General features: G+C 38.2%; 1 protein-coding gene across 1 annotated transcript; it reads left to right on the top strand.

Annotated features, from left to right (window-relative positions):
* The first annotated feature begins 10171 nt into the window (after window positions 1-10171).
* Window positions 10172-51348, top strand: LOC149289335 (pro-epidermal growth factor-like). The gene is made up of 21 exons (XM_089490727.1): window positions 10172-10322; window positions 15628-15827; window positions 16596-16777; window positions 17713-17949; window positions 19413-19634; window positions 22523-22638; window positions 23064-23186; window positions 26466-26585; window positions 27178-27298; window positions 27833-27974; window positions 30297-30445; window positions 31717-31824; window positions 32195-32418; window positions 33442-33609; window positions 39841-40008; window positions 42282-42398; window positions 44107-44232; window positions 45638-45784; window positions 46915-46996; window positions 49342-49491; window positions 51267-51348. Exons 1-21 carry the CDS (start codon window positions 10172-10174, stop codon window positions 51346-51348), a joined length of 3135 nt encoding a protein of 1044 aa, XP_089346853.1.
* The last annotated feature ends 19028 nt before the right edge of the window (window positions 51349-70376 follow it).

Below are 70376 nucleotides of genomic sequence, written 5' to 3'. Positions count from 1 at the left end.
AAAAGGCATTTAAGCTACTAAAACAGGAAGGCAGTGAGGAAACACTAAAAAGCTATCGGGAAAAAAATAAAATATGTAAAAATCAGATAAAAGCAGCAAAAGTGGAGACAGAAAGACTCATTGCCAAAGAGAGTAAGACAAACCCCAAAATGTTCTTTAACTATATAAATAGTAAAAAGGTTAAAAATGAAAGCGTTGGTCCCTTAAAAAGTAATGAGGGAGAAGTTATAGACGGGGATCAGGAAAAAGCTAATCTATTAAATATATTCTTCTCTGCTGTATTCACAGAGGAAAATGAAATGCCAGGTAATATACAGCAGGATGAGATAACTGCCCCAGTACATGTCGCCTGTCTAACCCAGGAAGAAGTGCAGTGCCGCCTAAAAAAAATCAAAATAGACAAATCACCAGGTCCAGATGGCATTCACCCCCGCGTTCTAAGGGAGTTAAGTAATGTAATAGACAGACCCCTATTTCTAATATTCAAGGACTCTATAGTGACAGGGTCTGTTCCCCAGGACTGGCGCATAGCAAATGTTGTGCCAATATTCAAAAAGGGGACAAAAAGTGACCCGGGGAATTATAGGCCTGTTAGTTTAACTTCTGTTGTGTGTAAACTGTTTGAGGGTTTCCTAAGAGATGCTATTTTGGAGTATCTCAATGAAAATAAGTGTATGACTCCATATCAGCATGGGTTTACAAGGGATCGGTCCTGTCAAACTAACCTGATCAGCTTTTATGAGGAGGTGAGCTCAAGACTGGATCGGGGTGAATCGCTGGATGTCGTATATCTTGATTTTTCCAAAGCATTTGATACGGTGCCACATAAAAGGCTGGTACATAAAATGAGAATGCTTGGGCTGGGGGAGAATGTGTGTATGTGGGTAAGTAACTGGCTCAGTGATAGGAAACAGAGGGTGGTTATTAATGGTACATACTCTGAGTGGGTTAATGTTGCTAGTGGGGTACCACAGGGGTCAGTTTTGGGTCCTATTCTTTTTAATATATTTATTAATGACCTTGTAGAGGGATTGTATAGTAAAGTATCAATCTTTGCAGACGATACTAAGCTCTGTAACGTGGTTAACACAATAGAGGACAGTGCACGATTACAAATGGATCTGCATAGGTTGGAGGCTTGGGCTGGGATGTGGCAGATGAGGTTCAACACAGATAAATGTAAGGTTATGCACATGGGGAAGAAAAATCCAGGCTGGGAATATGTATTAAATGGGAAAACACTGGGGACGACTGACATGGAAAAGGACTTAGGAGTTTTAGTTAACAGTAAATTTACCTGTAGCGACCAGTGTCAGGCAGCTGCTGCTAAGGCAAATAAAATCATGGGGTGCATCAAAAGGGGCATAGATGCCCACGACAAGGAAATAATTCTACCACTGTACAAGTCACTAGTCAGACCACACATGGAATACTGTGTACAGTACTGGGCACCAGTGTACAAGAAAGATATAGTGGAGCTGGAGAGGGTTCAAAGACGGGCAACCAGAGTAATAAGGGGAATGGGAGGACTACAGTACCCAGAAAGATTATCAGAATTAGGGTTATTTAGTTTGGAAAAAAGACGGCTTAGGGGGGATTTAATAACTATGTATAAATATATAAGGGGACAGTACAGAGATCACTCCCAGGACCTATTTATACCCAGGACTGTATCTATAACAAGGGGACATACTCTACGGTTGGAGGAAAGAAGGTTTCTACACCAGCACAGACGGGGGTTCTTTACAGTAAGAGCGGTGAGATTATGGAACTCTCTGCCAGAGGAAGTGGTTATGGTAAACTCAATAAAAGAGTTCAAAAGGAGCCTGGACGTGTTTCTTGAAAGCAATAATATTACAAGTTATGGATATTAGATTAATAGGGACAGAACGTTGATCCAGGGATTTATTCTGATTGCCATATTTGGAGTCGGGAAGGAATTTTCCCCCTGGTATGGGGCAATTGGCATCTGCTTCATAAGGTTTTTTTTGCCTTCCTCTGGATCAACACAGTAGGGACACAATATGTATATAGGTTGAACTTGATGGACTTTGGTCTTTTTTCAACCTTATGAACTATGTTACTATGTTACTATGAATGTAAATGTATATTGGACGTATTGCACATAACCACAGCACCAACACCATTTCCTACCATATTGAACTTTGGTGTGGGCTTTGATTACTTGTTTGGATTATCCCTTGTGCCTGACTGCAGCTCCCCAGACTCCCTTGCCATCTGCTGTTCTCCAGTCTGGTGCCGTCAGCGTATTCGGACACTGCTTGCTTCTGCTATGTCTGTGTCTGTAGATGGACCTAAAGAAGTCTAAGACTGCAAGTCTGCACCTAGGCTCATCAACACCTGCTTGCCTCAAGCCAAGATATGTCCCAAACCTGTCTGTCAGGCCCCATGGCCTGCTTCTGCTTGGAGCAGGGGTCCCCTACCTGCTTCCAGCCGCGTCCAGCACCATGTCAGTTCCTGTGGGTCGCTCCCAGCCTCTCAATCTAGATAGCCCCTGCTCTCACCTCAGTTAGTGCTTGTGTGTTCCAAGTTGTGGTGTCTGTCAAGGACTGTGATTTCTTTTCTTTGTTCGTGTGCTTCAAGAGGGTTTATGCTGTCCCTTTTTTCCTGCTAGCACCCAGCTTCCTGGGAGTTAAGTGCAGAACCATTTTTTCTTTTTTAAAGGACTTCTTCCTGGACCATGTACCAAAACCAAACATATGTGGATACAATGGAATTAAGGTTTGTGCAGAAGGTCATGGTAATGTTGGACTAGGAAAAAGTCTTTCCCAAACTGGTGCCACAAAGTTGGATGCATACAATTGTAGAATTGAATCTAGGCAGCCATGTTGTAAAACCTCCAGGAACCAGTGCCCTCAGTGTTCATGTGGGTATATATATATAAAAACATTATACATTTTGCTAGCACATTGTAATTACATTTGATGATTGGTCCATATTTATATATATATATATAGAGAGAGAGAGATAGCTGTGTGTAGGTGGAATGTGGAATGCTCAGGCTCGTGTAGTTCCCTGTGGCACATGGCTATGTAGAAGACATTTCCAGAAGCTATGATATAAATGTATATTACATCTATGTTATTATGTTATAATGAAGGGCAACCTTTTAACAATTGCATGCTGCAGTTTATGATCAAATGCATTCTTGTTTCTTGACTTCTTCGATGCAGGGTTAAAGCACAGAATAGAGCGTCACATTATCCATAACCTCCACTTGTCCCTCTTTCCGTTTTTGAAGCACAGAATCCGCAGCTGTGCCCCCCACACATGGGTGTGTTTGACAGATAAGCCTGGATGCCAAGCTCTCGAATGCCTGTTCTTTCCCACAGTGGCATTTGGGTCACGGACAAGCTCTTTGGCTTGGGCCAGTGGCAGCTGGTGAGCTGCGTCCTAAAGTTCTTAGGGTCATTTGCTTACATTTTGTAATACTTGAAGTCTGTTCAGCTCGTACTTTTAGAACTTCAATAAGTTAGACTAGACTGAGGAGCACTTCAAAATGCTGTTGAGATCATTACGTTAAGAACATACTGGACTGGAGGCTTTCAAGTGGAAATGTTGGAGGTACCTACGCATTCTTCTGCTGGTGTCATAATCTAAGCATGTCAACTAGCTAAGAACTGCAAACACGCCCAGGTCTCCACTTGCACAGCTTGCTGACTATGCCTTTCATGCGCTGCTTCAAGTTTATGGCTTCATACTGCCTAGGTAAGCTGAATGTCCTCTATTAATTTGAAGTAGAAACTTAATATCAGACTGCAGTTCATCTCCACTTACAATCTCACACCCTTTGTAATGCGCTGCTTTGTAAGCAAATTCTCAATCCCCTAATTCTCCTTCTAGCGAGTTAAGAAAGTATGTCTCATAAAAATGTATCTTTGTATTGTGTTCTTTTAAATCACATCTTCTTAAATAGGCGTCTCATTATTTTCTTTCCTTAAATATATTGTAGTGTTATGGGCCCCAGTATTATAGTTAATGGGGTGATGTAATTGATAAAAACTATCAAAAGTGGTAACCACACCAATATCAGCAATTTCTATAGTGATATTTTTCACAATTTGAACCAGAATCACAAACATAGGCCCACTGTCGGTGCTATCTGATCTGTAAATTGATACGTCTGATATACTTTTCCTCTTTTCATTGTTCTGGTACCGTGGAAAGGAAATCTATTTCATATACTGTGTATAATTTGTGAAGGGCACCAACGACATTTAAAAAAAGGTTGGTTTGTTAAGACCATACTGCAGTGTAGGCAGTATTTTATATGAAGAAACACATTACGTTAGAGGCAATTTAAGAGATAGCATTGCTTTTTAAGTAAAGTGAAAGTATATATTTTTATTGTCACTGTGACATTTCCCTTTATTAATACCATGTAAACAGGCAAAGCGGAAGGGTGCTACTGAAATGCTTATGGGTCCCTTTTCAATATGCAATTTAACAAGGCTTCTTGTGGCAAGACATGCCCTTGGAAGCTGGTATCAATTGTATCAGCTCTTCCCGGATTCTATAATAATTAATTACCAGTCTGATGATTAAAACAATCACAGGACAGAAAACAGGAATAAAATGATAGCTTTACCCAAAACAAAATATAAACTCCCACTTGGAATACTAGCTGTACACATGAGTTTACCAGCTAACAGCTTGGACAGCTATTCTCTTTCCTAAAAAAAGCCTATCAAACTTATTTTTTAAATCCCAGGTTTGACGTTGTACTAAGTTTCCTTCAGTCAACCTTTTAAAGGCCTGTGTGTTTTTTACTATTTTAGTTTGCCTTGATAACGGGTGCTGCATGGGGCAAAACATTGGCACATTGGAGTGTGTGTGCGTGCGTGTGTGTTTTTGATTATAAAGTCCCAGAACGCCCTTCTTGGGTTAACTAATATGGATGGTTTTTCTACATGGTGGCCATTTTATGAGAATGACTCACTGGCATGCCACCAGCCACACGGTTTGAAACTCAATCACATTGACCCCTCACACACACACTCACACCAACACCCTCAACCACACTGATGCAAACACTTTGATCCCCCGAAATCCCACCAATGAGAAAACAAATTCAGTCCTTAATTATTAGCTGTATCTTCCCTCTATAACTCTGCCTCTGGCTCTTAGGAGTTCACCAGGTACTAAACACCCCCTTTCTGGTATCGAGGTATACACCTGGCGCTTGTTATCATGCCACTGCAAATTTGTTTTAAAACCGAAATATTTTTTCTATTTGCTCCATAGTATAATTTCTTACAAGTAAGCAGACACACTTCGATTAAAATAGAAATTCCAGAAATCGCGCATTGTTTTATTGAGCAGAATGGATGAAAACCCTGTAAATGTGTTAGCGTGACTGTATGTATGATAGAGTGGGTAAGTATGGCGCCAATGGGACAACTGAGCTTTACCTGAATCTGGGCCAATTCTATGAATACAATGATACTATGGTAAATTCTCCTAGACTTGATGAACTTGTAGGGGTGAAGTGTCTAAAAAAAATCCCACAATTCAAAAAACACAAAAGGAACTCCTACCAATTTTTTTATTACTAGTACACCATTAAAAGTGACTTTTTAAATGTATAGCAGTGTTTTCTTTTTTAAAACAAAGGTTGCTTTTACATAATATTGTGGATTGTTGACAGCTGCATGTTTGTCACGTCTATGTGTTCTAGCTCTGTTTTCTGGACTCCCGATCATACTACCTTGGGGAAGACAATAGAATGTCTTGGCCTTAATCACCCAGACATTGGCACTCTTGACTACACTGACCACCGAATGTCTATTTAGGAAACAATGTAATGGAATAAGCAGAATTTTATTAGCATTGCCATAAACAGTCAGTTCAATGTTGTATTTTAGTGGGAAAAATTACTATTATTATTATTATATTTTTTTTTATATAGCTCCAACAATTTACTAAAGAACTATCACGACTGCCTCCAGGTCTGTAGTTTATCACAATAAAATGAAATACATCACAATAAAATGAAATAAATCCAAATTTTCTTCAAAGCTAAACTCTGTTAATGAATGCAGCTCTGCATTTAAGGCTTAAATATCCTTTTTTAGGGAAATTGTTTATTGCCCTTTAAAGACCATTACTAAAATGCCATATACGTAGCACACAATATTTCTAGTTTGACAGAGACATCATGGTAGCGTCTTCTGATTGAGTGTGGGCTCCTTGGCAGACGAGATCACATAAAAGGAGTCATTGATCCTTATGTATGTTCTTTTGAAAAAGGATAACTTACTGGAAATAGCATGCCAATTATATCCTACTACATTATGACCATCCTTTTATATACTTGCTACACCTGAGGTTACAATTTGAATTTTATTTTTGTTTCTGTTTTTCTTTACTGTTGCATCTTACTATTAGGCAGTGTACTATGCTACATAGAACACCGTCTAATATGCTATTCTCCTAAACTTGGGCACCTCATTCACTGTCAATGATACAGTTTGAGGCCAAGTTCTGTTGGCTTCTTTTGTCTTGTATATTGATACCGTTGATACTTGATATATACATACCTAACCGGTGCCTTTTCATAAGATGCATAACACTCTATAAAGTGTTGTTTTTAATTTAAACTTTACCTTTATGGATTATAAAATAAAGAAATAATAAAGCCGAAAAGTGTCAGCTAACAATCGAATGATTTGATGGAAAAAGAGGACTCCTTGTCCATACAAGTCCAGGCTTAGTTGTGCATGTATTCCAAATACTGACTAAAGTCAGAGAACAACTTTGGTTGTGGTGGATGCTGGTAATTGGCTGCATTGCTGCATTAGGAATATGGTAAATACAAATCCATATCTTTATGTAACACATGAAAGGATGCTGTGGAAAAAAGTAATAAAGTGGGATAAACGGTAATATTTGTCAACTGCTAAAATCATTTAGTATATGCATACTTTAAAGGCGCTGTTCCACCTGCTTTGCCGAATTCAACACTTCTGTAATTACACATAGCACTAGAAATATCATTGTTAGCACTGTTAAGTGTCCAAACCCAACCTTGAAATATTTATTTTGGCATATACATTTTGCCTTATTTTTAATCTATGCCATGTGAGACAAAAGTAGGTACACTTTTATGTGATTGAACCTTCAGATAGATATATAAACTCCCTAAGGCTAAATTGCTTGCCATGCTAGAGTATCTAGTATACTGTAACTTTTGTTTTCTTTATACTGCATTTACACACATGTGGACCAACTGGTCTAGGAACATGCTTTAGGCACTACAACAGCCAAATCCTTGCCTGTGTTGGAAAATCACTTAGATACCTATAGATTTAGCTGGTTTCTATACCATGAAAAGCTTTACAGAGCAGATTGACTGCCATAGATAGAATAGGGGTAACCTTTAAACTGTCTGACTTTGCCCTGCCTAGTAGGAACTGTAGTCCAACAATAGAAAAGTGGAATTGCATAAGACTTCTTGCATTAAAGAATAAGACATTGGGTTTGGTGGTATGTGGGGCTGGACTGGTGATGACGGGGCATCCCTGTCACTTTAAGGCCAGTGGCTTCCTGGTGACAAGATTATGTACGGGACACTGCTGGCCGGTGTGCCAGATGGTCAGCTCCGGTCTCATGATATGGAATGAGGATCGCTTAATTGACCTGCGAGTCTTAACAATAGATTTCAAACCAAAAGGAGGAGACTGGCATCTGCTTTACAGGGAATACATCCCTTGATAAGCTATCAAAATAACATAAAGCTATAGTGACATCTTATGAGATATTTAGCTTTATGTGAAAAGGAATGGTAAATAACTGCAGCATATTAGGTGATGATGATCATTTTTCATCTGATGTATGGGAAAGATTCCAGGTCATTCAATCCCAATGTCACAGGGTCAAGGGAAAGTCAAGTTGGTCTTTGACTATGGAATCTATGACGTCTTATAACCATATTCATGAACATACAGAGAAATATTTAAACATTTTCGGAACATTTTCTGAAGGGAAAACAAATATGTTTCACTTAAGTCACATGCTAGAAAGTATTAGCAACTTTCAGCTTTCAGAGTAATTAAGTCCTGCAACTATTACAAATATTAAGTACTTGTTCTACTTAGTAGATAACGGATATAAATGAACAAAAGTTTATAGCAAATTTGTGCAACAACTTTTTCTTTCAAATTCAGGAATGTAAATACATTTGTACAGATGATCTGTTTTAATATTACATTTCCTTGGTTCATAGAAGCAAGATAGAAATCCGGACAGGTAGGCTAGAGATCAAATGCGTTGTCAGGGGGTTTTCTTTTGCAATATTATTAATGTATATTGCGAAGTACTTGCTTTGAATACTGAAAAGATCAAAGTCAGATAACATTCACTCATAGTTCACTCATAGACTTCGGGGCTTTTGCCAAATAACTATCGTGATATTGTCTATACTAAACAATGTGCACACAAAAATGAATGTTTTCTTATTTGTTCATAGTCTGAATTCTCTTCTCCCAGGCATAAAAGAGACCAAACACAGACTCCAGTCAGCTGGCACTAAGGAGGGAGGTGTGGCGAATGAATGATTTTTTTATAGTTGGGAAGAAGGACCCTGGCATACACTACTAAAAAGAACTGAACGGAGGGTTATCAACAAGCAATTTGCTTTTACACTTGCTGGAAGTCTCGCAAGCTGTACTTTCTGGATGTGCTAAATTCGTCACTGGGGTGCCTGGTATTTCGTACTTTGCTTCTAAAAAGAAAAAAAAGAGAATAGAATCTAATTAGATGGGCTGCAAACGGAGAATGCTCTAAGCATCATTGGTGTAAATAAGAACAGAGGAAGAAGAGCAAATCTGGTATTGTTAAAAAATGTTGATGAATTTTAAAAATCCTGTTCAAGACAGAGACAGTCTCTCGCCTGCACTGAGCTACATGGGCTGACACACAAGTGACATGTGCTCTATGGACAGTGATTAGCAGAAGGGGAGATTATGTACCTTATATTAACCGTTCTATGGCCATTTTTGGTTTTTGTTGGATTACTTCACTCCAAAGGACTAAAGCAATGGGATTGTCAAGAAGGCAACGGACAGTCTACTTGTAATGGTAAGTTTTAACTTATTCATACACATGGCCAAAGCCTTATGAATAGCATTTATTTTTTTTCATTTCTGTCTTGTGCCACTTTAAAACGTAAGGGTTAAAACAAAACGGCTGCTTTGTATTTTATAACTGCTACATATCATACAAGATATATTATAGAAATATTTAACCTTAGTACAAACAAACCTCTAAAAAGTGTTTTATAAAATGCAAATAAAGTTAAAATGATAAATAGTGCCATGGTGACTTGATCTCAATGATCTGTTTATCACAATGTTAAATTTATTATGCATTTTTAACGTGACTACTCTTAACAGGTGCCTGACACTCCAGCCAAATCATTCCAACTAACAAATAGGGGAAAAAATCATTATGAGATCTTAATTGACTGAGTGTAACAGTAATAAAAAAAACCTTAAAACCATTATTTTGAAAGTCCAATGAGCTTTAACCATTGGAGTGCAACAGGGATGAACATTGAACATGCACTAAGATCAATGCGTGTGGAGGCAATTTATCACAGTTCATATCCATTGCTTGCTTATGGATGCTTGATGTTTGGTTGGAGGCAGACAGTTACTGTCATGATACATGCATTTCTGGTATGGGAAGTTACATTAAAGGCGTTGTTCTACCAACTCTGCTTAATTTACACTATTAGAAACATCAGTGTTGTTCCTTCCCAGATTTTTTTTCGCACTTAATTGTGACTTGTGACACAAGAGCAGGCACTGAATGATTGTTGCCATAGACATGATTAAAGTTTTTTTTAAAGAAAGAATAAAAAGGCAGATGTACTTTCTTACTTACTTGCTTAACATGCTAGAGAGTGCAATTAATGTTGCTCTTAAGTGAAACAGTGCTTTGGTGATATGGTATTTGTGACAGCAGCATAGAAACAATGATTCAGACAGATACCAGCAAGTAAAGTGCACTTCTCAGGAAATTAAAGGACACTGCAGGACATTACGTTGTTTGAATGAAAAAAAAATTGGACTATATTAAAGTCCTGCCCATAAGTGGCTTTTTTTCATTAATAGCTGGGAAATGTCACTGTCACTGTGAGCACTTCAATATGCATTCTTCCAAAATAAAATTAAAACAAGTAAAGCACTTACCTAACACAGAAGAGGCTGCCCTGCAGCAGCAGCTGCCCTCCTCCTCCATGATCCTGAATTTCTCATCACTGATTGGCTGCTTGAAGCAGAACCAGTGGTCAGAAAAAGGTCAGAAGAGATCTGAGGTATTGGTGGTCAAACATGCATAAGGTCAGGAACAGAAGGATGTTGGTAGGCACTGGGAAACCAGGACTTGGAGGAGAGCAGTGCTGGCACAAACACAAAAGGGTACCAGAGCCCTTGTGTCAGCTCTTTCAATATCTAGAGTACATGGCTCCAAAGTTGGAAATTACTCCTTTAAGAATCAACCTGTACTTGTGTTCTGTGCAGCAGATGGTGATAGGAGATGATGTTGCAGCTGGATGCAGCTGGTATTCTGATTTTAATTCTCCAATTCGTAGTGTTGGTGACGGTCTGTGATTGATCTGCAACATCCTCTGCAATGCAAGACTTTTCGCTTTAATGGAAGTCTTGTATATACAATTAAATGGGAACTCACACCAAATTATTTTATACTTGTATCAGTTTAAAATGAGTGTCTCAAATGCAATCACCCGACTAGTGGGAGTCTATGGAGGAACGGTGTTGGCATAAACAATCGGCTTAGTATGGTGATTGAGCAGGGAAAGTCAACCAGAATATCACATGACTGACAACAATGGCAGCCCCCACATCTGCAGATAAGTTTATGTAAACAAAATGAAATAACAGTAAACTTTCTTCAATGAGGATTACCATAATGTATACAGAACGACATTAAATGGTCAAAAAATATACATTTCTCCATGGGACTTGGAGAGTTTTGCTTGGAAGGGGAAGATGGTTGTTGATTAAGCCAATAGACGCTTCGACTACAGGTAGGAGATATGTGGAGGGCATTGAAAAAGGTTAATTATATAAAAACAACAAAGAAACGTTTTATAGGTATTTTTTCATTTCTATTGCATAAACAACCTATCGGTAACTGTTTTTGTGTCAAAATGACAATTGCTTCTGGAAAGCATATGATTGAGGGAATGTATAACATAAGTAACAATTTCTTGGATGCTGCATTTTGTTACAAAAGTATTAGTCCATAGTGTTGCCAGATTCTCTGTACCCAACTAATGCAGATTAAAGCTCAGTTTGTGATCAGGGTGTCTATCACCAATGGTTTAATTTGGAGGGTTACAATGAAGGTTTCTATTTTAAGGGTCTGAGAGTGTCGGGTGAGGCCGGCCTTAAAGGCCTCAAGACAAAGGAGCACCTTATGGTCGTTGTGATTAGGTTGTACTCACTGAGTAGTGAGTACTATATACCGTATTTGCTCGATTATAAGACGACCCTGATTATAAGACGACCCCCCAAAATCTGAATATTAACTTAGGAAAAAAGAAAAAGCCTGAATATAAGACGACCCTAAAGGAAAAAAGTTTTACCAGTAAATGTTAATTCATGTAAACTATTTTTTTTAATAAAAGCTATGATTGAGAAAAATATTTTTTTTGTTTTTATTTCTTGTATTTTCCAGCCTGTCCCCCAGTTACGCACATCTGCCCCCAGGCTTGCCACACCAATATGGCACTGTGGCCCATGATATGCCTTTTAACCCTCTATATGCCACTGTGCCCCATGGTATGCCTTTTAACCCCCTATATGCCACTCTGCCTCCAGAAATGCCTTATACCCCTATATCCCATTCTGGCATTTAGGGGGTTAAAATGCATATTATGGGGCAGAGTGGCATATAGGGAGGTATAAGGCATTTCAGGAGGCAGAGTGGCATTAAGGGAGTTAAAAGGCATTGTATAGAGCACTCTGCCTCCAGAAATGCCTTATACCCCTATATGCCACTCTGGCATTTAGGGGGTTAAAAGGCATATTATGGGGCAGAGTGGCATATAGGGAGGTATAAGGCATTTCAGGAGGCAGAGTGCTCTATTAAATGCCCCCTTAACGCCACTCCAGAAATGCCCTATGCCCCCATTTAACTAACACACACACACACACTCTCCCCCCCTCCCCTCTCCTCTCTCCTCTCTCCCCTCTCTCCCCTCTCAGCCCTCTCTTACCGGTGCTTCCAGCCGGGGCAGCGGGTTGACGTCGCCTTCTGCTGCAGCCGGAAGGAGGTGGAGTTGGCAGCGGGGGTTTGTATGCGTCCGTCGCGTATACTTTCCCCGGCTGTCAGAGATCAGAGATCTCTGACAGTCGGGGAAGGTCTACGCGACGGACGCAGACAACCCCCGCTGCTAGCCACACCTCCTTCCGGCTGCAGCGGACGTTGTCTACGCGGATCGCGTAGACGTCAACCCGCTGCCCCGGCAATACAGCAGGAAGCACCGGTAAGTGTGTGTATGATGGGGGGGGGGGTGAGACAGGAGGATCCAGGTCCCCTGCAGCGGTGCGGGGGATCTGGATCTTAGTCTCCTAATCAGACTCTATTTGAGGTCTGATTAGAAGACGACCCCGATTAGAAGACGAGGGGTATTTTTCAGAGCATTTGCTCTGAAAAAAACCTCGTCTTATAATCGAGCAAATACGGTATATATATATATATATATATATATATATATATGTGGGTTTGATGGTCAGTTTAAGTTTGCCAATGTTTAAGGGTGTGTGAGAATTACTTTATGCCCATATTGATAAGTATATATCTCTGTGCGTATGATGGCCTAAGGCCATCCCTGGTCCCAGGTCTAACTCCAGAACAACTTTATGGTTCTAAACTGCTGTCAAATTCTATGTTCTAAGTTTAATTCTACCTGCTCATGAATTTTAATTAATTTTATTCAAAGAGAGAAATACATTGTCTAAATAGAGGTAAATTTTTGAATGTCAGAATTAAAAAAAAAAAAAAAGGATTTGGAAAAAATCTTTAAAAAAGCCTATACCATAATTTCTATGCGTAGCCTATAAGGAAAATATTATATTAAAGAATATTGAATTTAAAGTTATTTTTTAGTATATATACCATATAACAAATTTATTTTACAAATATGCAAGTTTTGGGGAGGCGCACAGTTCTCACGTTGTTTGGTATTCATTATCAAAGGCCGTTTTCAACCCTTTTCAGAAACAAACTTACCAGGGTTTCCTAATTGCCACTGAGAGCTTCTGTATGTGGCTCATTTTATGTAGGGTTTTACAGCAGTCCTCTTCATTTAGTAAATAAGGTATGTAGACACACTAGATTTTCAGGTAACAAACGCACTGCAACATTTACTATGTTAACATAATTTACTTTACTGAGATGGTGGTAAATACTGTAAGCGGAACAGCCTCCCACGAGATAGATAGATCGAATTTTTCTATGAATATTATTATTATTATTTTATCTTTTATTTATATAGCGCCAACAATTTACGCAGCGCTTAATACAATACATATATTCAAGGGGTATGACAAGACGAGAATTGACAGACTAAGACAAACCGATACACTAGGCGGAGAGAGCCCTGCTCGCAAGCTTACAATCTTGAGATATGTTAAGAAATGTTGAAAAGTTCTTTGTTAGTCATGCTGAAAAGCTACTAAGTGTATATTGAGGAATCTCCTGGCAATAGCTAGTGAATCGTAACATTTAAACATGCTAGATACATTAATATTTGCTTTTATGTCTGATATTCACAAATGTCAAAACATGAAAATAAACTTTTCTTTCCAAATTCTTTGTCTGTCGGTATCTCTCCTGGAGCTATGACTTAACATTCATGTCCCCTTGGTGTCTTCCTGCTTGGCATACTAATGTTCAGCTCGCGGTCTTTCTCAAGCTTTCAGATAAATCCAAAATGTCTGTTTGTCTACAGTGGCATTTAGAGCTGCCAAGATTTCAGATTGTTCATTATTTTCACTCCTTCCCCTAGCGCATTACGTGTAAGGTAACATAAAGGAGCTTTTCATCGCCGCTCCGAGCTCCCCATTCTTACATTCACAGCAGCTTGACGCGATGCTGCAGAGTCCCTTTGTATTTGCTAAGCCGGTTTGTTTCAGATCACGGCCTCTCTAATGCCACTGTTGCCGGGATACATAGGGCACTAAAATGTCATGGTGTGTCATTCTCAATGTAAATCTATGGAGAGCCTAAGTAGTTTCTAGTTCGGTGCAGCTAGAGTTCAAGGCCTTATACCCACACTACTTTATAAGCTATGTTAGAAACAGAGGGTGCTATGTACAAAATGGTTTTCGTGCAAATTCTTATCACCATAGCAATCAATGAAATGTTTCTTCCCTTTTGATTATCTCATACATGACCCCTATAAAATCTGTCGGCAGATAAAAGCCATTTGGTCCATGTACTCGGTCCACAAGTCCCTATGTGTCGCAAGTCTTCATACCTTTAGTGGTCCTTAGACTCGACTTCTAGGTAGGATAGCCTTATCTCTGTTATGTTCCCAACATATGGCCAAATTTGGCCATAACAAGTGAATTCAATATTCAAGATGAACTTAACTCAATGAAATGTTTGCTCTGTTGAGTTGAGAGGTAGATATCACAGGAGGAGTGGTTGTCCGTAGCTGGAATGTGGACATTGTCTACGTTTTCATATTTCTTACTTGAGGTGTGCTTCAGAACCTTTTCTGCACATTCCTCTATAGCCTTCACAAGGCTTGGTTGCTCTGGGTAAGTAGGCTCATTGGTCAAGGCTGATGGTTTCTAGTAAATAGCCCATGGATCATTCAAAATATGGACCCCTGCATGTGAACATAGGCACCTCTGATTAGAGAAGCTTTATTATTCTCGCACTATATTGATCGGTGTAAACAATCTAGGGTGGAGTAGTGGTACAAATCAGATAATAACGTAAATCAGGACTGTCACCTGCACAGCTTTTTGCAAACTGTAACAAAATACATTTATTAACACTGCCTATAGAGATTGTACTATTTCGTCAGTCAGTCTAATCATTTTGTATTTATTTGATGTAAAATTAAGGGACAGTTTTACTTTATGGAGTAGGAAATGTGTGTGAAAAAGTGGCAATGTACTTCCACTGCTGTGCTTCTTCTCTCCAAACTTTACAAACAATTTAAGCAACACCAGCTGTCTCCAGAGAAGTATAGTATAATGATTATATATATATATATATTCTACGTAAATAGTAACATGCCAAATGATAATACACTTCAAACTAAAATAATTTTTGCAAAGGAATGTTCAAATTCTATTTTAAAACGGAAAATGTTCATGCATGAGATCCACTAATAGACACATAATCAATATGCTTCGTAGTAGTAAGGGATACTTTTATTGCATCTAAAGTAAGAATGTCCATGTCAGTACTGCCAAGATGGCTGCCCTCTGTAGCTACAAGTCTTCGGGTGTATATAACAATTTTGTGAATGATTACTGGGAAAGTCTAATGGGGATATATGCTCTCTTTAGCTTTCTGTAGATAATCTGTTCAGTATTAAATTATATCTATTTTTTTCAGCTCTTGTACCATTCTTGATCTTTAACAATGGAAATGACATTTTTAGCATTGACAGTGATGGGACTAATCTCAGAAAAGTAGTGGCCAAAACAGGATCTTCAGTACTGCTGGATTTTGATATCAAGGAACAAAGGCTTTATTGGCTTGATCGTAAAAGAGGTTTTATTGAAAGAATATATCTGAATGGCACTAAGCGTGAGGTAACATTGCACTTTTATTATTTTTTTATATTTTTCCTTTTCTTTTCATAACCTTATTAATAAGACCTGGATTCATGAATGCCTAAAAGGGAGATATGACCATCACATACTTATCACTTTTATTGGCATATGACAGAAAATCCCTCACAGAGACCTAAAAAGATTATAAGGCGTTGAGACGTTACAGAGTCCAGTCCCAGATAAAAATAATGATGGGCAGGGGTTGAGCGTAAGACATTAGTTTGAGCGTTAGCACTTGCCTTGCATCTACAATTAGATGTAGCTAAGTGCTATCTCTTTTCTTGCTTAGTTCTTCACTTATTTTGGACAGAAGCTGCTCCCCATTTTGTCTATATCGTGTCCACAAAAATCAGTAATAGACCACCTATCGTGTGCATTAGGGGATCCAGGTAGAAATATACTTGAATGTTTTTTCCCTATAACAATTATGTCCTGGAACTTGCTGCGACTATTTCCCCACTTCTTACAGTATCAGTTATTGATATGTCTGTCTTTCATAATACTTATAATTAGTTTCTCATTAATATACAGTTCCTAGTTACTGATATTGGTGGCTAAAATAGCATACCTGCAACACCTGATAATTAAACTGATTATACAACTAGTACCCAAGACAGGTCCAGGGACTTGAAATTAGTCAAGTGGGAACATATTAGGAAAAGCTCACGAAACTATTCTAAAGTATGTGAAAACACGGTATACACGATTTGGTTGTAAAATGGATCTGACTGTGTCCTTTTTTCCCAGAGATTGCGCGCTGTAGGGAAAGGGTCTGCGGGATTTGCAGTGGACTGGATTCATAATCTCATTTTTTGGTCAAACCTTCAGCGAGGAACTATTAAATGGATGAACATGATCAGAAAGAAATCAAGAATCCTTCTGCGAGGTTTATTTAATCCCACCTTCATTGCTGTTGATCCAGTGGAAGGGTATATTATATTTTGCATTAACTTTTATGTATATTTTCAATTACCTTGTTTTATCATTAACTGCAGGTTATTACTTTATTTTACAGACAACTAATATTGCTAGGAGGTCATAATACATAAAACTATTTCTTCGTATTGATGAATCCCTGTCTTTTCAGGGACATAATAAATATATATGAAGTATGAATAGCTACTAGGGTATTAATTAATGAAGTCTTAAGATGTGGCAAGTTGTGAGCAGGCAATTTAATGAATTTGCTTCACTCGCAATTTTTCCTGCAGGGTATTAGTTAACTATTACATATTTAACCTTGTCTATCTATCCTCTCATGCGCATAAAATATATCACATTCTTCAGAAGTGACCTCGGAGGTCCTTATGTAACATCATCTGCTTTCACGTTGGCCCAATACAAGGTGTCAGCTTTAATTAAAGACATTTAATATATATATTATATATTTATATTTATTTATATATATATATATATATATATATATATATATATATATATATAATACAGATATAGACATAGATACATTTTGTTGTAAAATAGCAAGTCACTATAAATTATGACTGAACGGACTGTGTTTGAAATAAACCTGACCCCTACTGGTCATTCTGAATATTGGAGAACATGTGTATCATGGTTAAATATTTGACAATCGATGTATCAAGTAGTGAAAAAAGTTAATGAGTTGATATAAAACCCGGACTGGCCATCTGGCACACCGGGCAAAAGTGGCTGGATATGCTTGGCCACCTTCTTTGTATTAAGATGGATATATAGCCATTGGCCATACTTACATCAGCTTACCTTAAAGTGTCAGTACAGTAATGGGTGAACACTCTAGACTCCTTGGTTACCACTGTCCAAGGTTCCAAGCAATATGTTGAATCACTCCTTAAAAGGTAAAACTATATTTTCTTGTTTTCAGATGTTTGTTCTGGTGTTCTGAGGACCCTCAGGGTCTGGCTACCATACAGAAAGCAAATCTGAGTGGAAATAATGTGACATCTGTTATTGAAATGGCGGGTGAAATAAAGAGCCTGACACTGGATCTAACGGACAAGAAGATCTACTGGATCATATTTAAAAGGGAAACTGGGGATTTAAACATTTGGTCTTGTACTTACAATGGTGAATCGACAACTACAGTAAAGTATTTAGGACAGTAAGTCTGGTCATATTTCTAAATCAAAATATGTCTCATTGAATGGATGTGAAAGAAGGCAACATAATGGGTGCACATCATCCATGAGGGTCCATTACTGAGTCAGAGGTCTTGTATTTCTCTCAAGTGTCCTTGTTTAGCAGAGACAGTCCTTCTTCGAGAATCCCGAATCCCTCCACCCCTCTTTCCTCCATGGAAGTCCCACTTTTGTAGGTGCTCAGAATGTTTGTTGTGTGAATGTTTATCGTAATGTGAGTGTATCGTATCGCTAGATGTTTTTCACTCTCTCTGTTGCAAAGTTTGAATAGTGGTCTTATCACCATAGAATTTCATTCATTGGTATGGTTATGGGACCACTTTTGGGGCCACTTTTCAATCATTGTGCCAGAGTCAAATTTTTTAAATGTAATTATTCATTTTCACTATAACCACAGTGAGGTATATTCACTAAGCTCCAAGTGAAGTTATTAATAACAATATAAACTATGGAAGGAAAACAGCCTGTCCTGAACCTCCTCCTCAACCCCACCCTGTGCCCAGTGAGACAAGAAGGTTAAAGTTTACAAAAAAAAATTGGGACTTCTATGCCTTCAGCCCCCCTGACCATTGGAGTGAGAAGGTGGTGGTTAAAGTACTTAAAAGACATGGACCCCTCTATCCTTACTCTGAGGGATGGTCAATAAAGTGACATATTTACCTTCGGCAATGCCCTAGGCCTAACCCAGGGCAGCAACCCCTGCCACCCTCTCCGTGCCCCTGTCCTTACTACTATTGGGATATGACTGGCCCCGAGGCTCCCTATTATGCCAAAGAGGGGCTACCGCCCCCCTGGACCTGTCACCCTAGGCATAGTTGGCCTAGGTCAGAATACGTCACTGGGGGTCTTATTTTTATTCTTACGTGAGTAGTTATTTATTGACTATATATAAATATATGATGTGGGGATGTTCATTTTTTTTAAGTTTCAGGTGTGGGCCCGAAAATCAAGTTTTTTTTTTTTTTATGTTAGCATGCAAGAACATGCTATCTCGGTTTAGTCTGGTCAATCAAGTTATCTCAACTGACCACTCAGCTTCTTAGTGAATAAACCCAATCAGTTATGCTAGCTGCTTCTAATAATAGGCTACATACAGATAATTGCAGAAAATAGTAATTTGTGTCAAGGATAAAATACAAAAAACTTCAGGATAAAGATTTGTAAGAGATGCTAGCTTTCACCTGTAATGTGTAAACTCCCAAAATGTGGCCAGTTTATGATATGTTACCACAGTCTGGAAAATGCTTAATTATTAATGATGTTGTCATACATGACTCCTTGGGAAGTTGGGAAGTATTTTTCACCATAGTTTTCTGGATAGCCACGTGTGAACAGAACTTTATATACTGTATAATGTGTATTTAATATATGCAAATAATCCAAACACTTTGAATATTTTGTAAATATTTCCCTTTCCGTTTCTTAGTTCTTCAAGACAAAGCATTTTTGGGCTTTCACTTTTCTCTGATCATGTCTACTATTCAGAGTGGAAATCTGGTTCCATCCGAAGAATTGAGAAACATACGGGAAAGGACACTGTTACCATCATTTTACAACCGTTTCCATCCGTTTTAGAAATTGGGCATATAAAAGTGGTGCCAGCACTACAATATTCATCTACTTCTGATACCTCTGATAGTTTTGGTGAGTCAACAATTTGGATATAAAAACAGTTCAATGTAGTCATGTCATGTCATAATAATAACTGTCAATCACTTTTAATTGCCAAATTGTGATGTAAGGGTGAGAAACATATTGTGCTTCAAAGTGCTAGACAAAAAGGTAAAGCAATGCACCGATGGAAGTTCATGTAGAAACCTCATGTTTTCACCTGCTTTTTCATTAACCCCTACAAAGACAAATGTGAAAGATTTGAAGGACCATTGATGTCATGATGGATGCAATGTGTGATACATTGCATCCATCATGACATCAATGGTCCTTCAAATCATGGCACAAACATCTGCTATATTGCTACACATCCCTCCACACTACACAGCACAACAAAACTCATCAATAAAGTGTCTATAAGATTTAAATATTTTATATGCACATATACATCACCTGCATATATAATAAGATTAGGCAGAGCAGTATTTAACTTTCATAGGGCTGGGAGAATCTTCAGGCCCTTGGCAGCTGTCTCTTTTGCCCTGTGGTAAAAAGGTTCCTCTTTTTTTTATTAGCTATAAGTAGTCCTTGCCGTGTGGTCAAGGAGTAAGATTGCAGGTTCTTTTGCAAGACACGCTCACCGATGCTACTGGAGTGCATACAACCCACTCACAGGTTCTACTGCAACGCGCACTCACAAGTTCTATACTGCAACACGCACTCACAGGTTCTATACTGCAACGTGCACTCACAGGTTCTATACTGCTATGTACGCTCACTGGTTGCAGAAGCATTCACAGCTATGTGTATGCTATAGTTATTTTGCAAAGCACAATGCATAGGTAAAATTCTAAAACTTTCTTACTGGAAGTCAACCTTGCTTTTTTGGACATTTAGACTAATCACGCTCTAGAGGCAATAAACAGACTGGAACAGATGAAGCCAATCAAAAACTATGTGATAACTAGACTTGTGCATTCGTCTTTGGGCGAACATGGAAACGAACACGAAGAGTGCGTTTTCGTGTTCGTTCCGAAGACACGCCGAAGAGAAGACGGCGGCGGTAAAACGTAGGCGAAGACGAAGACACACACCACGAAGATCTTCGGGATTGTCTTCGTCTTCGTCTACCATTCTCCCCCCCTCTTCTAACTTACCTTGTCTTCGCGGCTTCGAGGCAGTTCCCGGAAGTGGAAATCCGCAGGTTCGTCGTCAGGGGTTACAGGGCAGTGCGAATGAGCTTATTGGTCGCCTACAGGGACCTGCAGGTGACCAATAGGCTCACTCGCACGGTCTTTGTAACCCCTGACAGCGAACCTATGTATTTCCGCTCCCGTTAACCCCTTCGATGCTGCGTTATCTAACACAGCATCGAAGGGGTTAACGGGAGCGGAAATCCATAGGTTAAAGGGCCGTGCAAGCGACCAATAGGCTCACTTGCACGGCCCCTTAACCCTTTAAAAAACAAAGTTAACCCCTAACTAATTGAACAGGGAGGGAGACCAGTGGGATCTGATGGGTAAGTTGCAGCACTGAGGTTTTAAAACCCCAATGCTGCAACTTACCCTGCCGATGCCACTGATCTCCCTCCCTGTTCAATTAGTTAAATGTCCGTACGAGCGACTTTATTGTTCGCTCGTACGGACATTTAATTAATTAAACAGGGAGGGAGACCAGTGGGATGTGCCGGGTAAGTTGCAGCATTGGGGTTTTAAAACCCCAATTCTGCAACTTACCCGGCACATCCCACTGGTCTCCCTCCCTGTTCAATTAGTTAAAGACCAGTGGCATCTGCAGGGCAAGTTGCAGCATTGGGGTTTTAAAACCTCAATGCTGCAACTTACCCTGCCGATGCCACTGGTCTCCCTCCCTGTTCCATTAGTTACATGTCCGTACGAGCGACTTTATTGTTCTCTCGTACGGACATTTAATTAATTGAACAGGGAGGGAGACCAGTGGGATGTGCCGGGTAAGTTGCAGCATTGGGGTTTTAAAAGTCTGCACGAGCGACCAACAGAGTGGCTCGTGCAGACTTTTAAAACCCCAATGCTGCAACTTACCCGGCACATCCCACTGGTCTCCCTGTTCTATCAGTTAAATGTCCGTACGAACGACTTTATTGGCCGCTCGTACGGACATTTAACTGATAGAACAGGGAGACCAGTGGGATGTGCCGGGTAAGTTACAGCACCAGGAGGCTAAAAGTCTGTACGAGCGACCAACAGAGTCACTCGTACAGACTTTTAAAATCCCAATGCTGCAACTTACCCGGCAGATCCCACTGGTCTTCCTGTTCTATCAGTTAATAAATGATAGAACAGGGAGACCAGCGGGATCTGCCGGACAATTACGGCACCAGGAGTTTAACAGTCTGTACGAGCGACCCTATTGGTCGCCAGCAGGGGGCTCGTCTGCCATCAACCAATGGCAGACGAGTCCCCTGCTGACGACCAATAGAGTTGCTCATACGGACATTTAAACTCCTGGCGCCAGAGCGGCTTTAACCCCGTTTTAACCCCTTAACCGGGGAAAACGAAGAAAACCCGAACACGAAGAATGTCCGCGAATATTCGCCCGAAGAGAAGACAGGACCAGGCGAATATTCGCGGAATACGAAGGTTTTTTTTTTTTGCCGAAGACGAGCACGAAGACGAACACGAAGAGCCCCCTGGTGCCCAAGTCTAGTGATAACCAACTATAGTGAACTCCATGCTACAGGTTAATACAATAAGGGAACTAAAGCATACATGGGTTAGGAATATGGCTATCCTGACTAAGGCTTGACCAAAGACTGGATAAGATATGAGGTTTGAACTCTCTGGCATAATACACTGTATTTAATGGGTTTGCTATCCATGAATAACATGCTCTCAATATCTTCATTCGGTTTTATAAAATAATGTGTTTTATGGTTTCAGTGTCTAGGTCTTGCAGTTTGGCAAATAATGCTTGCTCAGCAGTTTGTGTGAAGGTTGCTGGCCGACAGCAGTGCAAGTGTGCGGAAGGCTTTGCACTCTCCGTAGATGGGAAACACTGTGAAGGTATTAAGATCCAAACCAGGCACCTCCTGTTCAGCTAGTCATGGACAAAGCTTTTATTTCATGATCCTGCGTAATCACCAAGCAAAACATATACAACAGCAACACGAGCTTGCACCTAAATCAAAACTATAAAGATTATTAAGGTGAAGACGTTCAATGGAAGCAAGATGGTATTTGCTGGAAGAAATAATACACTGGTTGAAAGTGTATTAACTACACTAGATAAAAAAAGGCATCATTGAGTTAATTTTGTTTTCATCAATATGTGTTATAAGTAAATATTTACAGTTTACAGAGTGAGTTACATTTTATAGAAAAAAAAAATCCTGAGAGGCACTGCTATTTTTACATAATGGGGAATGCTAATGTGATGGAGTCTCCATGATATCTGTGATTATATGATTATAATTGTTCTCCTTCTCTAGATACTAATGAATGTGCCATGTGGAGCCATGGGTGCACGCTCGGCTGTGAAAATATCCCAGGGTCTTATTATTGTACCTGTCCTAGAGGGTTTATCCTACTTTCTGACAGCAAAACGTGCCACTGTAAGTATTGAAAAACAATAGTTAATATTTAAAGATTTTAGTGTTCTGCTTACATTACAAAATATACTGAAACAACAGTTTACAATCATTTTTTTTACCTGTTGAAGGCCACTAATAGACATGTGCAACTAGTATACATGTGCAAATGGGCTCTGTTCGTTTTGGCCCATTCGCACATGCCCATTTTGTTTCAGACAAAAATCAGGGGCCATTTTAAATTCAGGAATGAAATTTGTTGTCCGACGCCCACATAAAATAAAAATGGTGCTTCCAGTGACATCCTCTCCCCCAATCCTCCAATTGGATGAGAGGATGTCACCGGAAGTGTCGCCATTTTGACAGAAGTTCACACAAGGTTATCATATTGCAAAATGGTGGAGCTTCCGGTAACACCATTTTGGTGGAAGCTTACACGAGGTTATTGTATCGCACAATGGCAGAGCTTCCAGTGACGTCCCCTGCCCCCGATCCTCCAATCAGCGCATTTAGTAGCACAAAATTGCGGCAGTTTCAGCGATGTCCTCTCCCCTGATCCTCCAATCGTGCTAGAGGACGTCACTGGAAGCTCCACCATTTTGGCGGAAGTTTACACAAGTTATCCTAGGGTAAAATGATGAAGCTTACGTTGACGTCCAATTGGTTTTACCTGGGAAGTTATGTCTGCGGAGATGCATACGAAGAAAGAAGCGAGAAGAATGAAGAGAGAAAAGAGAAGAACAAGAAGATGTCAGACACAGAAGCAAAGCTGCAAGACACTGAAGCGAAAGTAATCTGCAGAGAAGATGAAAATTCATAGCCTGTTGCTTCGTTTTCATCCATTTCATGGGGATCTGGCCTTAAAGATTCACACAAATTGACGAAATTTGCAAATTTCATTAAAATCGGAATCTGAATGCAGAAGTCTAGCCATTATGTCTCCTTAAACCTTGCTTTGCTTATACAGTGTGTGCTAGTTTTATGTGCTTCATGTACTGGGTCATATGAGATAAATTTATATTTTTCTCTTTCCTCTTGTAACTTTTTCTGATGTGTATCTGCCTGCTATTATTTCTAAATATTTTAGCTACTCTTCATAGGGTGAATGATACTGATGCACCATCCTCACCATGTCTTGATGACTCACATTGGGGGCAAGGAGGCAAATTACTTCTGGGTTGTCCTAATTGGGAGATTTTGTTCATTTACCAGATTTTTTTTGGGGGGGAGTCTTTGTTGAATTCTGACCATTCTAACACCATCACTTCTGCAACCTTCCTTCCCAGACATGAAGATATACATCTCAAGGTCTAGCTGAATCTATTATAGGAATCCAAAATAATAGGAGTCAATTGTGATTTTAAAGTATTGTTAGTAATAATTCAATTTTTCCCAAAATGGGTTTATATACTTTAATCTGATAATTTGCACATAACATTCTGGGAATCCAGTTCCTAATATGCATTACTACAGGATGACCCCAAGTACCAGTTACTATGTTGTAAATTATAACAGACCTTTTCAAAAAGCACTTTGATCTGTAGATGTTTATCCCAATTTAGGATACTGTGCCATTGTTAAAATATCCCCTCATATCCCTAAGGCTTAAATATTTTTAAGTAAGTTGGAGTTTCTTGTTTTTGGTGAAACACCCCATTATGAATCATTCAGCGGACATGCTTGCGTTCATAATTAAGCTTTTTGTTTTAAATAGCCGTAAGTATACAGCTGCACTCCCCCAATAACTGTAGTTTTTATTACTTAACAAATTAGTTCAAAGCTGTAGAGTCATTATGATTGTCTTTTACTGGGCGGTTATATTAATTGCCGTTTGTTTAAATTTACAGGAACATTTTAAAGTTGTCAATCAGAATGTTAATGGGTAGTTGCAGTAGACATAGCAAATGAAGGTATTTCCAAGAAAAAAAGATTTGCCTTTCATTTTTATTAAACGTCTGTTACGTGAAAATGAATTAGTAACAGTAGCATCAGATATATGATGATGCCACATGTAAAATGAGAAGCTCACAAAAGCAGCCAGTCTTCCACAAAGAGATGGATGTGTTGAAAGGTTCATCCTGTTAATAAATTAGAAACTGCCTCGTATAATTACAAAGACAAAACAATAACAACAATAAAACCTAAAGTGTATACATCAGCAACAGAAAAAAACTCACTGCCATTCCAAGCCATGTCTACTATACCACTAACATTATCTAATGAATTGTTATAAAGTAACTGCTTCATGTACAAAAGGGAAAAAAGACCAGGGAAGGTACGAGTATTTTTGTTTGGAACTAAAACACCAAAAACCTTAGGCATCCGAATGAAATCACTTAGAAGTGTCTAGTTGTGTTTAATGAATTACTGAATTACTGTCATCTTTGGCTCCTAGTTATCGTTTCTGGGCAAGCTGGTTTCCAGCATTAGTGAGCTGCTTTCATTCTAAAGTTTGGTCTGCTACATGTCAGAGTTGGGGTACGTTAGATGATGGAGCCATAGTCCAAATGCTTCTTGTGCTGAATCATTAACCAACCTCTTGCTGCATAACTAAACAAATACCTTTTTTTGGTGTTCCTACATTATTTACCAAGTAAATATTTTTAATTGCCCGTGATATCTTAAGAGTAATAAGTGGTAACCTCTCAGGATTTTAGGTTAGTCTAGACCAGCTGTTCTCAATCTGTGGGTCGCGACCCCTTTGTGAAAGGGTTGCCTAAGACCACCGGAAAACACATATTTCACAATATTAGGAAGGTTGAGAACCACTGGTCTAGACTATGTCCAGAGTCATGTACTCTATGGATACCATCTTCATAATCTATTAGGCAGGTTAAAGACTAGAAGCTTTCAGGTAGTACTCTTGTTGCTAGTAAATACAGTGGTGACCTCCTCATAAAAAAGACATGAAATGGGTGTAGATGGTGGTTCACGATATACCATGTCACATGTGGCCATATACATACTGCTACCTGCTACCACCTGGTCATAATGTCTTTAGCAATACCCTTTTTGAATTAGGCATCATGATTATGGGAACCGGGGGACCCCCCCCCAAAAAAACCCCCAAGGATACTCATTACATTAAATTTGTGCTTAAGCAGCTTAATTCTGCTAATGTTTCATAGGTATGTTATTAATTATTTTACCAGTAAAAAAGATCTTAACAGAACAATATTCTAACTCAAATTAAAAAACATGTCAGAAGTGAGATTAATACGAGACACTGAAAGTTCCTTGCTAACATATGCATTTTTAGAAAGATGCGGCGGCTTCTAAGAAGTTTTGTTTTTATTCATATAGATTACAATCCTTGCATGAATCCTAGTGACTGTAGCCATGGATGCATAGAAACATCTGGAGGGCCCATGTGCTACTGCCCAGAAGGGTCGGTGCTCGCAGATGATGGAAAAACATGTACAGGTATATGGAAATCAGCTACAACAGCTTCAACAATGATTTTTATATCTGGAATATCTGGGCTCCTAGCACCTCTTAATAATATCACTCATATAACACTAACAAATCATGTGGTTCTATATACAATGCTGCCCTTTATGGTTTAATGCCCAGGTAGCATGCGGCCGGGCATATCCAGTCACAGCTGCACACTCCTGCGTGTCCAATTTGCCCTGGAATAGCAGATTAGGTGAGTAGGGAACACTGTCAGACAGTGGCACACCTGGCATTTGCCCAGTGTGCCAGATGCCCAGTCTAGGCCTGTAGGTGATGCAGTTGTCAATTAATCTTTTCATCCAAAGTACTAGTGGAAACCAAGAAATGGGTGTTGGATGCTTATTCTAGACGCTTTAGCTTGTGCCACCCGTGGTTCATCATGATTACAACGTGAATTATGCCAAAGTTTAGCAGACAAGAATTTAATTTGTTAATGAATTCTCCTACATATATCTGCTAGAGTCTTAAGGAAAGGGGAAAACTTTAACAAACTGTAAGGGGGTAAATGGTAATTCCTTAGTACCAGTATTTGTACACTAAATGACTGATTCTTTTTCAGGCTGTTCTTCACCAGATAATGGTGGCTGCAGTCAGATTTGTGTCACATTGAGACCTGGCCTATGGGAATGTGACTGCTATCCTGGGTACAAGCTGCAGCCGGATAAGAAGCGCTGTCTGGCGTTAGGTCAGTAACTTATTCTTAGGCTTCAACAGGGATGTTCGGATATTGTAGAGCTATAACTTCCATGATTGCTGGAAATTGCTGGAGACCAAAAGATGGAGACCTACCTATTAGTTACAATTGGTCAGTAGATACAGTGACATTACACAATATAAGGACCCCCTGCAAGCTTTGTTGAGCTCCCTCCCTATGTATTTACTTTGTTTCTAAGCTTTGGTACGTCATTGGGCACAGCTAGCAAACAGCAAATACATGAAACATACCATTTTTGCACAATAATAACAAATTGTTTGCACATGCTTTGTAACAAATATTTAGACAGGTCAATGGCTGCAGAATTTACACCCTAAAGAGTCAATTCTCCTGATATTGGGGTTGTGTCTATAAACCTTACATTTTTATTTGATTACTCCTTCTCTATTCATTAGGCAGGTGAGAGCATACAGAGTAAACTAAATAAAGCCCTTGTTAAAAGCTACTTTGTCTATTACTCAGGTTATTAATACTTTTTCAATTATTTTCTGTCCCCAAGTACAGGTCCACGGCCATACTTGATCTACTCAAATCTACATGACATTCGGCGTATGAACTTTGATGGAACGCAACACAGAAGTCTTTTTGATTCACAGATGGGGAGAGTCTTTGCCCTTGACTATGACCCCGTTGACAATAGGGTAATCTATCACTTGTTATTATTTCTGCTTTATAAATAGCTCTTTTAGCAAAGGGAAATGTATTATTAATGATCCACTCCAGCTCTTTTTTCATGTTAAATACAATTGTGCATGGACTCCAATATATTTTACTGCATGCACATCAATGCAGACACTCCTTGGTTATTGGATTTAGCAAATGAGACTTTCACATCTTATTTAATGCCTCCCCCAGCTGCTTCTACATCATTTGTCATTACAATTTTTTGCACATGGTCAGCATACATGGAAACCGCCACTTCTCCAGGTCACCTTGGGGTCCAAGGTACAATAAAAGGAGCTGCCTGTCTTTAAGAAACAGGCTGTTGAGATATGGTGTTATTGAGTTGAGTATCCCTTATCCAAAATGTTTGGGACCAAAAGTACGGTATTTTGGATAAGGGATAATTTCGGATAAATGTGTCCGCTCCATCGTCCAGGCTTCTCACGCATACCCAAAACGCTTCCTTAGAGCACTTCTGGTCTGGAAAAGGGAGTAGAAGTGCTCTGGGGAAGCCTGACCAACAGACAACAAGACGGATCCGTTATCCGAAATTATCCCCTATCTGAAATACTTCTGGTCCCAAACATTTCAGATAAGGGATACTCTACCTGTATCTACATATTTTTGTCCATATAGTGTTTGTACAATGGGCCGATAGCACTCTGGGACCCCTGGGAGAAGCCTGAAGAGCTTTAATAACGTCTGGCACTTATGTTGGTTGATTAAACTTGGCACGCAGTCAGTTGTCTGATTCATCCCAAAATGTGGGCCATAGGATTCAGGTCAGAGCTCTGTGCCAGCCAGTAAAGTTGTTTTTTTCAATGATCTCACTAAACCATTGTATGGATCTTGATTTGTGCATGAGGACATTGCCGTGTCCATGCAGTAAAAGTTCAAAAGCTCTTTCCCAAATAGTTGAAAAAGTTGGCACAGAAACATCTAAAATGTAATTGTATGCTGTAAGATGTTCCTTGGACATAAGGACACTGGCCTAAACCATAAAAGCCAGTCCCAGACCATTATTGCTCCTCCAGAAGACTTTACAGTTAGCCCTATGCAGTCAGGCAGACAACTTTGTTCTGGCATCCACCAAGCCCTGTGTGGTCAGACTTCCAGATGGTAAAGCTGTACATTGTTACTATCCTCTTCAGTCTCATTTCAAATACTTGACATGTCGATAGTCACTGTGTTCTGCGGTGTGGGTCATTGTACGGCAAATGTTTATTTGTAGAGACTGCTTGACTGTGTATTTGATTTTACCAATGGGTGTAGCTGAAATAGCCAAATCCACTAATTAGAAGCAGTGTGCACACTCAGTGGGCTGGCTCAGGGGTGCATTTGCCTCAAGGGCTGGTCCAAATTCTTCAAGCAGATCTGGCGCAAATCAGGCTGGCCGCCATGGGAGGCAGTGGGGTCATGTAATGCTGTATTTCGTGACTCCACAGTAGCAGCACTAAAGATTGTTTGAGTCAATGTTTGTCTGAGAGTGTGTGTACATGTACACCTACAGGGGCAAGGGGCTGGGGGGCACTTGGCTTTGCTTGACCCCTTCCCTAAGCCAAAAGGTGCGGGTCCTTCCCTGGTTTCTGCATACTTTGAGCCATCAAACTTTCTTTCTGCCTCATACGCAACTTTCAAAACCTCTAAAAAAACTCATCCCCATCCAAGCACTCCTCTCCTATTGTCTCACTTCCCCCTCAACCACCAACTAGATTGTAAGCTCGCAAGAGCAGGGCCCTCTCCTTTGCACCAGTTTTTTATTGTATGTGTTTCTAAATTTTTCTACTGACTAACAGCACTGCGGAATCTGCCGGCGCTTTATAAATAAATGTAATGTAATGTAGCATACATATCTTTAATCACAAAACATCAGTTGTTGCTGCAGGTGTAGTGATGTTAACTGACCACAAGAGGGTGCTCCTATCTGATTTTATCAAACTAGCCAAGATAATACCAGGAAGACTGTATTTTATTGTCAGCTATAACATTCTTTTCTTTTTTTTTATTTTCTTCATTTCCATCTATAGAATAACAAATGTACACATGTTTCTGTATCCCCAAAAAATGGGAATGGAACAATGATGTATCAGAATATATTGGTAAACACTTTGGTAATTTATATTCCGGCCACCAGATAAGCAAACTTGTTGCAATTGTGCTTTTCAGTGTCCACTTACCTTTTGGCTTCGCCCACAAATCAACTATGTTTTACGTGAACAATTAATAAGTCATAAGGAATATTCCAAAATGAGATGCAGCGAGTTTTTCACGTTATATATCCGCACAATTTTTATTCTTAGATTTACTTTGCACACACAGCTCTGAAGTGGATAGAGAGTGCAAATATTGATGGCAGTTACCGTGAAAAGATTATTTCTGAAACTTTGGAAATGCCAGAGGGTCTTTGCATTGATGCTATCAACAGAAAAATGTACTGGACTGACAGGGGGTATGTATTTCATTGCCAGCAATGCATTTATTTTTTAGTTGATCTTGTAAAATTTGCTTTTTACATTTTATTTGATCTGAGACAGCCATGATTGTTGTAAATGTGATTTGATTATTTATTATCTAGTTATCAACAGCAAGAATGTAATAATTTGAGTGTAACCAATATTTGCAATTAAGTCTGCCGTGTGCCAATTGTTGTTACATTCCCTCAAAGCATAATGAAATAGATAATAATAATAAAAAAGTAGATGTAAGCAGATGACTCTTCGTAAGTGTTCAAGCTAAATCACTATATTCAGATTATGTTTCCAAACCCTTCCAATAAGTTGATTTCTGTGAGATTTTCTTGAACCTGTTCATCGTGCTTTTACCCGCATTCTTGTTTTTAAGGAAGGAAATGCAATGAAACAAAGTTATGATATGTAGCAGTTCTATGCCAAAAATGCCAGAAATGTTGGTAGCAGAACACCATGAAAGGCAAAAAACAATGTATTGTCAAAAAGTGACAGGGCTGATTAAAGGATTTGCAGTCTTTTGTGTGGCATGTCAAGCTAAGTAGGGTGTAGATGAGGGGTCTCAGGAGGGAGTAGTAGCTATCTGGCTAACACTAAATACTTGTTTTTCCCCACAATGCGTTTCCAGGATAGCAAGCAGCCATATTAGGCTGCCTGCTCCATTGGACTATCGCTAAAGGCAGTTATCACATGTAACTTTTACTATTGGTGAAGCTACTGATTTGTCTGTGACTAATCTACTAATCTTTTCTTCCAAGAGGGAGCCTGCACATTTAACTGTAAACACAAGGCTTTCCTCTAATGCCTACAGTTAAATGAGTGAGACTTCCACTGGGAGGGGGTAATATGGCTGCCAGTAGCCTCCACTGCACTATTCCTGACTGTTTTTGTCAACCACATATGGTTTTTTGTCAAACACGTACAAGGTTCACACTGAAAGGGTAAAGTTATGTTTATATCTCACTTGACAAGTTAAAATCAGTAAAGCGTGGCAAGACTTACATTGCAGGTACGGGACATGGCGGCCGAAATAGTAGTGATTATTTTTTATCATGGCTTACTTCCAACTATTTGTGAGAAAGTGGTTCATCCCAAACCATAGACATAATGCTGAAGCCACTGTCTCTTCCGCCATGAGTATTTCATACAATGAATACGGGTTTTATATATAAATAAATAAATAAATATAATATATTATTTATGTTTGTTTTATAATGTGTGTACACTGATCAGTTGTATCATTTAATGCAAACAGAAAATCATCAATTGAAAGGAGTGATCTGAATGGGAAAAACAGAGAAAAACTTATTCAGGAAAACAGATCATATCAGCCAAGAGGAATTGCTGTCCATCCCATGGCTAAGTAAGAAGTAATTATATAAAATATGCGCTACTTTAATTGTTTCTAAAAACATGTCTGTTTTGTGGCAATTAATCAACCCAGACTTATTATGCGTTATTGAAAGCTTTTGTGAAAAAAAGGGCATTTTCACCCAATCACATTGACAAATGCAGAAATGAAGCTGAGACTGATACCATGTTTCCCAGCGACACTTGTTAGCTTAAAATATTTGGTTTTTATATTCAAGAATCTCTGCAGAATTTATGTGTGGAAAAAATGGCCCCAAACTTCTTCCATAAAAGCAAACTAAAATTCATTTTACAGTGTTCGAGAATGCAGCCATAGTCTTTAAACATCAAGTATTTTATATATCATTGTTTATTTCATTTAGGAAATTGTTTTGGACTGATATAGGAACCTCACCCCGAATAGAAAGCTCAAATCTGGAAGGATCTGAAAGGGTGGTTCTATTTAGCACCGACCTGGTGCGGCCCAGTGGGATTACGGTTGAGTTCCTCACCAGTCAGCTGTATTGGTGTGACACCAAGAGATCTGTCATTGAATCGTCGCATCTGGATGGCTCAGGACGACGCACGATTTCCCAGAATGAAGTAGGTGAGGTTTTGGGATAGTCTTAATATTTTGTTTTTTTAAACAGAAAAAATGATTTGAATCTTAAAAAAGTGCAAATACAGTATATATTTATATACAGCAAATATCTGCTGCTGACGATTTTCAATGTCATCTGTTAGAATCGCTACCTCTCATGCTCACCTGCAAGGCTTTTCAAAGACTGTCCCTATCTCTTAGAATGCCCTCCTGTAGTTTCTTTGATTTTCCCCTTGGCTCCAGTCCTTAAAAAATACATTAAGATCCACTTCTTTACGGAAGTCAATCAACCATCAGTTTAATTCCCCTCCTCCCTAAAACCACTGCTTCCCCTTATCTAGCCTTACTCCTGCTGGTGGGGGTCTTCCACCACATCTTCTTGCTCTTCAGTCTGTACATTTGTCTAGTAATATAGAAAAAACACTGTTTAAACTGAAATACAATTGTGTGACTGGTCCGCCTCAAACATGCACTCTAACCCCTTCTGTAATATACCCCTACCTTCTTCTGGATTGTAAACTCATTAGACAAGAGCCCACCTTACCTTTTGTTTCTGTAAGCTTAAATTGTTATGTGTGCTTATTGTGTCTTGTTTACCCATAGTGAGCTCTGCAGAATATCATGTCTTCATACAAATAAATAAATAATAATTAAAAAAATAATTGATGCAAAAAATGCTTGATAAAAAGCTTGTCTGCTTCTTTAATGGTTTCTCTTTATTTTACTGTAAAGAGGTTTGTTTAAGACAGGGATATTGACCTTTAGGCATTGAGAGCTGCAAACATATCAGGATATTTGGATACCTCAGGTCCATCAGAACCTGGAATAAATGACTCTGTCTGCACATTTTTTGTATCCAATATTACCTTCAAACGTCTGGGTTTTTTTTTTTTTGGCAGTATATACAATGTTTTATTTTTTTGTGTCCATGCTGTTGTTGCCATCCGACAATTTCAATGGGGTAGGTCTGTTTTTAGAAGTATGTATGTGTTGTTGATGCATTGGTTTAGCTGTGGATCTATTTTTCAGGGCACCCCTTTGCTATTGCGGTTTTTGAGGATCATATCTGGTTCACAGACTGGCTTCAGCCATCCATAACAAGAATGGATAAGAAAAACACCAAAAGTGTGGTACACCTACGCGGAAATATGCAAAGGCCGACATCAGTTGTGGTTGTCCACCCCTTGACCAAGCCAGGTAATCTCTCCATTGCCGTGTGTTAGGTAACTATTTCTTTTGTGTATATGTCATGTTAATCTATATAAAATTAATTGGAGGATAACTGAGTGAATACATCTCTTCCTGTTCTTTTTAACCATCACTTATCATTTTTTAATGATGGCATTATATATAAAAAGGGTTTTAAGGGCAAAAATAAATTGGTGCCCATCCCCATACCAACCAATGGAGTCTTTCTACAGATTGGACTGTTACTTTAGTTATATCTGTCCGTACCAGTTTATGATTACTTAGCGTGCAATTAACCTCGTTAGTATTCCTGTCTTTGGAATGGACAATGCATGTAGTATTGATTTAGCAGAACAGCATTCTGTACTGGATTTAAAGTGACAAGTAAATATTCAGTATCAACTTTGCCGAGGATGTTATGAAGATTCCTTTACTTCTGCATCAAAGCTTGGACTTATTTAAAACTTAAGAAAACAAACTAAGTAGTCAGTTGTGTGTTTAAATAATTGTGGCAGTTCTACTGGCTTCTAATATAATGGCTTGACAAATTCGCAGACTATTTAAAAAGCCACATAAAACTCATAAATGCTGATAGACAGAGAAAACTTACAACTCCAAACCGGTTTTCTCATGAGAAAATAATTTTTAATGGTCATGTTATTTAGTCATTAAGCGCCAACTTATTACTCTGTACTGCTTAGCATCCACATAGTGGTGGCCATTCTAGTTTGGGCACAGGAAACCAGTGAAGGGTACCTTGCTCATATAAGTCGAATTATACTTGAATATGTACTCTCTGCTTGAGCCCTGTCACATTGTCACAAGTAAGCCCTTATTCATCTTGCACAGCAGTTCCCTTTATTACTAAGAATAGATTTGCTTTTACACCTTCATATTCTTGATACCTGTCAACCCACCTTCAAATTGATGTGAATGTATATACAGACTGGTTACTGTTGATGTACTCCTCTTTAACTACATCCCCACTTCCAATGGTTTGTTAGCCGTTCTGAGCAGGTTCCTCGTATGATTTTATCCCATTGCAGAACATATTTAGCAGTTAATAAAAATAAGAATATTTTAGCAACTAATTTTTTTTAATTTTTTTTTTTAAATTTCATTTGTAATTTGGAATAGGTCCCACAACAGTTATGTTACAGGGATGGTTGTAGGTTTATGAGAACCCCCGAATGAGAAGATTTATTGGAGCCTCATATTTAAAAAAACAAAATACAAATAAACCAAGGAAAACAACAGAAAAAAATGACTTTATGAAGAGTAGGCAAGACTTCTCTCCTACATCTGTCCTAAGCAGTTGTTAGCCCCAGCCCTACGTACTTTGCACCGGTCGCTCCCCATGTATTCTTTTTTACCTGGTTCTGTGTAGCCTCTAACGATATAAATAATAATATCCTTTTAACTGGTCGAGAAACCACATTTAAATGCATGGATACACTATGGTAAGTACATTCTAACCTTTTTCCCATTCAAAAAAAATCTTGCAAATGGCAGTTTTTTTAGTATTATCTTGGACAGATAACGAGTTTGGCACACAAGCTCTCAGGTTTCCAAATTCCAGACTGCTGTCCTCAACGCTAGCCCGCTGTCCTTTTAAAAACCATGGAATTGCACTCCGGCTTTAACAACAGCTGGGTGAAAAGATGGCATGATACAATGTACCCTAATCCCCATTGTCATCATGTCATTCATGTTCCCTATTTAAGTAGTAACAAGGAGCTATAGCGATCACATAGACACTATTACCATTGACTATTAACATTTGAGGTTTTTATCAAGCTACTTTGTTTGGGCCAAACATTTGTGACATTACGTAAAATGCTGTCAACCAAAGATATGCTAGTATCGAGAAAGTTCAATAAATCACAGTACTCCAGTTGCTAAAAGCCATCATTAATTTGACCAAAATTGACATTATGGAACTTGGCATTAGCGCTTGCTTATTACTAAGAATGGTGGCCAGACTGTTGTCTATTTTCATAGTATAGAGTCACCGTTGGAACAGTTTATACCATCCATCAAACCTATTGTAAGGCACTGTGATATCTGACCTATGCGAAAGATAAATCCCTATTGTGGCCTTGCGTGATATCTTTTAGATGCCTCCAGTAAATACTGCTCTATATTCTTTTCGCCAAAGCAAAATATTGAGTTTGAAAACTCGCCAAATTCTATGGGAATTCTATGAGTTCCATTCGAATTACACCGATGGCCTCGTAGGAATTGTCTCAACTAATGCACGGTCTGTGAGCGTAGCAAGATTCCAGCGATTAAGCTGATATTTGGCTGAATTGCTACGAGAGATAAAAAGGGGAACATCATCTTGTCCTTAGAGCAAGGGAGCGGAATGAAATGTATAAATACGTAGTATAAAGGCTGTAGCAAGCCATAATAAAACCCACCATTAAGTGAAAAACTTTTTTCGATGGAGCCCCCTTTCAAGGTCAAGGGACCTTTTGTTTATTGATTTGACTAAATAAAAGATTAAAGCACAAGAAAAAAGTTTGCTTCAAAGGAGGAGAACTGTTAGAACTAGAGGCTTAGATGTAATGTAAGGAAATTTTACTGAACTGAGTGGGTGGTTGATAAATGGAACAGCTTCCCAGCAGAAATAGTAGAGGTAAATAAAGTTAGAGAACTTGAACACGCATAGGATCGGCATGAACCTATCCTGAATATAAGAAGCAGCTAAGAACTGATTAAGGTCTGAGTCTTTCTATCAGGGAAAATGGGCAAACTAGTTGGGTCAAATGGTTCTTATCTGCCATCAAATTGTGTGTTTCTAAAATGGGAAATAGAGATACATTATCTTAAAAGAATGCCCATGGAATCATAATTCAATGTCCATGGAATATTTCTTGCATTTATGCATATATATATATATATATATATATATATATATATATATACCGTATTTGCTCGATTATAAGACGAGGTTTTTTTCAGAGCAAATGCTCTGAAAAATACCCCTCGTCTTCTAATCGGGGTCGTCTTCTAATCAGACCTCAAATAGAGGTCTGATTATGAGACTAAGATCCAGATCCCCCGCACCGCTGCAGGGCACCTGGATCCTCCTGTCTCCCCCCCACACACACACACACACTTACCGGTGCTTCCTGCTGTATTGCCGGGGCAGCGGGTTGACGTCTACGCGATCCGCGTAGACAACGTCCGCTGCAGCCGGAAGGAGGTGTGGCTAGCAGCGGGGGTTGTCTGCGTCCGTCGCGGATACCTTCCCCGACTGTCAGAGATCAGAGTTCCCCGCACCGGTGCGGGGAACTCTGATCTCTGACAGCCGGGGAAGGTATGCGGGACGGACGCAGAAAAACCCCCGCTGCCAACTCCACCTCCTTCCGGCTGCAGCGGAAAGAGACGTCAACCCGCTGCCTCGGCAATACAGCAGGAAATTGGAAGCACCGGTAAGTGTGTGTGTATGTGTGTGTGTTAAATGGGGGCATAGGGCATTTCTGGAATGCCTTATACCCCTATATGCCACTCTGGCACTTAGGGGGTTAAAAGGCATATTAGGGGGCAGAGTGGCATATAATGAGGTATAAGGCATTTCAGGAGGCATAGTGGCGTTAAGGGGGCATTTAATAGAGCACTCTGCCCTATACCTCCCTATATGCCACTCTGCCCCATGATATGCCTTTTAACCCCCTAAATGCGAGAGTGGCATATAGGGGTATAAGGCATTTCTGGAGGCAGAGTGCTCTATACAATGCCTTTTAACTCCCTTAATGCCACTCTGCCTCCTGGAATGCCTTATACCTCCCTATATGCCACTCTGCCCCATAATATGCATTTTAACCCCCTAAATGCCAGAATGGGATATAGGGGTATAAGGGATTTCTGGAGGCAGAGTGGCACATAGGGGGTCAAAAGGCATACCATGGGGCACAGTGGCATATAGAGGGTTAAAAGGCATATCATGGGCCACAGTGCCATATTGGTGTGGCAAGCCTGGGGGCAGATGTGCGAAACTGGGGGACAGGCTGGAAAATACAAGGAAATAAAAACAAAAAAAATATTTTTCTCAATCATAGCTTTTATTTAAAAAAATTGTTTACATGAATTAACATTTACTGGTAAAACTTTTTTCCTTTAGGGTCGTCTTATATTCAGGCTTTTTCTTTTTTTCCTAAGTTAATATTCAGATTTTGGGGGGTCGTCTTATAATCGAGCAAATACGGTATATATATATATATATATATATATATATATATATATATATATGTGTGTATATATATATATATTCATTTGGTAAGTTAGCGTTTCGTTGCAATCCTATAATCCACCCATAAAACTATACATTTTCTCGTTTCCTGGCTTCATAATTTTCGTAGTTTAGTCGTATATTTAGAAGTGTGAATCAAGTGAGTTGTTGTTAAGGCTATGCTGTTGGGTCCAGGGACATATTTTTTTAACACCACCTCGTTTAAACTCCAAACACAAACATTCATTTAAACTCCGAAAACAGTCCCCATGCTGAATACATTAAAAAGTGCACATCACACTTTTAATGCAGTGTATGGAAGCCAGCACAGCCTCCATACTGTAAGAAGGTTGGTTGGGGACATCAAACATTAGCCCGATGTGCAGTGGGACATGGGGGCCTCGTCCCGGTTTAGTAGCAGGGAGACTACCTCCCTCCTAGACCTAGGCCTGGATACATCATTACACATGGATGTATGTGTGTCCCCATTCTTATGGATAGCGGAGACAAGGTATAGGCTTTAACCAGGCTTAATTCCCTCATCACATGAGTAAAAGAATCATCTGTAGCGATGAAGGATGAAGCCTTGGGTAAGTGAGAGATACATGGGGTCCCTCAATAAATTGTGCAGAAGTGAGTAATCTTCAGCAATGGCAGTCACAAATGTAATGATTGATGGACGGGGATCTAGGACTTAATACCAAGACTCATGTCACCTTGGTACTGATTTGACATTAAGGTTTACAATGTAGCACTAATATGATAATAGGAGAAAATGAAAACATCAATGGACCTCTTAACTTTTGAGAAGAAGCTGAGTTTAAAAAAAAAAAAAAGGTTGCAAAGAATTTCTAGAATGTAATGGCTCAAAAAGAAAAGAATAAAAAAAAAAAAGACAAATATATTCCCAGAAAACAGTTTAGGGGGATTTTTGCTTCCGATAGCAGTTACTGCTGTAATGCGGTAGGTCAGAGCGTTAGCAAAATGTTATTGTCTGGAAAATTGTGATTCCTGGACAATTGAGCCTCCGGCTAACAGTTTATGGTGATAGGTTCATCAAGTAAGAACACATTTTCATTCACAAAAAGGGTGCCAGAGTGATGAGCTGTGAAAACAGACTTCATACACACATCGTTTGCTCAATAAAGACTTTGTGAAATGCGGACATGGAAAAACTGATAATGCTACCGAAACAACAGCAGGTAGTCCGGGATTAAACGTAATCCCCTTTCAAATATGTTTTTGTTTACAATGTATTTTCGGCACACACAGGTATATCATTTATGAGAGTTTTGTTTCGCGAGCTTATAATGTCATTACGCTTAGAGTTCTGTGCACGTTCTCCCGAAATAGACAATAATGCGCAAGTGAGTCATTGTTTTTTCTACGCACTCGTAACTACATTACAGGCGTAATCTTTTATAGTGTTAGCAGAATGGAATTAGAGAAGCCACTTTGTTTTGATACCCTTCATGGATTGAATTGTATTCCTGGCTGGGACATAAAGAATGAACGGAGAAGAGAGACTGCTTTAGATGTCTTGATGTATCACAATGGAAGCTTTACTGTGCTGACAGCATAATCTAGGAATATTTGATATGTGTTCAGATATCCTGTCTTGGCGCAGGCTGTATTTGGAAGGAGTGTCCTTCTTCATCTACTTTGAAGACCCCGGCTTTAGTGTTGGCTCATGTTCAAAGTAAAATGTGCTCACTTGTTAGAAGGGTAACACTTTAATTCAGCCATGAGTTTAAACTTACTCTCCAGTTATCATAAACCATGCATCAAATTATGTGACAGTCTGCGAGGCACCCGTCTATAATAAACCCAATAATAATGATTCTGTTCTCTGTCTATATTTACCTACTGATCCCATTATACAGATAATTCCTTTTTGTAACTCAAAAACACAGCCAAAGTGTACAGCTTAGCTACGATTAATGCAGTCAATATATAATTGTAATAAGGCGAAGTTTGACAACGCTCTCTTTCTTTTCGTGTTGCAGCTATTTTAGATGACATCTCTCAAGCGAGAGAAAAGAAAGTTGTTCGCAATGAAACGGCAAAATCTGATTCCTTTTTCCGCGGCCCGCTCTCTACCAGCATGTATGCAACTGGAGAAAAAGGAGATAGGTGGAGCGGGAACACACTGGTGACAGAAATTGTGGTGGCAGGTAGGACCTTCTTGTAACCTAAGGAGATGGTGTCACTTGTGACTCCATAGTGTGATATTTTCTGCTGCTCAAATCCGCTATGTGAAAAAACTGCCCTATTGGGTTTTATGAATGAGAACACAGTGCAGATAATGAATAGAATGACTACGAATTCTAGAGGAATCAAATAATCAAAAATGGTACACCATGTGCAAGCCTTTTTTGAAGACAAATTAGACCACTTTTCTATTTTGGTGTAGCTGGCATAGTGATAAATATTATTATATATATATATATATATGTGCAGGAACTGATTGCGACACGTTTAATCTCAAAAATCTCCTTATTGCCTTAATTGTGACTGTGAATGTTACACAATATAATATGTACCATTAAAAACAAGACACCCAACGTTTTGTTGGAGCCAGTGGAAACCTCAGATGTTCATTGAAGAAATAAGGCCATGTTTATCAAGGAAAAACTCTAGCAACTGTGGAGCAAAGTGTTACATCTGGAGCACATAGTACGAATATTTAATTTGTGAATTCTTTACCCTAAAATTATTCTGGCATTGCCTTTATATAACCAATTGTTTATTTTGCTTACCTTTTACTATTGTATATCAATTGAACATGCTGTTGGTACTTGCAGTTTTAAGTTAGCATCTTTATATGGCGTTACATTGTTCTATAGATGTATTACTTTTTGAGATAAGGGCTTTTCTTGTTAACATTTACGCTATTTAGATTAGTGAGCATAGAAGTAGGATAAAATATATTAAGTAAGCAAAAAGGATTTGGCAAAACTTGCAAATTAAAGAAAAAAACGTTAAAAATTGCAACATATTATGTACAAGATAGAGAAATATTTCAAAATCACTGGTGCCATTTTTAACTTATGCCACAATATAAGAACAAAATGCAATAAATGCTCCTTTTCTAAGATATTTTCTAATAATTTAGAATTTATTAGTTTTCAATCTATTTAAGTTAACTGATCCCATAAACATAAATACCATATTCTAACTTTGACAGCAACCATACTTGGTGCGGGTTTTCTTTGCAAAACAACTGTGGTATTATATTGTTGAAATTATGATATTAATAGTTTCTAAAATTTTCCATTTTTAATGAACCTTTCTTTCGATTTCAATTTCTTTCGATTGCTCAATCATTTAAAAAGATACTATAAGCTCCTTTATGCAAAAAACAAGCAGAAAACATGTGAAATGCCTCAAAATCAAAATAACATGACAATGATTTTAAAAAATTCAGATTTTTTTTTTTAAATGTATTTCTTTTTCCAAAGGTTATTTTTGTGGGCAATAAAATGCATGGATTTTTGTAATGATCTCAATTAACTATGAGAACACTGTTAATTAGATAAAGTAATGAATAACTGACTTATTGTAATCCCGTTTTGTTCCATAAATGGACTGTAAATCCAGCTATAGTCAAGCACCATAATAAAAAAAAATATTTGCTACTTTTATTCATTTACAATTATTTAAGAGGCTATTAATTGATTTTTTTTCTTTTGCTAAGTAGCTAAGCACTACTTAGCTTTAGGTTTAAAATATTTATTCCATTAAAATATTTCATTAAGTATGTTATTGGAGGAGCTCGTTAAATGTACACAAAGAAATGCAAGATTAACGTTATATTTGTGGCAGCATTGGTCGGCACGTGATTACTAGAGTCTTGGAGAGAAATCACATATCTCTTCAAGACCTAAAGCCCTCTTGCCTTCTTTCCTACCCTGTGGCTCCTCTTTCGTACTAACATACAGAACATCGTATGCATAACAGAGGTCCAAACTTGTATAAATGGCATATTTGGGCTTGTTATGAATGAATTGTATGTACAAAATGAGTCAACACTAATGTTTAAACAACATAAGTATGGGGCTGTTAGAAACGTTTGGCCCCGGTTATCAGGTTTTCTGGAAGCTATGCTAAAATGTGATCATTCTCTCCATTGCATCATTTCATTGTTATATATATATTTATAATAGTAAAACGGGTACAATCATTTTATTGGTGCTATTCAAAGATCTCTACAGGGGGTTATGCATATTGTAAGCTTTATTGCATGTTATTTTTTTTTATTGACCTGCCAAGATGGGTTTTATTACTCAAGTCAACACTTCTCTTCTACTAAACCGTGTACTTTAATATAGAGTCGAAATGCCATGGTATAATCCATATGACTTGATTTTTTAATTTAAAAAGGTCACATTGCACACGCACCTGTTATGCTTTTAATTCTCTGTCTGGCACTTTGTTGTCTGAACAGATGAGGGTGGCTGCATGGAAAGTCATTGTGATATCAACGCCCATTGTGTCCCATCAGAAGATGGACCAAGATGCCAATGTTTGGAAGGTTTCACAGGAAATGGCCAGTCATGTCAGGGTAATCCTTAATTATTGCTTCAGCTGCAGGTGGTTTGACAATAAAATTTGAGAACATCATCGCAGTTAAAAAATAAAATTCTTTCCCTGTTGTCATCCTTCTATTATGGATTCTCACTCACCCTGCAGCCACGAACAGAGGAGGACGGGCTTGGATAGGCTAATGTGGTTCTCTCTCTGCTGCAATTTTTCCGTTACTGTGCATGTGTTAAATATAAAACCCTAACCTTTTTAAATGGTGAAAAATAATAAAATTATTATTATTATATTATTACAATACATTTATCCAAGGTGTATGAAAAGACTAGAATTGACAGACTAAGACAAACGGATTTTTTTTGGACTGATAAAGATATATTTTTCCTTATACTTGGTGCTCTTTTCTGATTGTTTGTAGCTATGATTTAATAATTATTTCAAATACATAAAGAAATTAAAAGCCAACAGATCACCATGCTTTTATTAAATCATTTTAGCATTGATTCTAATTATATAAAAATGTTAAAAACATAGAAGGTTTTCTTCTTGATCCAAGGAGAAATACGATTGCCTCTTGGAGTCAAGAAGGAATTTCTTTTTCCCCTGATGGCAGAATTCGAGGTAGCTTAATTAGGGGTTTTTTTTTGCCTTCTTTGGATCAAATGAACCATGTAACTATGTAACAGCTATCAAAATGAGTTTAGATTCAGGGTTTTAAGATAACTAAACAGGTGCTTTTACAAATTTTGTATTTTCACGGTAAAAAAAAATGAAACAAATTTTTTAGGGGAGGAAATTATAAATTCTAGCTACTGCAACATAAGATGCCTGGGTAAAACAAATTTCCATGTAAAAAAAAGGTCAAGCTGGTTTTGTTTCTAAGCTTCGTAGCTAAAAACGCTTCCTTGCAAGGTTATCAAAGGTACTGCTTTATAATTCTTTATTTATAAAGCTAATTGTAGCTTTTTTGAATTATTATAAAAATGAAAAAGGGCGCACTGTTTTATAGTGTTATTATTTGCATAGATACATAGAAACCTATTAAACCTAGCAGTATGTTTGTATTTTATTTATACTTACACATTTGGGAGTTGAATCCATCTAGACTAACTTTATTTTTCCTGGTAAATTATGTTGTAAACCAAAACCGACGCTAAACAAGTATTTAACATTGCAGATGATTTCATTTTTTGTTTCATGCAGTATACTTTTTTGTAATGTGAGATGATGTCATCTGTTCCACTTAAGAAAGTTAAGTGCCAAATATAATGGCCTGTAATTCCCGCAGGTGTGAGAGCGATTAATCTTGTATCATGCATTTATTCCTGTTTCAAGCAGTGGTGTTCTAACAAGTTATAAACTGGGGGGGGGGCACAAAAATGATACAAAAATGTGGCAGACAATATTTGCTGGCTAGCTCGGCCCAATTAAAGGCAGTTGTCGGAACAACTGATCAAACTGGGGTACAAAATCATTTAAAATCTGCAAAATGAATATATTTCAAAATAAATATCCAAATAAATGTATTTTTTAAATAGATTTTGTATTTCTTCTGCCAAGTTTTTTATTATAGTAGTGTCTTATACCCAGTCTGAGGCATGATTCATCTATCTATCTCGTATATAGCAGATCTTTAACTGTAGCTATCAATGGAATGGTGCCGACAACCAAACAATTTTGTTGGTTTTTAGAACTTTGCATAATTTTATCTCCTTGCACTATTTGGGCAGATATTGATGAGTGCATCCTCCACATTGCTTCCTGTGACCTTAACCACACAGACTGTATCAATACTGAAGGTGGTTACATCTGTAAGTGCAGAGCTGGTTTTCTTGGAAATGGTGATCAATGCTTGGGTAAGTAAAGTTCTTTGTAAAACTGAAAGACTGATTCCCAATGATCGCATAAACTGACAATGCCTTTGTTGTTATTTACAATTAACCAATACATTGCTTCCATTGGGGTTTACAGCAGCAGCGTTTTTAGTTTCCTACTTGTACGGAGATATACATTTATTCAGAGTGGATCTTTTCAATAGTACATTTTTCATCAAGCTCAATTCTCTCTTTTTGTGAATGCTGTCCCGATGGGCCAGACGGTCCATTCAGATTGTATTTAACCACTAAGAATACAATAGCACAGTATCAGAAAGGCATAGTACAAGTTGTTTTTGTTTTGGCACATCCTAACATGTGAACAAATGTGCTCTTTATTACATCACTGAATTGTGTATTGAAATCTATCCTATCAGATCAGGGAGAGAAAAATGCATTGGCTTGAAACTAAAGCACCCCATCAAACCCATCTAAATTGTATGAATGCCTTTTTCCCCCTTATTTGGAGAAGATACTTCCTCTATCCACTGCCAATAACTTACAGTATAAAGAATGGTAATCCAACTGTTGGATCAATGGCCAAAGCCTCTGACCATCAATGCTTGTTCTGTACTTCTGCTATTTATAAAAGACACAAAAATTGAACAAGTACATAGACTTATTGAAAATCATTCTTTTTAGTAAAAACGGACATTGACTCTCATCAAATACAGAGTGATGAGGGTCCTTGATATTTCATGCAATGTCAGCATAAAAGCTGGGAATAAATAAACTGCACTCTATTTTTTCTTAAAAATATGTAAGGATACAACAATAGGCTATTTAATGACCATTTACAAATAAGTAAACCATTTGCAAATTTTTTTTTTTTGCCTAGGATAGCAGTTCTGCAGGTGTGGTAGCCCCTTGGCCGCATAACCAGGGGCAGATCACTCTATGGTTTAGGAAGAACCCACCATAAACACTATGGGGCATTGTGCACAGCCTGCACAACCTCCACATTGACTTTACTCCACACTGCATGTATTTCAAAAGCAGAGAACGGGATATGATGTCATGGATCGGTGTCCAGCATAGGTGATGGTGGCTGCAGAGATAAGTGGGGGGGGGCAGCAGGGGATGTCACTGACCACAGCAGCAATGGATTAAGAAGGATTAATTTGATCCTTCTTGCAACAGAAAGTCACTGGATTGGGCCTTCATAATTCATTATTGATGTGGTGTGAAGAAATGTTTCATATTGTCTCAATTCGACATCTCAAAATCAGTTTTGTGAACAAACTCCATTATATCACATTAATAATGGAGTCCATCCATCAAGCCTTTGGTTTTCTCCGCTGAGCTAGGCAAGTTGATCTATGGTTTGTAATTATGTTTTTGTAGTTTCAGACATGCATTACTTTTAACTGGAAACCTTTGTCTGCAGACATTGATGAACACAGACTGGGCAATCAGAGTTGTGGCGAAAATTATCAGTGCATAAATACAGAGGGCAATTCCACCTGCACATGCGCTAATGCACTTACTGGAACTGAACTCAGCCCTACTGGTGAGTTATTCATCAAAGAGCTTGGTCCAAGAAACCAAAGGGAGCTGAGGGACTTTGGTGAACCAAATAAGACATACTGGAGTCAACACATATTACATATTTAATAAGCTTTTCATATGTCTACTACTTTTATCTCCAAATAATCCTGTGTAATCTCCATAACCACTACACCCTTTTAAACCTTGAGGACCTCTGCATTCTCATTCCTACAAATCTCTTTTATTGAGTCTATTCCTCACTCTTGGCTACCTAATAATTATAGTTTGCAAACTTGTTACTTACAATTCAACAAAAACAACAAATAAAACATTTATATTTTTAACTCAAATAAGATCACTTTTATTTTCAATTAAGATTGAAATAACACCTGGCACACTCCAGCATGCGATTGGCTCATTTTGACATTTCAAATGGCAGCTCCCTGTAGCTGCTGTGATCAACAAAGATCCTGGGAACTTAGCCTTCCAATATATTATAGCATCTTGTTTGTAGGCCTGCACTATACCCAAAATATTAGTAGGTATTATTTGAATATAGACATTTGTCTATATTGAGATTTTTCTTTTAATCACACAAAAAAGTTTGCACTGTTGGGTGATAGTTTCGATTCCATGTTTCCAATAAGGAAAGCATCCTTATCTAGAAGCTTAAGGTTTATCTTCAGTACACATGCCTTGTTGAGTAACATGGAAGCTGAAGAGGCTTCTTTTACTCCAGGGAAACATCTTGTGGTACGTGTCCCTCTGCAACTCAGTAAAAATATTTGGCTCTTCCATTATGTTCAGCATGTCTATTCATGCTGTTTCTTTAATGGGAAAATCAAGAACACTTAAAAGAGTCAGATTGTAAAACTGTCTTTATTAGCTACAGCACATACTCTTAGACTGATAGATCACATCTGGTGGGATGCTGCTTGCTGAAATCTATTATTCTGTTTTCATGAAATTACATCTGTGGTCTACAAAGCCTTTGGTGACAGCATGGACAGCACATATTGCGTAACTGCAATTAAGCCCCATTTTCAGTACACTGAACGTTTACTTGCTGTGATAATGTTGCAAACATATTGGTTTAAATTGTTCCAGAGTCTTCTGTCTCTGCCAGCACTTCCATGGTATCGACGAATAACACATCTAGAAATAAAAACCACAGAGAATGTCCAGCATCCCATGATGGATATTGTTTGAATGGAGGAGAGTGTTTTCATCTAGTAGAGATAGAAGATTATGGTTGCAGGTATGTTGTCATGTTCACCGTTTGGGGAGTCAGAAGGGTTCACGATGCCTTTACCATTTTCATGGAACTCAAAGGACTAACGTGTAAAAAGTGATTCTGGTTCGGGGTCTGAAAACAAGACTTATTACCACAGCAATCGAAGCTCCCAATCAGGAGGAACATGATTGATATGATGATAAGATGACCACTTTACATCAGATTTCATATGTCACTCCTAATTGGCCAATCATTTTGTCTCTTTTTAGTCCCAGCTAACATGTTTTGCAGCTGTTGCAGACGTCAGCAAAATATCCACAGCTATTATTCTCCGACACGCAAAGTTAAAATTATTAGAACTATTACAAATATGTTTAAAAATGTTTTAAAATAATTTCTATTGTCTAGCGCTGTTTTTGGTACGGCTCCTTTATTTACTGCTCAGACAAATCCAAAGATCCTTTCTCTCTGCATGAACTAGTATAATATTTTTAATTAATAAAGAGGATCTTGATTTTTTTTATACTTGGCCCTGAATGTTATACTTGTTTATTTCAGTCGGAGCCAACTACTAATGGGAGATTCTTTAGCGGTCAAGGGGTGTGTGTCATTTTGAATGTGTATATAGTCTTTTTTGAGATCCCCTCCTAACAGTAACACTTGTGTGACAACCAAACCCACATTATTAAAACAAAGTAGGCATTTCAACTTAATGTAACTTTATATCAATAAAAAAGGAAATAAATTAAAACATATAGGAAACATAATAAAATAGTAGTATTTCATACTACAGGTATATACTACTGGTGTTTGCCAGAGTGGGTAGAAATAATATGATTTATGTTGACACTGCTATTGATCAGTACAGTAGATGGTGCTGTTGGCTTGTTTATACTTCACAGCAAACCAGACATTCTCTCCTATGGTCTACTGTGTGTGTTTTGACGCTAACCTCAGCTGTCTGCATCATTATTATTATAATTATTAGTTATATAGCGCCAACACATTAAGCCGCGCTTCTTATGGTGCATACATTCCAGGGGTATGACAAAACTAGAATTGACAGACTAAGACAAACCGATACATTAAGGTAAAGAGGACCCTGTTTGCAAGTTTACAATCTAGAGGATTTCTTAAAGGAGCTGTCTTGCCACCGCCCCCCCTCCCCAAGATGAGACAATATATTATTTTTATTATTATTAAATGGTAACTTAACATATTGGCGATATCTTTGACCTATTTATATAAAGGAAATTGTCTGATTACATGTGGGAAACTTAGCAGTGTAAATCCAGTTTTAAGAAAGTGTACTTACAAATGCCTCTGACAAGCAGAAATATATATACTTGCATCTCTAATTTAAGAAGCTGCCTATAGTATTACGGGGCAATATTCAGTTATACTGTGCAATATGCAGAACCCTCTTTAATATAGTAAGTTGAATGTATCAGCGTGTTGTATACACTCCCTTTTGATTTATTTTTACAGTGTGATTAATTGGGTAATAAAAAATGGGTGAAAGCTACATATCATTATACCGCTTTTATTTATCTGGATGTAGAATTTACAAGATGCTTTTTTGTTGTTACAGTTAGAGGCACAGGGTTTTTTTTTAACTAGGGCTTCATATGTCATACTGTAAATGTAAAGGGGATGTTTTATTATTCTGTTTAACTTGGTTACTCTTGTTGTCGCATACACGTGGCTGCTGTTTATTGGTCTCCAGCGCAGCAGCCTTCTGTCTATGAGATAGATATTTAGGCTAAATCTATACTTCTGAAAGCTCTACCAACAGAGCTTGATGGCCTCTTTGGATATGTGATGTATAATCAGCCTAGAAGAACATCTGGTTCTTGATATTTAATATTTAGTTAATTTTTGCATACTTACACTTTGACTTTATTTTCACTTCGGATCAAGAAGAAATTAAACACCAAAGCTAACCTTTGGCACCAGGTTTATTTGATATGTATATTATATGCAATCTTCCCATCGTACATGGTTACTTAAAGAGGTACTGCTATCCTCAGCTTTTTGGCTAAATTCTTTAATTATAACTACATATAACTTAGCCTTTTTCTTTGTCAATCATTGCAGTTCTTTTGGAGGCATCTAGTTGAAAAGTTAACTTCATGGAAGCTGAGATATTCAGCAACTCGTTGCAAGAGCAGCATATTTTTCATCAATATATTATGTTTATTTTATTACCGGTATTATTATTACCAAAGAGATGGATAACATAATGGGGAGAAGTAATCATGCCGAACCTGCAAAATATATCTTTTTGGGGGATCTGCTTGACTATTACTCCCCATTAACATAAACAATTCTTAACAAAAGTAAAACTTGGTGCTTTCGTTCTATTACAGATGTGTTGTCGGGTATATAGGAGAGAGATGCCAGGAATGGTGGGAACCATATTCTCGACAGATGAAGATTCGCAGTGTGACAATTTCTGTTTCTTTAATTGTACTCCTTCTAGGTCTCGGTCTTGCGTCATTTGCAATATATTATTACAGGTGAGTCTTGAGCTACATTAATACATCTTCTTAACCCCTTAATGACAAAGCCCGTACATGTACGTGCTCAAAATGCACTGTTTTCAATGGGTTTAGGGACCGCCCATTGTCCTAGGGAAGTCTAATACAATAAATATATTTTTTAATACAGTGTTGTATACAGTAATGTAGTTTATTTCAATTTTATTCCAATATACCACACTGAGCTAAATACTTTGCTTATCCCAACAAGTTTCTGTCTCGATTATTACGACTGAGACATTTTATTGTTTACCACAATGTGAGATAAATACCCAGGGTGGCATACTGCACTTATATTCATTTTCCTTTTGTCTACCATATAAAAAGTATTCAATTTACTTAACCAGCATTTTTCCACAGATTCTTGGTTCACAATTTATTTAGCTAACCTGGTCAAAAAAAATCTAAACACTATTGAACATCACAGGTGTTTTGTGTCTACATATTCATACATAGTAATGATTTTCCAGTTATATTAGCTGTACTGTTCACAATATGTTTTTACTTTGTTGTCACAGATGGATTTTCATATACCTCCCAAATGTTCATGATGAGTGTATTTCCTGGCATTCATTAGGAAAGCATATGTCTAATAATATTATACTATGAAAAATGAGATACCCAGTCGTACATTAAAACTGCTTATGTGAAACTTCTTCAAAACAAGAACAGATATTAGTAAAAGCAAATCCAGTTGAGTTTTTAAAATATGACAACGTGATAATTCCAAACTTTCTCAAAAGGCTCATCGGATACATTGAAAATGGCTAGATATGTGCAGCCCATGTTTGCTAAAAGTATAGCTTAGTCAAGGGAGCATGACAACAATGATCAATGGATATTGGTTATCTGCCATCAGTCGCTTTTATGAACCAAAAGCAATAATACATTTACATGCAGTAACTACTTTATTAGGTACACTCGCTGGTTAGCTGTGGTTGCAATGCATAAAGCATTGAGACAGCCAAAAACCATAGTATATGTGTAACCAAACATTACTAATATTTGGCAAAATTCATGGTCTAAGTGACTATGACCATGGTATAATTTTTAGAATGTGGTGGATCTAGCAACTCAGAAACAGCACACTCATAGAAACATAGAATTTGAGGGCATGTAACAACCATTCGGCTTGTCTAATTTGCCCATTTTCCTGGTACAAGACTAAGATCTTAATCCGTCCTTGATCTTGTCTTAGATTCAGGACAGCTTAATGCCTTTTTCCATTTATCTACCACCCAGTAAAAGGTGTAAATGAGAATACTAAGATACTAATACTAAAATGTCAAAATTGTAGCACATTGGTATGCCAAAAATAAGGCTGACCAAAATGTATAGCAGTCAGACTTCCTACTTCCGTACTCGCACTTAATGTGGCAGTGGTCTGATGACGTCAGTGCGGCTGACAGTTGGATATGCGCAGCCACATGCTACTTTTTTTTCTGCTTTTGTAGCGTATGGCCGGGCACATCCAGCAGCTGGCCACACGCTCCAGAACCCAATCCAACTTAGAAAGGGTAGGTGTAACCATTTGAGTAGCATTGCTTGATACATACCTGTATCAACCAGACACTAAAGGAAGGACATATTATACTGTGAACTCTAATGTGCTTAGTATGTCTGGTATTTCTAAATGAATGAAAATATACATTAATACAGATTTACCTTAATGTCTGCTTGTCCTTCACCATGCTTATTAGTTGTTTTTGAAGCACTTTCACTTCATTAACTGCATTCACTAATCCTTTTCTAAGCCATCAAATGAATCACAGGAAACGGCCCTACAAACCAGAAGATGCAACAGATGCCAGAAGGAGCCCTATTAGCAATGAGTAGCTGAGAACTCGTGGTACGTCCATATTTTATTAATATTATGTTGTTGTGTAGTTTGAGAAGCAGATAGGATCAAAGTGCAAGAGGGATCCACAGAAGATTATCCATGAAATAACTCACATCTTCTATACATTAAAAAGCTGCCAGACTCATCCAGTGATTTGCTCTGAACTTCAGTTCATCTGACTTCATTGTTATCTTTCAAAGTTCACAGCTGCCTAGCTGTATTGTAGCTATTAGATTGTGTTATTGTTAGCTCTGGCACACGACAGTTGGATGACTGATTCTAAATTAAGGAAATGGCAAAGGGATGACACGGTACTGGACTGTAAGCCACACTCAAATTATATTACTCTAACCCTTAACATTTCATTTAGAAAAAGGCCACTTGATTACTTTCCAGATGGATGCTTTTGACTTGGGAACAACCATAGGGCACTCTACATGTGCACTGGCAGCATACTTTGGTGCACAGAAGGTAGTGTGTTGGTGCTTGGAATTGGAAGGTGTGCAGAGTACGTCACATAGAAACACTGCTTGACACAGGGAGGCCGAGGGATTTCAATAGATATAATTCTCACGTTCTTAAATAATTCACATTGTGCCTCACTGGACCAGGTAAAGCCTTGATTCCCCAGGTCTCCTGGTCAGTTTGTTGTTTCTCGAGACATGGCAATGCCCACTTCCTGCCCATGTTCTGACCACTCTCTGCCCACTTCCCTACTGACCGCACCCCACACCCCATCCCAGAAGGCACTCTAAGGATTTTCCCCCAATGCAAAGCCACTGCCTTGGCAGAGGGAGCACTCCTGCAAATTGCCCTGGGAAGGTGGCAGGTATGGTTAGTAGAGTATGACTTCAACATAATGAGAATGGAGAAGACAGCATACATAATAAGAAGTAATCATGGTATCTTCCTAATAACATGATTTCCTTCACTTCTCCATTTAAAAATAGGGCATTTTAAAAACGCGACAAGAAGAGGAATATAATTAGTGTGGAAAGCCATAAACCTCGATGATAGTATGTTTCTTAGGTTGAAAATAACACAGATTTGCCCATCCTGAAATATTATTTGATTTATACTTTCAAACATTTTCATAGTTTACCATTAAACTATATATAATTCATTTTGTAATGATATATAGAAAGGACGGCATTCTATGGACAGTCAGACATAAAATGCATATGAAAGTCTATTTCTAAAAATAGTCACAACTGTTCAAGTAATGAGTATACCCCTCTTGGAACAGTTGGTGTGCTTTTTTAATTGCACTCTTTTTTTATGTCTTCAAAGGATCTAAGAATTTTATGTACCGCGCACTATGTATCTGGCCCCTTGATTATTTTTACTATGTTACATTTGATGGAGTCCTCAGCTGGCATTTACATTCCTGAACAGAATGAACTTTACATAAATGTATAGCCAGTAAAGGCCAGAATATCTCACTGTAGTGCTGGTTTTAGGATCTGCTCAGAATATTCTGGCCTAGGCCTACGGTGGAAGCTCCGCATTACCAGAGGCAGACAACCCTACTCGGAGATTGGGCTCTTTGGTCACTGCTCATGGTCTGGTTGGAGAGATCTCGATTGTAACCGGACTGTTTACACAGCAAAGATGTGTGCCTAGCCTGGGATTGCCTCCCTAGTATCTCTTCCTCGAGCATCCTTCTTAGGCAGGGCACCTATGGTGCTGTATCCAATGACTGGACTGTGTCCCACAATGTTCCAGTTACCAACATGGTGTTGCATAGTGTCTAGAATATTTTGTTACCATCTCTGTGTCCTCATCTGGACATGAGAGAGCAAAACAATGTCTTACACTGGTAAACGTATAGTTAGCCACAGCAGCTTTGATGTATATCAAGGTCTTCGAAAGCATGGCTGGGTGGGAGCAATAAAGAGAAGGCGATGTAGAAGAAAATATACATTACACATACAGTATAGTAAGGTAAAATGCTATATAATAATGACCAGTACACTAGTATTTAAATTACCCCATCTCTTCTTTTGTTCTTAAGTGTCCTGTCAAACTCCCTAAGGTTGAACACGTGACCGGATTGTAATGAATTTTAAGAGAGGAGCTTACTACCGTGGACAACGAGAAGACCTGCAGATGCTACCAATGTGAAAAAATGTGTATCTTTTTATCTTCATGATTTTAAAATATTGATGCTAAATCTAGCACTATTGTGACACAATATATTTTTCTTCTTTTAAATAAATAAATATTAAACTACAACAGATGCAGTTTAGTAACTTTGTTTTGCTTGGTGAATGTATTCAAGGGCATAAACCACATATGCACCAAAGACTGCAGGTAGTAAGAAAAAGTTTGGATGTTTTTTTAGTCTTTGTAACAAACATTGTCGTCACTTAATGGAATATGGAGTACATTATTTGTAAGCTGTATTAATTGTAATGCAATTTGGAGGGAGGACTATGACATTTTTAGTGGCTAATATACAGTACATTTCATATTCGGTGTAGACATCAGAAATCCTTTTTAGACTGAATGAAATGTGAACTGGGTATTATATGACGGTTTGTGGTAGTACCTTTTTACTGAACTAACATTTAGTTTTTAGAACAAGGTTTTGGGAGTACTGAGTGAGGTTGACTATGTTAGAACAATAAAAAATAGTTGCATTTATACCACTGGACTAACTTCTCAAAATTCTAAACGCAGCTGATGGCTGAACATATGGGCCCACGATCAAAACATTAATTTCAAGAAAAACATATTTTAACCTGCAAATGGATTTGTTAATGCAGTTTACCGCTTTGGCTGGTGTTTTTTGCTGTAAATATTGAGCCATTTGGCCCCTTATAGTGTTAAAAAAATAAAAAATGTGTATTATTATTGATGTTTACACCAAGGTTAACATATACCAAAATTTCCAAACAGTTCTCTGGTTACAAGATGGTGGAAGCTTACATAAACACAGCAAAAATCTCATTGAACAAATGTGGTAAAAATTATACATAAGAAAGAACTGGTTCATAGAGTCTGGTGGTTGTGTATTGTCTGTGGATTTTGCAGAACCTTTCATTTTGAAAATGGATAAATATGAATGTTTAATTTCCTCCGAAGCTGCTGAATGAAACCCTATGTCACATTCATTGCCATTGTGTTAGAAGACAAAGAGGAATTGTAATAATTGGGCACAAAGCATATTCTGCTCAGCTCAGCAGAGCCTATGTGCCCTTTAATCGTGCCATGTAGGAAGGAATAATGAAAGGCACACATGCAGATTTTCCATACGTCTTATGTGGTTTCTTTCTATCTAGACGTTGCTTATTTAGATTACAGCTGTTTTGCGGGGAACGTTAAGCATGCAGTAGTGGTAGGTCTTGTATAATGAATTTTGTGTATTAAATTGCAAGGTAAATACCTAAATGTACAGCAGCTGTGACCCAAACTCAGATTAATCTACTGTTACAACTTAAAGCATATGCTTCTTGGCTTTTGAGAAGACTGTGTTTTCCAAAGAACTGTATCTGAGCGTTAAATTTGGGCCTTCCCGGACTTTATATCTTTCAGTTCAAAATGCGCTTTTATTTGTGCATTAGATGAACAGAATTGACTTGTACAGTTTGGTGTCAGTAAGTATATGTGGTAATTAAATCTTATTCTAGTATAGATTTTATTATGGTTTTTTTCGTCAGAGCAAATACATTCATCCCTGTACCACATTATGTGCAAAAGAAATATGTGAGGAAACAAGTGAAGTGGTAACGTGCACTTCTTCCCTGCACCACAAAGAGATACACAAAGTGAATGAATGTGCATATGTTTATACAGTTGCTTGTGTACACTGATAAACATATGGATTCATAACGAGCAAAGGCAATTATTGTGCAATTAAAAATATCTCAAAAATTGACTCTGTTTTAGTCAAAGATATATGGTACTGATTGACTAAGGTCCATGTTGGCTAAGTAGGGTTCTAAATTATGAATAGGCCTTACGATCAGAACCTGTGAGGTTACCCCAAGACAGCTTCCACTCTCTCAACCGTTAGTCCCTCATCTAGATATATTCATTAGATGAAACACTGCCATGGTGATATTACATTTGTGAGGGCTTTGGAAGGCAGTATCTTTGAAGTTGACACAAAGTGGCTTAAGAACCCCCAAGGCCCCACACAACTAAACCACCTTGAGGGAAACTCAAATCTACCTGAAAGGTGTGGAATGTTCCTCCAAAGAGGGTCTAAAAGCTAAGTATAAATTAAATGTGACCCCATTCAAGGACAATTAGAGAGTGAAGAGCACTCAATGTACAACTGACTCCTTACATTAGCTAGTTTAGAAGTGTGGTTCTCAGTCAATAAATCTGGTGTGAATGCATCTGGCACCATAAAGCATTTTAAACCAGGAGGAGTCTTTACATTAGTCACTATTCTAAGCTCAATATTTCTTCTTCCTTTTATTTATTCACTGCATGTTTGCTGTGATTTCAATAACAACCCAGACAGGAATTCACCAGTTGACCACCATTTCTCAACGTTTGGAGACAGTATATCAAACCTCACCGTATTAATATTTAAGAACAACATCATTAACACTATTGGCTGTAAAACATGGGAACTGAAATATATCAACATCTTCAACTCCAAGAGCGATAGCTCAAACCAAGATTGTGGTTTTATGTCACACTATGAACTTTTGTAATAACATCCTGTTCACACTCCTATTCTGTGCGTTTTCCCTGGCTCCATTAATCTCATGTCCCCATCTGTTTTATCGGTTCACGCTTCCTATCGATCATCACTTTATGCTAGTCCCCTTAACCACTGTCTCTTAATTATTATTTTATATATACTTAGTTAGGACTACCATTCCATCTGGCGAAGAGACCTCTGAGATCCCAAACAGATCTATGTTGGCCCAATAACAGCTATCAACTTTGACTAAAGACACAATTTAATAAAAAAGTGAAAAACAACAATACACCAGAATTACATCATATAGTGCACAGTGTTTAAAAAACCCAGTAAATTAGAAGTTTCCTTTAACCATTTGAGTGTTTGGGATCAGGGTATATTTGTACCCCTTAGAGGGCCCCTTTAAGTCTTGCACATTTTCTGTAGTTTTATTAATGGGGCAACCTTATAAACAATTTGCACTTTACACAGGAAAACGTATATATAGGTATGCCATTTTCATTTTGGTGCATCCCTAAATATATATATATATATATATATATATATGCGTTAGACATGTATTTTTAACTACGTAATATGTACTTAAAATAAATAAAGTAAAGACTAGTAAAGACTATGATTGAAATATGATTTCAAAATAACAGCTGAACTGGCAGTTTCTGCCTCCAGAAATGCCTTTTTAACCCTCTATACGCCACTCTGCCTCCTGAATGCCTTAAACCTCCCTATATGCCACTCTGCCCCATAAGATGCCTTTTAACCCTCTAAATGCCAGAGTGGCATATAGGGGTATAAGGCATTTCTGAAGGCAGAGTGGCACATAGGGGGTCAAAAGGCATATCATGGGGCACAGTGGCATATAGGGTTAAAAGGCATATCATGGGGCACAGTGGCATATAGGGGGTATAAGGCATTTCTGGGGCAGATGTGCATAACTGGGGGGCAGGTTGGAAAATAGAAGGAAATAAAACCAAAATATTTTTCTCAATCATAGCTTTTATTAAAAAAAAATAGTTTAGATGAATTAGCATTTACTGGAATATTATTCAGGCTTTTTCTTTTTTTCCTAAATTAATATTCAGATTTGGGGGGTCGTCTTATAATCAGGGTCGTCTTATAATCGAGCAAATATGGTAATTTATTTTCAATTTTTTGTTCCGGTTCTTCGTGGGGCCAGGTGGTCCCCCCCCCCCCGGATTTGACCCATGGGAGCCTGGTGCAAATGCGTAGGCGCAGTCAGCGAAATAGCATGCATTCAACTGCATATGATTACTGCAGTATTCCTGTAAACAACTTTGATACGGAAACAGTGTCTGGTAGTCCTTCCATAGGCTGCTTCAGATACTCTTTTGCTATTCAACAGTGTATTGGCCTGCGCCAATATAAGTCAAGTAAATAAAAAAAATATAAAAAAAATAATAAATAAAAAATACCATATAAAAAAACAAAGAAAGAATCAAGAGAGAGAGAAAAAAATATAATAGAGGAACTGCTGCAATACTACCAGTTGGTAGTGTTCCCTAAATACCAAAAAGAAGGATATACAAAATCTATAAATTCTGGAGTATACGCTAGCTCCAAAACAAATAAACAGGTTACAGAGTATAAAAATATATTTAATATATGCTTATTGCATCAATATTTAAAATACATAATTGAACATATAAAAAACTATTGATATATATGATATCATATACAATTTGCACAAATGCCAGTGACCTGATGCGTTTTGCCCTCAAGGGGCTTCTTCAGAGGATTTTTAAAGCTGGTTAATATAGAAGCTGTAACCTTTAAGGCCTGAGTATAAGCTGTGTAGTGTGGCTGGATTCAGTATAGTGCAGCTTGATTTAATTCAAAACTGTGTATATCCTTCACCAGGTTCAATTCTATTTTAAAAGTTGGGCCGTCACAGAGGTCTACCCGCTACCCAGATTGTAGAGTCATCAAGAAACTTTCTAAAAAGTGTTACAGTACTGATGCATGCAAAACTAGCTAGTTGACTCCATGCCCCAATAAAATCACCCTTTATTTCCCATGAATTCATGTTATAAACCATTACCTACCTTTTACGGCCTCCATGTGTCATACAGTAAGCTGTTAGTTATACCTATTTGGTGCATGGGTCCAGCACCGCCGTAATGGAGGCCTCACATTGCGGGCTCTGTCAGGTGGGGGCCCCCAACAGCAGGTCATCCAACCCCTACCTACCCACCCCGTCTGCTAAGGTGGCAGGCTGCACTGTCTTAGTCTCAGCATGTTGAGGATATGACACATGATGGAGCGTAGGATGCTGGCCTAGCGGTATGTCGGAGAGCTGGGTGTGATAAAGGTTAAAGGACCTGCTGTTGGGGCACCCCCACTAGACAGCGCCCCCTGCCCCTGACATACTGCTCTGTTCTCTCAGCATGTCTGGGGGGCCAACAAAAGTCAGTAAATGTGTGTAAGTAGTTGCTGTATGTTAGTACAACAAAGTATTTCACTGTGTGTGTTATACGGTGTGTATGGGTATATTAGTGTGTATGTGTGTTAGTATGTTTGTGTGTGTAAGTATGTTACTGTATATGTGTTTTGTGTGAGGGAGTGATGTGTGATGTAAAGGATTGAGGTGGGATTGGTTAGAGGTATGTGGTAGGTGTGAGGTATGTGATAGGTGTGAGGTATGTGATATGTGATAGGTGTGAGATGTTACATGCAATAGATGTGACACAGTGACGTGTAAAAGATGTGAGGGAGTAAGGTGTGATGTGTAATAGGTTGGGAGATAGGTGTGATGGTATAGTGAAACTCTTTTTTTGAGTGTGTGTGTCTGTTTTTGCATGTGTAAGTATTTTACTGTGTGTGTTAGCATGTTACTGTGTGTGTTAGAGTACATCTCATAGGGGAAGGCGCTGGCATTTTATGTTACACCCAGGTGACACAAGGCCATTTTACATCTCATATTTTGGAATGCAATGCCAGATGACTCATCTATGGGGCCTCTAATTTGGGGCAAAATAACACTATATTATCTTGTGAGTACCACATGGAAAGTTTAGTCCTACTTGATTAAGAAGGTTCAACAATTCATTAATTCATTTATTGTGAGCAACTACTTAAAATATGTTTGTGAATTAGCATGGCTGTGCTATCATTAGATACAGAGTTTTGAAAACAGATTTTTTAAAATGCATAATGTACAATGCGGTGATGTTGGCTCTTTCAAAATATAGTCAAATTTGTAATGGAATAAAGTTATTTAATAGCAGCTAGGATTCCACTGACTTAATAATAACTGACATATCCCATATGTAATTGCAGAAATTGTATATGGTGTATGTTACATGTGAGTAGACTGGGAATTTGGATCTCTTTCTTGTAGATCTATTTGAATCTATTTCTTGTGCCTCAAGAAATTGGGTGCGCAGAAGAGAAATCCCTTGCCTACAAATTATTTTGAAACATGTATTTTATATGTGTATAGATACAGTATATTTATGTAATTGATATTGTTACCAAATGCCTTTCTTTCTAACGCTTTATACTCCAGAATTTGTCCAGAATTTAATATTAATGGAAATTCGTATATATATATATATTGAATGACTTATACTATATTAGCATTAAACCTTGTGTTATGGAAAATGTATAGCACTGTGTGTTGGCTAATGAAGGTTTGATTAGTCTTAATGTACCTCCATGTCCACACAGAGGGATTAGGTTTGCCATATGTGTTAATACCTCTAAAATACATTTATTGTCTTTGAGTACATCTTTGGCTGCCTGGACATACATAATGTTCTCCTGGGTCAAAAGCCAGAAAGGTTGTGCTGTGACCTTAAGGATAATCATAAAGCCTTTGAGTGGGCAGTTAATTCCTTCTTTAGCCCCTCATCTGTGAGGTTTGTACAGAGGGAATACCAAATGCTGGTGTCTGAAAGAAATGAGGGAATGGCTCTCTAATCTTGGCCAATCCCCGTGTTCCTTTTCTCTCTCTAGGTGGATTAACCTTTATCCCTATATATCTTTATCGTAATGCCCTGCACCTGAACCAGAATGAGACTCGTGGCTAATACTGTTAATGAGCAACATTTGGCCAGGGGAAATAAGTTTGAACCTTGGGACTTTGCCATACAGATGGGGGATCTTTAACCTCCTCTAATGACCTTAATAAAGCCTCAAGTGAACTTCTGTTTAATACTCAAAACTTTATTATGATGCTTCCACTTTATTTAGCCCCTCTGCTGCCACAGATACATTTGGCAACTCCAACCCATAAATTCCATTCAATAAATAAATACTCAAAGGAAACCTCAAGGATTGGACCATGGCTTCAGGTTACAGAGAGAGATCCACGTGGTTTAGGGATTTTGGAAAAAAAAAAAAAAGGAAAAATATGATATAAAAAACAGTGGGTGCCTTTCAGTGGAATTCTCACAGAACACAGGAGGACATATGGTCAACCCTGGGCAGAGTGATAGGCTCAAAATTGTATTTATAAATGTAATATTTTTTTTCTTTGATCATATTCCAGAATTTTTACACTCATTTTCCCATCCAAGTATCCGTATATATATAAAACACAATACATGATTAAATACAGTTTTTACATGCAGTTTATTAGCTTGGTTTCCTTATATAGTCCAGGCTTGTAATTAAAAAAATCATGGGATTACACAACAGACTAGTTCAAATATGTTTAATTCTATTGGTTATAATTGTCTTAAAGAATATGAATTGTTCCAATCATTGTATAAAAAATATTATTGGTTTTTTTTTCTATTTACAGGCTAAAACATAAATCATTGAATAATGTCATACTTATGTCTTTTCCTAATCAGCTTTTTCATTACGGATTCCTTATAATATCTTACAGTGAATCAGCAGCACTGTCTAACTCCTAATAAACATATCTTTTGGAGTACTGAAGTTTAAGGCTAAGTGAATTAAACCTACAAAATTATCTAGATTACACAGTTTGTGGTATATCTCCCAAGCATGGTTATACTTCACACATGGCTATGTTGCATGTGCTGATCAGTAACACGTGAAAATGGTGAAATGCATATGTGTCCTGAAAACCGTGGACTGTAAAACGTGTGGAATTTTGAGTGGTCCAGCTGAGAGAGTTGGGATAACAATGGCTATCCTATTTTTCATAACAATCTTATAGAGTAAAATTTTACATATCCATAGAGCACATTAAAATATACAAAGATTGCACTACAGCTAGACAAGACATGCAAATAATTAGAACAAACAAAAACAATGACAGAGACTTCATTTTTAAAAGATTTTATGTGTAAGTAGCTGCACAAAGGACAAACGAGTTTTTGGTGTAAAATATTCCTCTTTGATTGGAAATAAATCGCACTCCTGTACTTTGGTACATCCCCTTATATACTTACATGTGTTTATCACATTATATTATAAAACAATGATAATAATAACACCCCTTCTGTCTTCTTCAAGCTATAACTATTGAGAAAATGGAACGATGCACTGTGATCTTTTCTGCAAAGGAGACATTCAGTTGAAGAGCCAAGAACTAATCCGAAAATGATAAAGATCAGGAAATTGTGTATAGTGACCAGCATTGTACGAATGGAAGACGTGCCAGTATTCACTAGGATGCACTGACACAGAAAGCTGGTGGGGTCAGTGAACAATGAACATCAGCTGAGAGCACAATGAATTATTTGTTTATTCAACCTTTACAATAAAAAGACCATCCACACTTTCCCTAAGGGTAGCATTAATTTTGCACTAAGTAATTTACAAATGTTGGGATTTGACCCAGAGATCATGAAGGTCATTCAACACGTGGCAAGAGCAAGGAGAAAGGAGCAGAAATCTACTGTGGGTCTTGGATCAAGGAACAAGTCTTTTCTTTTTACTGCATGCTGACATTTTCACTGAAAATTGCAATTACAAATGGATTATTAAGAGATTATACAATTGTATTCTGATTCCACATACAAGTTCCTTATTAATGAAGAGGCTTATATTTTACATTAAATTGTTACAGATATCTTGAAAGAGAACGTTGTACTCTATACTGTAAGATAAATACTTCTCTGCATTTAAAGGTAAAGAATTCATACGTTGTGAAAGGGTAAAGATACACTTATTTCCCCAGCATGCACGGTAGTCCATTGTGAAGCAGATGGGCCCTTATGTTGTACTCCTAGAGCAATTATTTAAAGAGCAGAAGACAACTGTTATAAAATACGTATGAAACCACATTTTGGATTTTTTTTTCTTTTCAGATAATAGGTCCTCTTAAAAATATTGAGCATGATGCATAACCCCCCCTAGCTCCAACATTTCAGGTGACATCTTTCTTTGGAACGTGGTTAGAGGTGGAATGGGGCATGGTTAGATGCAAGTCCAAGAGCAGAACCATCCACCTACCTTATGCATCCAGTCCAATACGATATATTAAAGAAGAACGGTGGGATGTGATGTCATACTGCAACGCTCTGCTTTAATATGTGGCCACGTGAGACTTGCAAGATCTTTGCTGCAAGTGAAATGCTCCCACAGCTTAGACAAGTGTTTCAGGCAACAATCAAGTATGGAAATTACAGGTCTATTTTGTGAATATTCGGTTGACATAATTTAGTGAAGATGTGATCATATCTCCTAGATGTTACCACCCAGCTGGCCATCTAGACAAGTATCTAGAAATGATTGTTTAGGTAATGCAAGGGATTTAAGCATGACTTAGTAGATAATGACATCTAGGAAATAAATTAACTTGATTCTTCCAAAATAAGGATGGAAAAATATTTAAACACTAATCTATGATTATGTTTCTCATTTGATGATTGAGAAGGGGATATTTAATTCCGTTAATCTCCATATTATTTTATATTGGGTTGGGGCATTATCCACCCTGCAATTTCAACATACTGCAACATTGCACAGCAAGAACGTTTAGTGTTAGTACTTTAATGGTAAAAGCAGTAATCTAGCACTAGCAATCTAGAACACTATGTTTTGATTAGGGGCATCAGAAGTTAGCTATAGGGAAATAAAGGAACATAATTTCTTATAATTTCTAATCATTTTTCAAAATGTCTTGCTCGTAAACAAGATTTTACCAGCAATGATACAAATTACAGTAGTTTTGCATTTTTCAGAACTGGGTCCTTATGTAGCAGTGCATACATATCAAGACAATGTAAGTCAAGTTATTGGTGGGATAAACAGGATAACTTCAAAGATCCTTAAACCATGCTTAAAATTGAGACGTTTGGAAGAAAGTGCAGTCTGTTGTTTGTCCAGAAGAGGGCTCTGCTGCTCACATAGTAAATTCACTTATCCTTGTTGCATGTTCAGGCTGTAGATGTTGAGTTTACGCCTTTATTTTAATTATTGTTAGAAAAGGAGCCAACACATTTCACCTCACAAACAGAGATACATTAGAACGAGAGGAGATGAGCATTTTAAGGGTGTTGTGCATTCCAATGAAAACTTATATTATAAAGTTTCACCTCAATTAGTTGGGGTTAGTTTACTAGAGCCACAACATTTTTTTACCTAAATTAGTTAATTACTGGTTTTACTTATTTAAACTAAAACAAACACATACGCCATTAGTGGATACCAGACCAATCTGGCACACCGGGCAAATATCCAGTGAGCCACTGGCTGACAGCCATACGACCTGTACTGCTATGGTGTGTGCAGCCGCTATGTGACAGCAGAGTCGCTTGTCTTATTGCAGTTGACTTTAAATAGACATGAACGAAACTAACATCTCTAGTATGCTAGTGAATGCAAGCAATGCAATTTTATGCACGGTAGGGCCGATTTTGAGCAACTTACCAATTGCACAGGAAACTATGTATATATTGTATTTTCTTAAGATAAGTTTCAGAAATACAAATAGAGGTTTTATGCAAATGAGGTGTCATGTCACCAAATATGAAACCAGATCCCTGGTGGCATGTGGAATCACAAAAAAGCCAATCACGTGAAGGACAAAGACTTTTTTGAAAGGTCTTGGTGAAACGTTTTTGTCTTCTGTTAGCTGAGCCTGGCTGGGGTTCCATTGCCCAGTAATGAGTAATTGATAGAATCAGTCTTGGAGACAGATACACATCTGTAAAGTAAGACTGGAGAGGGCTAGATGGAATCTTTCTTGCCAGGTACAAATGTTGAAGATTGTGAAGTAACATAACGGTTTTACTGGAACAAATTGTAAACATGCCAAAACACTATGAGCTTGAGTATTTACCCATAATGCCCAAGACTTGACCAACATAACGTGAACACAAGAGACTGATTATGTGGAATGTTAAGAAATCTCATCAAATGGAAGAGAAATTTTATTTTTGGCCGTCTAACTCACTTTCATCTTAATGCATACAGGGGCTGAACAGTGAGAACCAAGTATTGTAAGGGTTCTGGGTTTCTTTTAAGTTATACATCACATGAAATATTTACCATCATCCACCCATGCAGGCTGTTTGCTGGGATTATATGACAAGATGGCAAAATGTCATACTATATAATAGACCCTTATACTTTTCAGTGCACTGAATAAATGGAATCATAAAAAGGTAATGGATGCTTGGTTAGACTTTTCCTGGCACATTTCAAGGCCTAAGATGTTGATAAGAATTTTCCTGAATGGGTAGCTAATCTTTCACCTGCTGCTCCAGGACCTTTGGGTTAGAGCAAACACATGCCTAGGAGCAAGATGTTTCTCTGACACTGATAGAAGATTCATTATATACAAACATAGCAGAAGCGATGGAACATTTGGCTCCAAATCGTCATAGCGGCTGCCATATTGGCCAATTTTTCAGGCATATCTAATTTGTACATGTTTCTGTCCACCGCCTGTAAAGTGCTTCTCAGAATCATGGAAATATATAAACTTGATGAAATAATTTCATCCCACGTTACAACTGTCTTGAAAAAAAATGCTGGTATGGCAACATTACACAGAGTTCCATATGTAACTTGTGCAACCTTCCACAAACAGGATCCTTAGCCTTGAAGGGAAATACTCACCATATATACATGACCCAGAAAGGATTTATCCCATGAATATCAATTAAGCACCAAATAAAAAGGGTAATCCAAAATTTGCGGTTTTTATTAGGCCCTGGGTAGGAACTTAAAGATTGATGTTGTTTCTTACCATGTTAATATAATATACAGTATATTCTTGGTATCAATTTTTGGTATGTACCTGGGTTCCATTTGGATTCATATAATGAAGTGTGTGCAAGGTCCTTTATTTGTATATTGCATCAACACATCACACATGATGAACGTATTTATTACATGGTACATTGAGTTGGATATCGTACAGAAAAAGATGTTACTTAAGTTTTTTAAAGGCATGTAATAACTGTACTCAAGGCTGCCAGGGGCAAGAAGGATTTGCAGGGGCAAAGAGGAGTATTGCTCTCCCACATTCTATTGCTTTCTACATCACTGAGAAAGCCGTGCCCGGATTAGACCATACCTGGGAGCCCTCTTGGTTTTTGCCAAAGCTCCAGGTCGAAGGAGCGGCTCCCCACTCAATGCCTATTTCCCACTTAAACAGCTCTGCGTCAACTGGACTTTCTACACACATCCCACAAGGGGGGCTGGAGGTCGTTGGAGCCATTGAGTCTCCTGGTATGGATTGCATATGACATCATACCTTAGATATATATTCTTTATTCAGTGATGCAGAAACTATGATTGTCCAGGGCAGAAACCTTGCTTGCGCTGGCCTACGGGGACCCCTGGCTGTATTCAGCAGTCTAATACAAAAAAGTATACCACAACTGAGTATTAATACTTATTCAGTAGTTGGGTCTTCAAAATGATTTTTTTTAAAAAAGATGCTCTGACACTTAAATATGTTAATTAATATGTTTGTATTAGCACATATCCTCTAAAATATACTCTCATGCGGAAATAACTAAATACTTTACTTTTGCTTGAGGTAATAAGAGGTACACAAACTTTACACAATATTCATGGCAGAAAACCCAGTGACTAAAAAAACAGATAAAAAAAGATAAAAAAGATGGACTCTCGTGGAAATAAAGACGAGTACGTTTTTTTGGAAAGAACAACAAAGAAAAGGATGAGGAGTGAGAAAATCTTCATTGAAGGTAGCAGGATGTTACGAACATGCCGTTCAGAATAGGATAAAAGGTTTGGCAAATCTACTCAAAAGCAAGGGAATTAAACACTACTCATTGCAACATCTATTGGTGTCTGAACACTAGATGTTCTTCTCCAGGTAACCACTTTACCCCCAAGTTTTGCACCTCAAGGGTTCGAATAGACATTGGCATTTGTAATCATTCAAGTAAGCAGATCTAAAATTAGCAGATATCAAAGTTATGTATTGACCCCTCCAAAGAACGTGGATTTGGAAAACTAAGCAGTCACGATCTGAGACAAATGCAATATATGAAAAAGTTAAATGTGACAGAAAATAGCAAGCTACCGAGGCTTCAAGTGCAGGTCTCGTGTTCATCTTTAGTTTCTTCAATCTCACCTGGCAGAATTATCAATGTTTCCCAAAATGACCCCTTTCCCATAGCAATTAATCGTGTGTCACCTCCAAGCTGTGTGCTGGGTCTGTATGATATTATAAACTACCTTTTCACCGTGTCAGAATATACATTTTTTATTTTTCAAATATACACTCATTGTCTCTTAAAAAGGACACTCCAGCCACCAAATGCACATTAATGCATTTGGTAGTTGTTTGGTCGCTTTTACATTTTATGCTGCCCCCCTTATATATATCTATATATGCAATATATCAATACTCGAAAGGAGCAAAGAAAAAAATCTGGTTTGTGAGACCCAATCGTTAAAAATACTGTAGCACATACTGTAGCACCAAAATGCAATAAACACATTTCCCCACACACTGATTGATAGCTTCAAGAAGCCAATCAGTGACAAAAAAGCCAGGTCATGTCTGGTATGAGCTTTATTTTTTCCATTCCAAAAAATGGTAATGTCTTGTAATGTGTTGTTGCTATAGAAACTAAAAACCTTCCTATGTCTATATCTTGGTTTTTGCAATAAACCCTTCAAAAGAAAGAATAAAATAACAAACCTGCTATGGTTTATGTGTTTAATGTACTAGAGAGTGCTCTTAATGTTTTGTCTATGTGGAATAGATCAATTAAACAGGATATGATCCTATGATTAGTGATGCCACAATTTTGTGTGTATATGTGATACCAGGGCCATGCCGAGACGGCACCCAGGAGGACAGAGAGGGGGCGACGAGCGGTTGCTCATGAAAACATGGATAAGATTTCAGCAAAAGCTTGATGCCCCCTGTCTCCTCTGCTCCCTGCCGCCACCCGCCTTGCCGCTGCCCTGATTGTGGTGGTGGGAGCACGAGGCCTCTATCTCTGTGCCGACGCTTCATGCCGAGCGCCGGAATATGGCGGTCAGAAGTGAAGCCGCATGCACCTTGGTAGAGCAGCAAAAAGCCTTGCGCTCCCACCACAGGACTTCAGCAGGGATAGTGAGAAAGCTTGGGAGATAGATAGTGTAGAAGTGGGGAGAGGTAGATAGTGAGAAAGGGGGAAGTAGTGATAATATCGAAATAAATAAAGAGAAACATATAGGGGAGAACTAATAAGGAGAAAAAAAAGGTGCCAGCTCCCATGTGTGCAACCTGGGTGCTGGGGCAAGTCCCCTGAGTGGAACCTAAGTGCTGGGGCAAGTTCTTTGAGTGCAATGTGGGTGCTGAGGCAAGTCCTATGTGCGCAAACTGGGTGCTGAGCAAGTCGTTAAGATGTAACTTGGGTGCTGGGGCAAGTCCTGTGGACACAATCTGAGTGCTGCTGCAAGTCCTATGAGTGAATTTTGGGTGCTGTGGTAGGTCCTCTGGTGGGTAATCTGGGTGCTAATTAAGTCCAGTGGATGCAACCTGAGTACGATCTGGGTGCCAGGCAAGTCCTGTGAGTGCAATGTGGGTCCTGGGGCAAGTTATGTGGATGCAATCTAGGTGCCACGGCTGGCCTTGGGTGTGCGACCATGAATACTAATGTACATTTTTCACTTGCCAGTTTTCTGTTTGTTTTTTTTAATTCTAACTTTGTTAACACCACCATAAAAATGTAATTTGTTGATCTGTGATGAATCAATGATCATATTCTTAATTGTGCATTCTGATGGGCCAACCTATCATAGTTTCTTTTAGCTGGCCCATTTATATACCTAAACTGGCCCTTAATAACGTATCATTATTGGACACAATACAGCTACTTGAAGTAAAAACTAGGAAAACTTGAACCAATGGCCCAGCACATAAGGCAGGGGCGTCCAACATACAACCTCGAGGTGCGACCCGCGTGAGATCGGCAGCCAGGATCATAAGAGCCCTGCCGCTTACTTGTGGGAGGGTCTATTCTCTGCTCCAGTCCCGCCTCCTCTGTGGGGAGAACGAGGGAGGCCGCGCCCCCTGCTGAAGTCTGTGAGCGGCATCGAGAGCTGTAGAGCAGGTAAGGGGATGGGGTAGGTTGTGTGAATGAGTATGTCTGATTGAGGGAATGAATCTGTGATGAATGAATTTGTGTGTGTGTGATAGCATGGATGTGTAAGTGCTGGAACCTAGGCATGATGGGACTATGATTGCTGTTAGAAATCACACTCCTATCATGCCAAGTCAGCCAGTACATGCTGAAACCTGGCTAGCTGCCCCCCTTGTGTATTGATGCTGCCAGTAGTATGGGGTCTGCACTTACAGCCACCCTGTACCAGCACGTATTGGCTGACTTGGGATGATAGGAGTGTGATTGCTAACAGCAATCTGCTAACAGCAATCACAGTCTCATCATGCCTAGGTTCCAGCATTCACTGGTTGCCTGGGTATAAAAAGAGTGTGTTTGCTGTTAGCAATCACACTCCTATCATGCCAAGTCATATTGTTGATTTTTTTTGTCCAGTTTTGGTGTGTTACTTTTAATAAAAGTGTGGTTACACACTTAAATTGGACAAAAAATACAATGCCCAGCCAACCAGTACATACTGGACTCTGGGTATGCCTGAGATTGCTGTTAACAATCATAATATATATTTTTTTTGTACAATTTTGGTGTGTAACTTACTTTTATTAAAAGTGTGTGGGGGGTCACTTTCAGTTTCGGCTAAGTGAACCCTGAATTTTTGGTTTTGGTCCAGAATTTTCATTTTAGTGCATCCCTAAAATAAATAGAACTATTTTATTTTTACTTATACAGAATCCTGCATTTGTAGGCCCAGAAATCCCAGAAATCAGTGAGAGAAAAGTAAAGGTTTTGTGTCATTTACTTTATTTTAATCTGCATATCTTATTAAAGGCCATATTTTCTCTCAGTGAAAAATGAGTGCGTCCCTCGCACGGATACAATTCTGATGAAGTGGCCCACTGCAGAAAAAACTTGGACACTCCTGACATAAGGCATCACCAATGTTGTTTCTTGATAAAATAAACAGTAATATTACCTTTAAAATCCAACTTTGAATTAAATTCCGTCTCTTAAAAAAACAAAAAACACGGTATTGAAACACTTGTTAAATATGTTAACAGAAATGTAAACTTTATTGTTCATTACAATAACGTTCTGTGAGTCGCTCTTGCCTCATTTTCTGAACGAACCGATGCATCATAACACTACATTTTCAGGATTCTTTCTCTCTTACTGAGACACTAAGTAAGCCTCTGATTTTCTACCTGGATAATGATTAAATAAAAAATAAAAAAAATAAAAGCAGCATGAATGGCAGCACCATTAAAGCTAAAAGAAAAAAAAAAATAATGTGTTGTATTTTTCCAAACATTAAAGACATTATTTTTAGGAGCCAGTAAATGTGTTTCTATTTATCACAGAGTTCTACAATGATGACTGTAGGTTTCCAACATTACAGTATTTTCTACTGTGTTGCTACACACAATAGCAGCCTACAGACCTTGTCTTTTACTGTACCCCTATAATCTGCTAATATATTAACCTAATACAATTAAGAAGACTACATTAAAACATTTAACAACGAGATACATTAAGTGCTTCCTTGAAATACTAGGAAATTGTACACATTGTATTTGGCTTATCTGGACTTCAGTATTACAGACAAAACACATTATGACCTTTATAAGAATATGGCTTGCTATGACTTGAGTGCTTGCTTTTATACCTGGATACAATAATCTCTGTTTGTACCATCCACAGACATAAAAAAGATTGGGAGACCGGAGGTAAGGCAAGCCAATTTGACTATAGCTCGCTGTAGGTAAATATTACTGTTTAGGAGAGAGAAAAACAAAAAACTGGAAAATCAGGCCAAAAAAGTTTAGTGAGTTGTATTTTCTACTGGTACCAGAAGAGGGCACTTTAATTATCTCTCTTCAAAAGC

Source organism: Sceloporus occidentalis, unplaced genomic scaffold (assembly GCF_023333645.1).
Source record: "Sceloporus occidentalis isolate IW3139 unplaced genomic scaffold, rSceOcc1.0.p SCAF_46, whole genome shotgun sequence".
Lineage (NCBI taxonomy): Eukaryota > Metazoa > Chordata > Lepidosauria > Squamata > Phrynosomatidae > Sceloporus > Sceloporus occidentalis.
The sequence above is the reverse complement of the archived record's forward strand: the minus strand, read 5'-3'. Positions and strand labels throughout refer to the sequence as shown.

Coding starts and splice junctions, on each gene's coding strand:
- LOC149289335 (XM_089490727.1), top strand. CDS start 10,172: ATGCATTCTTCCAAAATAAAATTAAAACAAGTAAAGCACTTACCTAAC. Junction 33,610..39,840: donor CCACCCCTTGACCAAGCCAG/GTAATCTCTCCA, acceptor TTCGTGTTGCAG/CTATTTTAGATGACATCTCT. Junction 49,492..51,266: donor TTTGCAATATATTATTACAG/GTGAGTCTTGAG, acceptor TCCTTTTCTAAG/CCATCAAATGAATCACAGGA.